At 35.8% G+C, this 72,089-nt stretch overlaps 1 pseudogene; it reads left to right on the top strand.

Moving 5' to 3' along the window:
* Window positions 1-40,811: 40,811 nt before the first annotated feature.
* Window positions 40,812-41,934, top strand: LOC127218661 (actin, clone 302-like; annotated as a pseudogene).
* The last annotated feature ends 30,155 nt before the right edge of the window (window positions 41,935-72,089 follow it).

Raw genomic sequence — 72,089 nt, 5'->3', positions numbered from 1 at the left:
GCGTTAAAATTGGAATTCAACAACAATACAAATAGCAGAAAACCTGCAAACTCATGGAAACTGAACAATGTGCAATTGCACCACTCCTGGGTCAAAGAAGAAATAAAGAAAGTAAGGACTTTCTAATATTCAACGAGAATGAGGACACAACATACCCGAACTTATGGGACATCTTGAAAGCAGTGCTACAAGGGAAGTTCATTGCACTAAGTGCCCATATGAAGAAAACAGAGGATAGTCACATAAGAGAATTAACAGTGCAACTGAAAGCCTTAGAACAGAGAGAAGCAAATTCACCCTACAGGAGTAGATGCCAGGAAATAATCAACTTGAGGTCTGAAATCAACAAAATAGAAACCAGGAAAACAATACAAAAAAATCATTGCAACGAAGAGTTGGTTTTTTAAGAAAATCAACAAGATAGACAAACCTTTATCCAAATTAACAAAAAGCAGAGGGAGAACATGCAAATTAACAAAATCAGAAACGAAATAGGAACATAACAACAGACACAGAGGAAATCCAGACAATTTTTCTGGTCATATTTTGAAAATCTGTATTCAAAAAAAATTGAAAATTCAAAGGAAATGGACAAGGTTCTGGATAACTATCACTTACCCAAATTAAATCAAGAAAAGACAAACAACTTAAATAGACCTAAAACCCGCAATGAAATAGAAGCAGTCATCTAAAGCCTTCCAACCAAAAAAAGTCAAGGGCCAGATGGATTCAGTGCAGAATGCTACCAGACATTCAAGGAAGAACTAATACCACTACTCCTGAAACTGTTCCACAAGATAGAAACAGAAGTTTCATTGCCAAACTCTTTTGGCACCCAATAACTTTGGTACCCAAAACTCACAAAGACACAACTAAGAAAGAAAACTACAGACCAATATCCCTGATGAACATCGATGCAAAAATACTCAATAAAATACTGGCAAACCGAATTCAAGAATACATCAGAGAAATCATCCACCATGACCAGGTAGGCTTCATACCTGGAATGCAGGGATGGTTTAACATACGAAAATCTATCAATGTGAGTCACCATATAAACAAACAGAAAAAGAAAAACTGTATGATTATCTCCCTAGATGCGGAAAAAGCCTTGGACAAAATTCAACACCTTTTCAAGATAAAGGTCTTGGAGAGGTCAGTGATAACAGGAACATACCTAAACATAATAAGGGCAATATACAGCAAACCGACTGCCAACATCAAACTTAATGGAGAGAAACTAAAGCCAATTCCTCTAAAATCAGGAAAAAGACAAGGCTGTCCTCTCTCTACATATCTCTTCTATATCATACTAGAAGTTCTAGCTAATGCTATAAGACAACAAAAGGAGATCAAGGGGATCCAAATTGGAAAGGAAGAAGTCAACTGTCTCTATTTCCAGATGATATGGTAGATTACATAAACAACCCAATAAACTCTACCAGGGAACTCCTACAGCTGATAAACACCTACAGCAAACTAGCAGGATACAAGATAAACTCAAAAAAAAAAATCAGTACCCCTACTTTTTTCAGTCGACAAAGAGACAGAGAAAGAAATCAGAGAAATATCACCCTTTACAATAGCCACAAGCAACATAAAGTATCTTGGTGTAATGCTTACCAAATAAGTAAAAGGCCTATATAATAATAACTTTGTGGCTCTAAAGAAAGAAATTAAAGAAGATACCAGAAAATGGAAAGCTCTCCCATGCTCTTAGATAGGTAGCATAAACATAGTAAAAATGACAATCTTGCCAAAAGCAAACTACAGATTCAATGCAATCCCAATTATAATCCCACCACAATTCTTCACTGACCTTGAAAGGATAATAATAAACTTTATATGGAAAAACAAAAGATCCAGGATAGCCAAAACAACCCTATACAATATAAGAACTTCAGGAGGCATCACCATTCCTGACTTTAAGCTCTACTACAGAGCTATAGTTCTGAAAACAGCCTGGTATTGGCATAAAAATAGACAGGTAAACCAATGGAATCAAATTGAAAAAACCTGATATTAACGCATGCACCTATGAACACCTGATTTTCGACAAAACAGCTAAAATTATACAATGGGGCAAGGATAGCATCTTCAACAAATGGTGCTGGCACAATTGGATAAGGGTGTGTAGAAGACTGCAGATAGACCCATGTCTGGTCCCATCCACAAATCTCAAGTCCAAATGGATCAAAGACCTCAATATCAATCCAGCCACATTGAACCTCTTAGAAGAGAAAGTAGGAGGTACCCTTGAACAAATTGTTATAGGAGACTGCTCCCTGAACATAACTCCAGGGGCACAGACACTGAGAGAAACAATTAATAAATGGGACCTCTTCAAACTTAGAAGATTCTGTAAGGCAAAGGATACAGTGGACAAGACCAAACGGCAGCCCACAGACTGGGAAAAGATTTTCACCAATCCTATATCCGACAAAGGGCTGATCTCCAAAATATACAAAGAACTCAAGAAACTAGTCAACAAAACACCAAATAACCCTATTAAAAATGGGGTACAGACCTGAAGAAAGAATTCTCAATTGAGGAAATCAAAAAGGCTTAAAAACACTTACAAAAATGCTCCACATCCTTAGCTATCAGGTAAATGCAAATAAAAACAACTTTGAGATACCATCTTACCCCTGCCAGAATGGCTAAAATTAGAAACACCAGTGATGACTTATGTTGGAGAGGATGTGGAGAAAGGGCAACACTCCTCCACTGCTGGTGGGAGTGCAAACTCATACAACCATTTTGGAGATCAGTATGGCGGTTCCTCAGGAAAATGGGAATTATTTTACCACAGGACCCAGCAATCCCCCTCTTAGGCATATACCCAAACAATTCACATCCAAAAAAAAAAAAAATATTTTAAAAAATTTTTTAAAAAAAAAATTTTTAAAAAAAAAAAAAAGGAGGAAACCAACAAACCCCCAATAAAAGAAAAATTAATAAAAAAATTGTGCCACAACAAAACAATGGAATACTACTCTGCAAAAAAAAATAATGGTATCTTGAAATTCACAGGCAAGTGGATGGCACTTGAAGAAACCATCATGAATGAGATAACCCCATCACAAAAACAGGAGCACAGTATGTACTCACTCATATATGGATTTTAGACCTAGAGCAAAGGATTACCAGCCTATAATTCACATCACCAGAGGATGTAGGATACAAGGTGTATTCTAAGAGATTCATATAAAGTCCCTCACAGAACTGGGAAGGGACAAGTCCCCCAGAGCTTAGGTGAAGAGGGGGCAGCAAATTGAGAGATATGTAGGAGAAAATGAGGGGGAGGAAAGGAAAACATGTGCGACCAGGAAGATTGAGCCTGGTTAGGAGTAGAAGATAGGAAAGATAGAGAGACAGAGATAGAACATAAAAGAAGAAGCCAATATTGGTTTGAAGATAAATTTGAACACAAAGAAAGGTCTAGAGAAGTACAAGATTGCTCCCAACTAATAATTTGAGCTTCCTTGGAAAGGCTATCGTAAATGCCCTTCCCGGAGAGTGAAATCAACAACTAACTTCTCCATGGAGCCCTCAGCTAATGCCTGTTAAAAACAGAATCAAACACCCATACATAAACACTGAGTCAAACTAGAACCCAGATGCAGATGGAGAGGACAAGACCATGCGGCAGAAACACATACAGACAGCTTACCTGTACAAGGAGGAGCTAACGGCCATTAAACTGATAGCTGGGAAGCCAACATGGGACTGACTCAGGCCCCCCTGAATATGGGTCTCAGCCAGAAGGACTGAGCAGTCTAAGAGACCTCAGACAGTGGAGCCAGGATGTATCCCTGGTGCACAAAAGGACTTTGCGAACTTATCCCCCATGGAGGGATAATTGCCTTAATCTAGAGACAGGAGTGAAGCCCTAGTCCCTGCTTCACATGAACTGTCAGATCTACATGACCCCAACTAGAAGGAGGGAGTGAGGGATGGAGGGGGGTTTGGAGTGAGAGGGAACTGGGATCGACATGTAAAATAATAAATTAAATTAAAAAAAAAATGCTTTGACTCCAAAATTTAAGTTGAAGGACAAGTTACTGGGGAAAAGGATTTCTATTTTTGTTTCCACAGAAAATGAAAAGATGTGGATTCCTTCCAGACTAATGTGGTTTGATCACGCCATACCTCCTGAAACAGAGTACAAGGTGATCCTTCATTCAAAACAGCTGGACAAAGCAGCTTTACAGACTATAGCCAGGATTTCTGAATCTTCTTCGAATCCCCCATGACAGTGCCTCTTACCAGCAGGAAGTAGTTTGGAAAGAACAACGCCCAAATTCCCAAATATTGTGTATAAATGTTTGTTTTCATTTAATTGTACTTTGTTATATAAAATAAAATAAATTAATAAAATAATAAAAATAAAAAAAAGTAATCACTAGGATAAGAACAACTATTTATATACAAGAGTTGATAAATAACAGGGCTTATCGTGGCAATGAACAGAAAAGTAACACACATAAGCTATGTATGTTCCTAGCATTCATACAACACCAACATGAAAGACAATAAATGTGCAGTTCTGTCTTCTAATGCACCAGTACTGCATCGTTTCATTGCCATCTCATAGAAAAAATAGCACTTTAACAATCAGAAATCAAGTAATATTGCAAATAAATTATTTGTAAATTTATAAATAAATAACAATTTAACATTAACATAGATTACTAGCATTCCATTTGAAATTAATCAAACCTTACTGAATACAGGAAATGTTTGAGGTATGAATGTGGACAAAAATATCTATGAAGCAACATCCCAGTGTGTATTTCAATCCTCCATACATACTTGACAACCCAGAGACATATAGATGCATAAATAATCAAAATAAATAATAAAAGAGCTATGAAGAAGAAGATAGAATTCCATGATTAGAAAATTCACTAACAAGCTATTATTTTTTAAAGTGAAGCAACAAGTATTTATAGACTTTAGCTGAACACAAGATTTAGAAGAAATTATTTAAAATATAACATAACCTTAATATTATATTACCTGTAATTACTGACAGATACTGTCATAATTTGCATGGTGATCATTTTTTTCCAAAGTTTGAAACTTAACTACTTTTTATTCTATAATTTCTTCTACCATAAGAGGAAAGACTTTAATTAGGTATCATTATGAACATTTCCTATACATCACTCTAGCTTAGAGAACATCCAGGCCCTGTCTTTATGAAATACCTGTTCATGTCTATTGTTGCCTTTTTAATTTTCTATTTTAAATAATTTCTTCTGAATAACAAAGGAAGGAAGGAAGAACAACTGAAAGAGAGAGAGAGGATAAAAGGAAGGAGGAAAGAAAGGAAAGAAGGAAGAAAAGAAGCTACTAATCAATTAAGTTGAGTCTACTGGTAGTAGAGACATATAGTTTGAATAATTCAGGTGATTTGGGAATCTTAAACTATCCAAATTAGGACTGGTTGTCTCCAATTCATTTAATTCATGTTTTGTTCTCTATTTCATCATTCTGAAAGAACATCTATTGTGGTAAGATGAATTATTTCCTCAAATCACATTTAGAAAGCCATTCTTAATGCTGTCAGACAGCTAGAAGAAAATGACTTTCCAGTACAATATTCCCTTCATAATGAGTAAGCTGGAAAAGATTCTATTGTACAATAACTAAACTTAGAAAGATGGCATTAACAATAGACAGAGTCTATTTATAGTTAATCTGGAAGCCCTGTGTGACCACATGAACATTCTTAGTATGAGCCTAACAACCATGGTTGGTTTAAAGTTAAAACAACTTTTGTTTTTAGAAAACAATATCAGACCACTAAGCAATGTTTACAATATAGTTAATAGTAAGAATGTATGAAATGACATATAGTTATGTTCTTTAAATGTCAATACTGGGGATAAGAACACCATAGAAGTTAAGTGAACTGCTTAAGTCTCTATGCACGAACACATGCCCACATTCAATCAAATCATCATGAGTGAAGTATTTCTCTACCCTATTTTCAGAATTCAGCACATCCATGACTGTTTTTATTACAGAATGTCTTACAGTATTCAAGAGGTTTATATTTCCCAGATATATGAAGATGAAAGTTTAAATGCCTATCCAATACCTTTTCACATGTCTGGCATATGCATTGCCAGAGATTCTAGGATTAAATTGTTTAACTTCAAATTTTGAGTACTTTTGCTATATGCAGCAAAGATTTTTGTTGTTGTTGTTGTTGTTTTGTTTGTCCCTTTGCTTGTTAGTTTTAAAATAAGGGTTTACTTAACATTTGCATTCCACATGCTATACTCCAGCACTACATTCAATCAAAGAGTTTTAGAATTCAGTCCAGAGCACCTACTGCATATGGACTGAAGGTCTCCTACTTAATCTTGATTGCCCTATTCAGTTGTTTATGTTCCTCAAAGGAATCAGTTGGCTTTTATCTCTCAGTTTCACACAGAAGCTGAAAAAGGTGACTTCAGAACCTAGGCTTTTGGCAAAAAAAGCAATTGCCTAGGGCAAGGAAACTCAGAATATTTCAACAAACAAAGTGTTTTGACAATGGCTCAAATTGTCATGGAGTACTGATTAGGAAACATTGTCAAGATCATAGACTTTCAATAAATCCATGGTACAACTGGATTGTCAAACTCTGCTTAGTAGGAATAGATAAATTGCTTTAGCAGTTTTTCTTTTGAAGGACAGAATGGTAATTATCATGTGAATATATCTTCCTCAGATTTTATAGTTTTATAGCCAAGGATAACAAACTGCTAGAATTAGCACCTCAATGGCACTCACATAGTCAAAACACTTAGCAGATACTAACTAAAACCTGGGGATTCCAGTGTGCAATATCACTGGGATTGCTCAGCCTAGACTATATACAACAAAGGTTTAGTACTTCATATCTTTCTAATAGCTTTTCCTGAATATTTACCAGAGTTCTCACTCACCATCACACATTGCTGTTAATGACATTGATTAGTGTTGTAACTGATAATCTCAGGTTGACAGCTATACTTATACACTGCCATTTCAGTAACTTAGCTTAATGCCAAATGCATCATTCTGGGGTCATTCCAAAATGATTTTGTTAGTGAGACTAAGAACACAAAAAGAAACTTCATTTTCTTGAAGAAGATGATTGATTCTTTTCAGGGTGTAGCCTTGTCTGTAAGGATAATTAACTTTATCTTTGAGGAAATGGACTGTCCGTCTCTAAGGTTCTGCTGTTCCTAGAACTCGAGGTACTTATGTCACCAGGGAACGAAGTTCTATTTTGGCAGTTGTTATTCTTGTTCATAAAATAAATAAATAAACAAACAGACTCCAAATGAAAGAAGTTTTTATTAAAATTTTAGAGAAAATAAGGCAGGCAAGCTATAAGTCTTGGTAGCTACACGGGAGACAGAGCTGGATCAGAAGAAAAGAGAAAGCTTTGTTTTTTGTGTTAGGGCCCAAGAGAGTAGGCAGTTTCATCCTTAGAATTTAGCAAACACCTGTATATGGGTGGGAGGTTCAGGGAGAGATTGAAAAAGGGTCTGGAAAACATGCTTAGGATTTTGTTCAGTAATTTCCTCTTTACTGACATACCCAGATAAACACTATCATTATATACATTTTCCAGATGACTTAGGACCACAGTCTTAGGTAGCTAGTTAGAAATGGCTCAAGAATTGACTCATATGTCAGAGTTAGAATGTTTTATAGCTGAAAATAGAAAGCTTTGTGTGAAAGATCTAATAGCTAGTTTTAGATTTTTATTAATCTATCACAAGTAAAATGGAGAGTCATTTGCACTATTTGCTAGAAGACGTTGCTTTAGAACTATGAAGACAACGGATGGGAATTACAGTCAAGCAAATACTGGCTAAATTCACAAAAATAGAAACAAGCTAACTGATATCATCAAATGGGCAAAAGCTGAAAGATATCAAAGCTTAAAAAGGTAAAACCCTATATTAAAGAGGTTAAAGCAACTTAATCCACCTTTCTTCTGAAGATTTCACCAATTAAGGTTTTCCATTCTCTTGAAATTTATGCTACTGGTTTCTTGGGTAAATGTGAACCATAAAATAATTACATTGATTAATTCTTGACATGACATGGTTGTTTCAAGCATCAATTTACAGCACCTGAGGTTATCTTCATGAGATCAAGGCAGTCAAAATAAAAACATGGATGCAAGAGGGACCCCTGAAATTCCATCCCTGTCAGAGGAGGAGGAGCTATTAGTAATTGACAGCTTCTGAGTGAGGAAGAGTACCTTTATGTTAAGGGAGTGGTTGCTACTAGTTTGATCATGCCCAAGTAGATGGTCAGATGTTTATGTGCATATGGTCAACACTAATTGGACACATGGAGTTAATAACAACAAATAAATAATTAAAAGATGACATGAAACTGGGATGGGATGGATTTTAGGTAGCATACAGTAGAGAAAGTTGCAGGAAGGTTCTGGTGGATGGATATGATTAATATCAATATGGATAATATCAATGTGAACCTTTCAAAGATATAAAATATTACTAAAATATTCTGAATTTAATAAAATGGTATAAAACAAAGTTATATGATTATAATATGGAAAATAATTTAATTTATATCATAACTTCATATCAACTTACAAAGGATTACTGATAGAAGTTGTGCATGCTAACTCTAGATCTTGTGGAATTCACCATAAGGGTAACCATGCTTTTAAAGCCAGGCAGTGCTACATAGTGTACTTCTTCTCAAAACACCAACAAATAACACTCGTATGTGGCTTACTGTAGCCTAAGAAGGCATCTTAAGGCATCACAAATTTCTCATGATGTTTTTATCAGAACTATATTTAATAAGAGATATGTTTTTTAATTGGAGTGTTTAAAATTCATTTTTTGGTGTATGAATGTACCAGAAAATATACTCATATATGCCTTATGCCCTTTCTTTTCTTTCTGTCTTTTTATATTTTGGGGTATGCACAGAGGAAGCCTCAACCTTCCAACTATTCCTAGTTTAACAGGGCTTCAATAAAGACCAAAGGAGAACAAACAGGAAATAGGGTTGTTTTACTGCCTGTACTTGAAACTTTCCTCCCCCAAACTACCTTCTTTCAAACATACTTTGACACAGTTGTTAAAGTGACCAGAGTATTAAGATTGAGAAAACTAAATGAGACTCTAGTGCTTCCTATTTAATCCTTAGCTCACCACAGAGTGCCTCTTTTAACTGCTTGTAACTCTAGTATCAGGAGATACAATGCCTTTTTTTTTTTTTTTTTTTGCGCTGCTCTGAGGATGCTGAGTGCATGTGATACACAGACACACATCTAGGCAAACACATAGACACACAGGTCTGACTGCTCCTCTAGAAGATTCTGAACATCACAACGAAAGCAAGCATTTTGCTTTTCAACTCTGGTGAAAGACTTTACTACTAAAAGGAATCTTTTGTAAAGGGAAACAACACACCTATTCATGATTAAAGTCAGACTCCAGAAAGAAGTCAAGAAAATCCCTATGTTTACAAAGTGATTTGGAAGATGGTGATTTCCCTGTAGCTGTCCTGAAAATATGTAACTTCTCCCTCAGGTAAATGCCTCCCACTAATGCAAATGTCTTCACAGAGCAATGAAGGGATTTTGAATAAAATACAAATGGGTAAAAGGGAAAAAGTAGGACAGTGGAGGCTATTTTAGCAGAGATGAAATCAGAAGAGAGACTACTTTAAGGGTTGGCACATACATTTTAGATGGAGATGTGGAGAAACAAACTAACTACCTTATTCTGTTGTATTGCTTTTTGTGACTCCTGGCAGACAAAAGTATTAAAATGACTGGTCTTAGTACTATTGCAAAGGTTTGTCCTAAGTTTCCAGGAGAATCCCTGTTAAAATGCAACTCACAGGGATCTTTACAAGGTTCTGTATCCAATGCTGTTTCTTGAGCAGATCGGTAATTTTTATGCTGCTGACCACATGATTGATAACCAGCTTGTGGAGTAGGGAGAGGATGTGCAGACACAGAGGCGACACTGCACCTATACTGTAGATCATTTCTGTAGATTTGGAAAGCAGAACCTTGAGAGTATGCAATTTACCAATAAAACAAATGAATTGATAAGACATTTTGAGGTTGGCTCCAAGAAAGGAGAATGAAAATAGGATGCTCATAAAATCCGTATCTAAATGTATTATGGGATTTTTAAAGAAAGGTACCTTATGAGTAAAAGAAATAAAAAGTTATTTGCCAAGCAAGGAACTTGGGCTCTAGCAGAGAGAAGCAAGCAAAGAAGATTCAACAAATTCTGGTCTTGGAAAGTAAATGTATCATGACTTACAATGTAAATTTCAGGGAACCTATAAAACCTGTGTTTACTAAAAGGTGTCCTGCCTGAGAATATGCTTAAACAGCCAACACTTTGCCTAGAAAATTTTATTATTAAGTATCGTATCTTCTCTGCAGAAACATCTGTGCACACATACAGAAAGATACCTGTATAAGGATGACTTTTGCCTTGTAATAGCAAAAGTATAGAAAGAACCTGAATATCCCTAAACACATATTATAGGAAATTGTTCTATAACATATCAGTAGATAGTTACAAAATAATGAGAAGATTCCTAATATATATTAATGCTATATTGTTATATATTTAAAAGTGTATCATCTATTTTCACAAAATGATGGAAACAATTTCTACCTCAATATATGTATCATGGTGTTATTTGTATACTAAAGCACATCACATTGTATCTTATTATAATCACACAATGCCAGATATTTCCCATTGATCCCTTTTGAAAAGGAAATTACTATGAACTCTAGGCACAAAACTGTTACTTTAGCCTTCAATTTCCGGTCTTCAAATAAAAATATACATTTAATTTAGTTACAAGAAGAGTGCTTGGGTTTAGAAGTGTAATGTGTCATATAAGTTTGTATGTTTTAACTCCCACTCACTAACTAGTGGCATTGTTTTCAGGAGGCTGTGGAACCTTTAGAATGTGCATCATAGCTGGAAGAAGTAGGTCACTGGCAGGCAGGTTTTTGTGTATAACAACCTCACCCAGCTTCTGGTCAATGTCTCTCTGTGCTTCTTACTTGGTATCATGTACCATTCACATGCTGCATGGGACTGCCCAAGGCCGTGCCTTTCCTGCAGTGATGGGCAATATCTCCTCACACATGGAGCCAAAATATATCCTTCTTCCATTATGCTGCTTCTTGCCAGGTATTTAATCACAGGGATAAGAAAAGTATTGCATACAGAAGTTGAATAAATTACTTCTACATGGAGAGTGTTTGGTACATAGCATGAGATAAATAAATGTTATCTCATTGTTATTGGGCTAAGCCATATTTCTCATGCATTGGTGTTATTTAACATCATGAATACTCTGACAAGTAGATACCTTCATTTTTAAAAGAATTCACAAAAAAACAAGGTGAACCAAATAGTCAAGGCCACATTGCAGGGACTTTGATCTCTTAATGACTTTTTTTACAAACATAAACGCCACCACTACCAGCAAGTCTGGTTAACTTTAAATGGGTTAGATGGATACTTGAGTGCAGAAAGGAAACTCTCATATTTTTGTTTGCTTGTTTATTTTTTTCTATAAATAGATTTATAGACATGTGAGGGCTACTGCAGTTTACTTGTATAACAGAGATTTCAAATAAATAAGCAAAATTCCCTAGTCAATACATAATCATTTTACATAATTGTATCTACATTGCTGATTAAAACCTGAACAAGTTCTGGTTATCAAATAACACCTTCAGAAGAATTAAAAAGCAAGACACAGAATAAAGAAATGCTGTTGCAAACCATAAAATTAACAGACAAAACCTCAGAAAATATAAAGAATTTCTAGAAATTAGTGATGAGGTAGAAAATTAGGAAAATTAGTAAAGCAGATAAAAAGGGTTCTTTTAAGGAAAATACATGATTGAATAATAGATATGTGAAAATATTTTGAAAAGTATAAACACCACAATAAAAATACTGGTGTTTTAAGTCTTGCACTTTTCTTTCTAGGATATCTTTTTCCCCCTAAAGTTGCTCTTCAGAAAACAGAGCAGTAGTGCTTTAAAACTGGGGATTCTTTGAAGGATAAGGATTTACTTGTTAATTGTACAACAATCAACCAGGGTGTTTAGAAAGAACTTAAAAGAGGGAACTGTCCTACTCTAAAGTAATTTTCTATGGTCATTTTCTTAATATTTATTTATTTGGTATAGATTTAGTCCAAATCTTTTACTCATCTGCTATAAGTTTGATGAGGATCTTAAAAGGGTTTATTTTAATGATCGCTTGTGCATCACTATTTAGGTAAATATGCAGAAAATGGGTCATTATTTTTGAGGTAAAATTAGTTCATTCTTACTCCAAAGTAATCCTATATATTTAGTGGCTGTACAATAAGAGATCCAGATACTTTCGGTTAGTTTATGACTTTTTCTTTGCCATGAAATTGCATTTCAAAGTCTCCCCTTTCCCATTGACAGGATGTGCGAGAAGAACCTTCCTTCACACTCATATAACCTTTGCCTTCAAAGCACTTTCCCAGCTTTTACTCTACCACTTCATCTAGTTCTGAGGTTTGCCATGAGTTTTTCCATAGTAAGAATTTAGCTTACAACTAATGTCCCTTAAATCCCATGAGTGCCAAATGCCTGATAATAAAAAAGGAAAATCTGTTATTTCATAACTCCCTGACACAACGAATGCCAGAAACTGAGAGCTATAGGAAATGCTGCCTATATGTTTTAATGTAAAGTGTCACCAGTGAATATCAGGGACTAGTTCTATCCCAGCTCTGATTCTTAATATCTGTGACATCTCAAACAGATCATGTAAACCTTTTGGTCTTCTATTTATTAATCAGTAAAATAGAAATAGCATAAAGGGGGTTGATGCTGATCCTAGATTTTCCAATATAAGAAACCACAGATAGTACCAAAATAGAATAGAAATCTTAGAGAGGATCATATACATTAAAAATTACTTTTTAAAATTAAAGTCAAAATTTCTTGAAATAAACACAGCAAAGAAGAGGAACAGTTGGGGGTTTACTTGGTAACAATAACAAGAATAGAAAGTTTTGTAGACAAAAATGTCATACTTCCATAGCTTTCAAGACAAACATTTGACCCCTTAAGGCAGAGCATGTATTTTGTCTCTGGGATCTGTTTTAACACCACTGCTGAGAAACTTTTTGGTTTTGACACCTTCAATCAACCTCTAACCCAAGCATCAAATGTCCTAATCAGAAACTATTAAGTTACCTCTAATTATGATATAACCATCAGTTCATTAGCATTTTTAAAGAGAAAGTAGCTGGTAATATTTATGATTTGGGGACTAGAGAAATAGTTCCACTGTAAGTGCACCACCTACTCTTGAAGATGACCACAGTTTGATTCCCAGTACCCACATGGAAACTCACAGATATCTCTACCTCAAGTTTCAGAGTATTCAAGACCATCTTCTAATTTTGTCTAGCACCAGCCACTCACATAGTTGACAGACATATATACAGGTCAAATACATATACACACACGTGCACGCATGCACACACAATTAAAATTTAATTACTTCTTGAAGATTTGTACATGAACATCACTTATGTCAAAAGACTTGAAGGAGCCAACAGCTGTTCTTGTCTTAAAGCATTTACTCTTTAACATAATATCATTTAGATAATAGCTTTAATAGTTCAAATATTGATACCACATTAGGGAGAGATTGATGGTAGATGCCATTATGTATATATGTTTCTCATACTGGTTAATGAATAAAGCACTGTTGGTCAATAGGAAAGGAAGATAGGAGGGACTAGGAGACAAGGAGGAAAGAGGAAGTAAGAAGGACGAGTCAAGATGGAGAGTCAGGAGAGAACAGAACCGCCATTCCTCCGCTCTCGGTAAAACCATGTGGAAATATATAGAAATGGGTTAATACTTAAGACAGAGCTAGCCGATAAGAAACAAGTAACTGGCCAACAGCATAATATCAAATACAGATTCTTGGTGTATTAATTGGGGCTGGTGTGGTGGCGGGTCAAGACCAGGCAGCAGGAGGAAAAACCTTACACCTTACAAGAGATGCAGAAGATTAATGGAAGGTTTATTGTGGGGCTATGATATCAATGTCATAAGTGACATAAAACCTAAGATAATGGTACAAAAATTAAATAAATAAAAAAACCCGTTAGGATTGAATGTAACTAAGATGAATGGTATGACACAGCTCTTCCCATCTTCTTGCTGCTTTCTGGCTAATGATGTCAGTATTATTCTCAACTTCTATAATCAAAAGTCTATCTTATAAAATTGCAAGACAGCTGTGCCACAAACTGGCATTATTTTTAAAGAAAAGTAACATAAAAGAGCATGTGTCTACATATCAATACTTTCTGGTTTCTTTCTGTAAGACTTTCGGGAGTATTATTATTATTATTATTGATACTTATAGTGTTATTCCAAGATTATTATGTAAATATAATAAAGAAATGGATAAATTATAAGACAGAAGAGTAGTTTTTTTTAATGAGAAAGAAGATTTGTAGGAAAAGTATGTGAGGTTAAACAAAAACTGTAGTTCTTTGCCAAAACAAAACAAAAACTAAAAACATAACAAAGAAGACTTTCTCTCAAGCCTAGACATACCCCATAAGGGAATTTGTTCATTGTTAGCATTCACAATTCAGAACTTTGCTGTTTCTGAGGTGTTTGTGACCAAGACATAAAACAAAGGAACATCAGCCTAAAATCCATACCACCAAAGAAGCTAGGAAATGAGGAGGACCCTAAGTGATTCATACAATGTCCCCCCACAAAATAGGAAAGGGAAAAATCTTCTGAGCAAGTTGGGAGTGTGGGGGGGATCGGGTGAAAGGGGGTGAGGTTATTAAGAGAAACAGAAGGGGAGAAAAAGCAGGGAGGGGAGTACATGAGGGAGCAGGAATATTGAGTCCTGGAAGAATGGGAAAGAACAAGAAAAGAGATGCCATAATAGAGGGAGCCATTATAGGCTTAAAGAGAAATCTCACACTAGAGAAATGTCCAGAGACCTGTAAAGATGACCACAATTAACAATCTAAGCAGTAGTGGAGAGGCTACATTAAATGCCCTTCCCTCATAATTAGATTGATGACTACTTTATATTCCATCCTAGAGCCTTCATCCGGTAGCTAACAGAAGCCGAGGCAGACACAACTGAACACTGAGCTGACCTTCTGGAATGCAGTTGCAGAGAGAGAGAGAGAAGTGATGAGCAAATGGGTCAAGATCAGGCTGGAGAAACCCACAGAAATAACTGTCCTGAACAAGGGAGAGCTCATGGGCCCCAGACTGATATCTGAGGAACCAGCATAAGACTGTCCTCCCTGAATGTGGGTCTCAGTTAGGAGGCCTGAGCATTCTATGGAACCACTGGCAGTGGATCGAGGATGTATCCCTAGTGTAGGGACAGACTCTGGGAGCCCATTCCCCATGGTGGGATACTACCTTAGCCTAGAGACACATGGGGAAAGATAGATTTTGAGGATCCTTCATAGATGTTCACACCCTTCCTGGAGAGTTTATGGGGGTGGGATAGTGTGTTGTTGGGGTCAGGGAAAGATGGGAGGGAGAGGTAACTGGCATCTATATGTAAAATAAAAAAAATATTAAAGAAAAAAGAAAAACAATTCCATGAGTGCAACAGTTACAAATAGGGGGTTATTTGGACATGTCAATCACCCTTTCATGTTGGGTCCATCTCCTTTAGAGTAGAAAAGACAATATTTAGCTCTATTTAATTTCTTGAATTCATATATCAGCTGGTTATATGAAATAAGAATACATTATCTTTTTACTTATCTTTGATTTTAAGCCTCTATACTCTTAACACATTGCATTATATCTATTTAGAAGTTAAACTAGGATGTACTATTGTATAAATATTTTGAAAAATGCACAACTCTAATATATGAATACAATCCCCCTTGTGTGTAAAACTTTTTGATAATCTATATTTCTATAATCAGCTTGAGTATGAAAATTTGTGTGAGAACAGGAACAGAATCTCATCTCCTATTTGGGGTTTACAACAAGAAGTAGAGGATAGAATTAAAAAAAAATATGGGGTTTAATATACTTGTGCATGAGTTTGTGCTATAGACAATCAATGCCTTTGAGTTTTAGGATATTTTAAATTCTTTCTAATACAACACATCCCAACTACAACTTCTCTTCCACCACTTCCCCCTCATTCCCCTTCCCTGCAAGTTTCCCTCAAGAAAAGTCCAGGCCTTTCATGGACCTCAACCAAACTTGGCATAACAAGATAGAATAATAAAAGGCATGAATTCTCAAATCAAAGCTGGGCAAGGCGACCCAGTAGGAGGAAAAATGTCCCAACCACAGGCGAGGGAATCAGAGAAACCACACCACAACTGTCAAGAATCCCACAAAAACACCAAACCAACAACCATAATTCTTATATTAGATTGTTTGTTTTAATCTTCTTGTACAATTGTATATAAATGTAAAATGATTATGGTTTATACCATTATTGGTTTAGAAGACTAGCCTTAATCTTTTAGCCTCACACTACTTTCTGTTCCCTTCTCCCTAATTCAAAAATATCCTCAGTACATCATGTTAAAAACTAAACATAAAATTGAGCATATTTTCATATGTATGTCATCATATCTAAATGCACATATATGAAAAACTGTGTATTGTGCTTAAAATATTTACTTTAGGACTGGAAATTTTGTTTAGAAAATTATACTATAGATGTTTTCCAATCTTTTCTTTTGCATTACATTCATTGTTGTAGAAAAGTATTTAAAGAATCAAGTATGACCAAAAGCAATTCATTATTTTAACAATAACATAGGCTTCAAGATGTTGCCAGGCCACACGTGCATTAAACCATTTCCTTTCAATAGTTTTTCAGTGTGTTTTGTTCATTGTACTTCAAGAACTTCTCTAAAAATTGAGTGTTGGCATATACCATTAGCTCTGCTTCTAAGAGACACAAGACTAGTGTAGCATTGAACTTTTGAAACATATACATTTTAATATTCATAGGTGGCAACATGTTGCCTATAGAAACATTTAAAATAACCTATAGCTTAAAAATAGAAATGAAATCCTTTAGGATAACAATGTAGTTAGTGGGATGGGGGAAGAAGGTGAGGATGAATGAACTTTGGGTAAATGTGCTAAATATACAATATATACAAACATGAAAGTTTTAAAAATATGTGAGAAGTTTGTTTTCTACACACATACACACACACCATTAACATTTATATTATTATATGTACCATATTTTATTGTGCTACATGTTGAGAGAGTATGAAATCATTCTCTTTTAATATTGAGCTTAAGTTCCCCAATATCCACTGACTTAGAATAATTTTTATTTGTTTATAGATATTCAGATTTAACATTTTATACTGCTGTTTCACATCCTTTTCTTATATTTGGAATCATTTATATTGCTAATTTAGTTCTTCCAAATCTATCTATTATGTGCACTCATTTTATATAAACATTGTTTGTTACATATAATCCTAGGACATGTATTTAGCAGTATCAATGTTTAATTTCAAAGATTTGGAATTTATTTTCTTCTTTCTCTTTATTATACATGTACACCAATATATTCAATTCTAAGACCATTTTGTTGTATTATACTTAATTATGTAGTGGGCTTAAAAAATTACAGGATGTTAAACATTCAGTATATCCTTTAAAAATAATATGATTAATTTTGTTAGAGTAGTTTTATTCAGAATTCTGAGAACTATTAAAGATGTCTTCTCTCAAATATATTGGTTTTTATTTTATTTAACTTTTTTGCAACAGTACCAACTAGACTAAAGGGCCTCAATCTCTCTATTGAACTATAGACTGTACACACATGACACAAAAACCTTGGGGGTTTTGTGAGATGGAAGAATGGGAAATTAGGAGATTGAAGAATCTGCATGTCTCAGCTCCTCTGTAGTCTTGCTATGCTAGATACCAGCAGGATTTGTGTCGATATCCTTACCAGAAACTTCCACGGGGTTTTTTTTTAAGGGGGGGGCATCTATTTGAGCCTTTGTGGACATATATTACGGGTGGCTAAGGAATGTGTTACACAACTCCATGAGTTCACAATCAACAAACCCTACACAGTGAGGTAAATATCATTAAGATCTTATGTTCACAGATCAGCCTGGCTTGATGCACACTGGACTCAACCAAATGATCACATGTTTACTCTTTGTGTGTTCTCCTCTGTGGGGTTCTCTGAGCATTGAGGTGAGGGATTTGATGGAGACATCCCTTTTAGGGCTGTGTTCCAAGGTCTTTGACTATGTACATAATGTCTGGCTATGAGTCTCTGTATTTGCTCCCATATTCTTCAGAAAGAAAATTCTCTGATGATCTGATGATGGATGAGCAAGGCACGAATGTATGAGTATAGTAGAATATTATCTACTATATCAGGAGGCATTTTATTGATTTTTTGTTTGTTTGAACTGTAATGTTTGCTTTTACTCTGGGCCCCTGGGCTAGCTAATCTGTGGTTCTTGGTCACCCACACAGTGTTGGATATAGGTTCAATCTTGTGAAATGTGTCTTAAGCCACCTCAGCTATTCAGTGATTACTCGCAAAAAATTTTATGCCACCATTGCCCTAGGCTATCTTGGAGTCAGGAAACCATCGCAGATCAAAGGGTTTGTGGCTGGGGTGGAATTTACTTTTATCTCTTGGTAGCATGCAGAGAAATATCTTGTACCAAAGACAATAGAATGTAGGAGTAAAGGCTCTATATAGGCGCCATCTAACTTTCTCAATATTCAATGAATTGTAAAGGTGCTGTTTTCAGCAATGGGGCCTTCCCATCAATTTGTAGAAAACAAGCTATAGTTCTATAATGTTTGCAACAAATATTTTGGGAATTCTTGAAAGACCTCTTGGGCCAACAACTTTATAGATGCAATCTGTTCCCAGGACTGGAAGCTTAATATATTTATTTATAAGCTTAAATATTTTTGTTATTAATTTTATTTTTTATGTCTGTGTTTTGTTCACATGTAAGGCTGTGAACAATGTGTATGTCTGGTGACTACAGAGGTAAGAATATGGTATGAAATCAGAATGTATTGCATACATATACAAATTTTTCAGAGTAGGGTTACTTGTAAAAAAAATAACCTCATGTCTGTTGGAACAGGGTTAAAAGAATGACCAAAGATGAACAACGCCTTGGGGCACTTAAACAGAGGCTTCAGGAAATAAAGACAAGTGGGTCTTGTACCTCAGGTACATTTTGTTCATTGGATTGTTCTTGGACATTATTCCGTGGCTCATAGGTCAAACTTTGTATTTATAAGATATGTTGATTATTGCTGGATGTAAAGACATAGCTATAGAACCCAATCTGGTAAAATGATATGCTGAATATTGTCCACAGTGTACCTTGAATCTGAATATGGCCTTCTGCCATGCTTTCATGCTATCCCAGATTTAATCTATAGTACATGCAAGGCAATTATGTTTAAATTGTTCTGTCCTGAGAAAGTTCTAGAAATGCTTACTCTGCTAGTATTTACTATCTGCTTTTTGAACTTTATTTACATGTTTTTTTTTTTTTCTGATCATTTCCTGAGTCATTGCTTTCTTGGTTATATTCATGTGTAAAAATGCCCTGAAACTGAAGTAAGGTTGTCAACAGCATTGCCTCATTCTTTCAGGTTCTCAAACTCCAGATCTCCCAGACAGGTATGCATAGGTCAAAAAAGTCAACAATATCTAGTAACTATAGATGTGATTTATTAGGAAATAAAATTTTATAGATATAATTATGATGGGGTCATTAATACAGTAGGACTGCCCTCAAAAGAAAAGGGAAATTTACAGAGATACACATAAATGAATGTGAGTAGGTCATATGAAAGCAGAGCCATTGTCTGGTAGGATGAATCTTAAAACCAAGAAATATCAAGAAATAGGAAATAAAGGAGAAACAAAGAAGGGACTATGGCCTTGTCAATATATCACTTTTGGACTTGATACCTGTAGAACCATGAGAGAAAAATTCTGTTGTTATAAGCAATCATGCAAATGGTGTTTTGATATGGCAACCATAGGAAACTAATACAACCCATCTACAGCATACTTTTCAAAGTAAGATTTCATTAAAGGGAATGTATTGTTGTTTAATAGTTACATGTTTCTTATATACTATTTAACCCATAGCTTCAAATTCCACAATAAAAAGTGACAGATATTTGAGGTGGTATGCATTATTTTTTCTAGCTGCCAGTCAGTCAATAAGGATCACTATGTTATTTGGTCTTTGTGCAATCTGTATAACATGCTTAAGGAAGTCTGGATATTGACATAATTTGCATTGATCAGCTATAAAGCACCTGTTGACAAAGATTTAAATAGTGACCATTGCTGTAATTGGATCCCAAACAAAGCTATCACAATATGGATATGAAATAATTTATTGAAAAAATCTTAGAGGAAGGAAAGAAATTAAGCTTCTAGGTCAATTCATGTCAATGATTTACACAGTAAACAGAAATAATGAGTAAATATTTTTTTAAAATTGGGTTTGGCTTTCAACTCCCTATGAAACTGTTACCTCAAGAGTCCATGAAAGATGAAATTTGAACTATGCATTGAAAGGTCATAAAATGTCTTCTAAAAAGTCACTCCTGTTTCCTCTAACCTACAAATCATGTTATATGACTGATAAACACATTGTTAATTTTCAGGATTCATCCTACAAATGGCCAAAAAAAAAAAAAAAGGAAAAAAGAAATCAGACAGACACTAGCAATGATTCCAGATTCTGTAATAATATTCTCTTTCTGACAGGTCCAAAAAGGGGAACAGTGTTTTCTATGTTTAACAGCCCTGGCTGTCCTGGAACACTCTTTGTACACCAGAATGACCTCCAATTCACAAAGCTGTCTGTCTAGGTCTCTTGGGTGTTAGGGTTAAAGACATGTGTCATCAGACACCACCAGGAACAGTGCTTTCACAACAGGCAAAACCCAGATTGAAGAGCCCTCCCTCCATGAATTCTTCTCCTCTGACCCAAGCATGTATTGATTACTTGCTTCACTAATATCATTTTGGGATGATTTTAATGTACTTTCTTTCCTACATTACTGTGAACCTTCTATTTACTGAGCTTTGTTCAAGACATAGCACACATTATCTCATTATTATTCATAAACACTACTGAGACATCAATGTTAGTAGATGTCCTGCCTCAGGGTAAAAGTCTAATTTATACCAGATTTCATACTGTGCTATGTCTCTGGGTGAATCTAAGTAATAATACTAGAAACTAAGAAACCTAAGCTTTTCTCTTCTAGGACTTCTCAGTGCCACAGAGGCATAAATGCATCCTTAACAATTATCATAGTCCTTTGCACTCTTCTCAGCATTGCATCAATTAATTTCCAAATAAGTCGCTGAAAAAGAGGAATGCAGAAGCTGAAGAAACATTACATGAGAAATCAAAAGATGCAAGTTACTCAGTTGTGGGTTCTTGAGAAATCAATTTTTAAATAATGTCTTTTCCTATAATATGAAGGGATCAAAGGACATGATCTCCGATATTATACCTCTTAAATTCTAATAGAATGCAAGAATTCTAAGAAAATGCTCTTTGAAAAGCAAGGGGCTATTTATCACAAACAATGTTAGTTGTGAAAATATTAAGAATGTTTAAAATAATTATTATAGCAGACATTTGACCTGACAGGACTGCAGAGAAGCCTCAGAAATGTAGCAAACATCTTTCAGGTAAGATTAATGCATGTGTTTAACTATTTAATGCAATGCTGAAATGGTATTGTCAATAAGTCTTCCAGTCCCTTTTTTGATCTTTTCTCCTCAATGTAACCAAAGTGATTTTCTGAAATTTCAAATGAATTATATTACAGCTTTTGTATGTCTTCTAGAAAAAGACAGACATTAAGGTAGTCTATAAGTCTTGTGTAAGTCAATGTACACTCTTGTAACTTAGAAATCTTTATTATAAGTCTCCATTCTTATTTAATTTCTCATAGAGACCAAAATGAGCTAAAGGTCTTAATTCTGCAGGCCTTTGGAGCAGGCCTTCTTTTGTGTCAGATGAAGAGGATTACTTGTCAAATAAATATAATGGAACAAGTATTGCAGGTGCAATCCCAAGAAACAAAACCAAACAAAAATATTCAGTAATACAAAAAGAAAGTACTACATTGAATATCACTCAGTCCAAAAAAAGTACTAAGAAGTTTTATGATGTGAATCAAATGTGAATACAATTTACTGAGTGGTATAGTTATTTTTCTATTGTTATGATAAGGCACCATGATCAAGGAAACTTCTGTAAGAAATATTTTATTTGGGTCTTACAGTTACAAAGGGTTTACATGACGATCATGACAGGGAACATGACATCAAGCAGCAGGCACAGATATGGTACTCTAGCAGTAGCCGAGAAGTCACATGTTAACTTACAAGTACAAGGCAGATCGTTAACTGGAAATGATGTGGGCATTTGAAATTCCAGAGCCTTTCCCCAGTGATACATCTCCTCCAAAAAGTCAAAATCTCCTAATCCTTCCCAAACCACTACAAGAGTGAAAGAAGCTAGTTCCTGAAGAAAACTTACAAAATAACTGGGGTCATATGCTATTCCCTTTTTAGTTGCACTTTTGTGAAATTTTCTTAATAGTCAAGAAGGGAGAGAGAGACAGATAGAAAGCAGATCAATAGTTATTAAAGACTTGAGGAAGGCAGAGTGGGAAGTGGTTGCTGATAGGTGTGATAGTTCTGTGTCACAACATTCTATGTTTTACTTGTTGTGGTGACTATACAAGTATGTTAATCCAAAAACACATTTGTTTATATAACTTAGAAACCAAAATATCACATATTTTGGTTATCTTTAAATAATGCTCTTGAATGATTTGATTGAGGACACTTTAGAATTTATCATGGAAGTAGTAGAAAGAAAGCTGTGTTTGGTGTCACACACCTCTAATCCCAAAACTCAGGAGACTGAGGCAGGAGGATTTTACTAAGTATAGGTGGCTATCAGACTAGGAGAATTCTGGGAAGAGAAAAGCAGAGAGTAATCCAGGAAGGAGATGCCATGTAGCTACGTGGAAGTTGGGATGCCCAGACATTCACCCATAAGCCACGACTTCGTGGAGGTACATAGATTACTAGAAATGGGTTGATAATCAAGAGACTGCTATCCAATAAGAAGGCTGATCTATAGGTCAAACATCATATAATAAATATTAGCCTGTGTATGCTTATTTGAAAACTAAATATCTGTGGGACAGTGCAGGACAGAAACTTTTGCCCATAGGTCCAAACAAGACAAAAGGAAACCAAAGCCAAGGGCTAGCAATAGTGTCAGTCACATGTCTTTAATCACAGCACTGAGGAAGTAGAGACAGGTGGATGTCTATAGGTTTTGGCTAGCTTGATCTATGTAGAAAGTTCTAGGCTAGACAGGTGTGAGATCCAAGCTCTGACTCAAAGAAAAGGAGGAGGATATTGGGAGGTAAGGAGGTTGAAGGGATTTCAAGGAATCAAGGGCAGAAAAAGCAGTCCATTCACTCTGGATGAAGGCCTCTAGGTAGACAGCTCCTGTCAAACAACCAAGTAAACACAGCCTACACAGGCCATATCTAGATGTGCTTAGACAAATGTGCAGATAGGCACATAGGTTACACAAAGATCAGCACACAGGTTGATAGATGTACACACACAGGCAGGCTGGTGAGGCAAAACAAAATACATAAACCTCTGACCTCAAGTTCATATTTATACAGATTCACATAAAAGGGACATTCTGCCAAAATATTATATCACTATTTACTTTAGGGTCCCACAGACATCCAGTGTCAGCCATTTTGTACTGATGCATGACCCCAATATTCAGTGCTAGCCACGTTTTAGTTAACTCAACAGGCATTTATGACATATTTCTAGTAACAGAGCTACATAGTAAAATCCTCCTCACCTACACACCCCCTAAAAAGCAAAGGTAATAAAAAGTGCAACAGAGGTATAAGGTAAAGTTTAGTAAAAGAAGAATAATCCCAGAATTTGGAAGACTGGAGTTAGAGGATCCAAAGTTCATGATTATACTTGAATGCATACTGAAGCACTGTGACTATACCTTGCCATGTTAAAAGTAGAAAGAAACAAACTCGGGCTTTAATGTGGAGACCTCAGGCTAATGGTTGTGGGAGCTTGGGCAAACCTTTACCTATGAAACTGGAGATAATCAAACCTCTATTAGGTTGTCTGCATATGACATTTAGTGATAGTTGTCAATATGACTGGATCTAGAATTACCTGAAAGATGATGGGCCTCTTGGGATGCATGCAGGGAATTGTCTTGATTTCTTCAACTGTGAAGACAAGACTCATTTTGAGTGTGGGTAGATGGGTCCCTCTTCTGGGAACCCTGGACTATATAAAGTGGAGAGACTGAGTTGAGCATTAGGAAGCACCCTTTGTTCTCAGAGTAGGATGTGATCGAATGCTTCCAGTTCCTGTACTTTGACTCACATGTGGTGATGGTGTGATGGGGGAGTTTGAACTGTAAGCCAGAAAAAAAAACTTTCTTCCTTAAACTGTTTTTATCAGGGTATTTTATCAGGACAATAAAAATAAACAAAGACTGTGGATATTAAATGAGATAGTACAGGTAAAACACTTTGCAAATTGGTATTTCAATATAAATGGATATATGACTAGAACTGTTTAATTAGTGTTATAATGTAAAATAGGTAGGTAAAGTATAGTATTTGACACCTATATTCCACAGGTCTCCTTCATAACAATCAAAAGAATTAATATTTGGTGAATAACAATATTCACGATTACCCTTAATTAGTATTGGGCAATGTAGAGCTATTATATTAAATTGGTTGATATTAAGACAAGTAAGTCTCTGTGAATTTTAATCTCATGCAAATACTATGAAAATGTAATTTGTTTCAAAAAAATTCATAGAAGATAATTCTAGAAAGATTTAAAAGACAACTTTTATAAAACAAAATTATGGAGGCAGGGATGAAGGAGGAGTTAGGCTGCATCTTCCTTTATAAATCTTTTCTAAGAATCATGGGGTAGTGAAAAAGAAACGAACATCTGGAGTGGTGAATTTTTTTTCTTCTTAAATCTAAAGGACAGCCAAAGAGCAATCTGTTGTTTGTATAGAAAAAAATTCTGGTAAAAGAGGAAGAAAGTACACTTGGGGGAACATCTGCTCTGAGAAACACTTGAAAAGTAAGTGCATGGAAACATTTGCACAACATACAAGCAGATACTGTGTTGCAGAAAAGGAGGCATAAATATATCTAACATAAGGAGTTTTAAGTCAAAATATAACAAAGTGAATATTTTCTTTTTTGGATAAAATTGGCAAGTAAATTTTAATGTATTTGCCCCTACTAAACACTAATCAAAAACACTATCTCTGACTTATTGTAAGTGAATTACCTGATTTGACAGTGTCATTGACTGATTTATGGCTACATAGTCAATATCCAAAACCCACACTCTAAAATATACAATACCATATGTTGTATATTGAACATAAAATGTTCCCCATAGGTTCATGTCTGAACATTTGCTTTCGTAGTTTTTGATACTGTTTGGGAAGATTATAGAACATTTAGGATGTAACGTATGCTTTGGTGTGGGGTGTGGGAGCAGGGTATTGGAATATTTGGATTTCTACATCCTGATCTTTCTTCTTGTTCTTAATCTCTGGTTCTTTAGTGTGTATGAAATCAGATCAGCCAGATTCCTGCTCCAGCCACCATGCCCTTTCTGTCTGTTGATATGTTTTACCTTCTATTGTGGGGTCTGTCTTACTTTCCTTTTCATAGATATTTGAAACATCATGACCAACAGCAACTAGGAGAAGAATTTTATTTTATATTTTTTTTTTTTGTTTATACATCCCATCAGATTTCATAATTGAGGAATGTCAATCAGGAGCTGAGGCAGCAGCCATGGAAGATAGCTGCTTCCTGGCTTGCTACATGGTTCATGTACATCTAGCTGTCTTGTCCCTCCCAGGATAACCTGTCCAGTGGTACGACAGCTCACAGTTACTTGTCCCTGTACACGTCAATCAACTACCAAGAAAATGTCCCACAGACACCCCTACAGGACAATTTAATTAATTCAACCCCTCAGTAGAGGTTCTCTCTTCCAAGATATGTCTAGGTTTTTGTCAAGTTGATAAACCTAGCCAGCACAGACTCTATCCCTCTGCAATAGCAAATGAAACAAACCCTTTGGTCTCTAAGAATTTTGTCCTGTCACAGCAATTGAAAGGAAACTGATTCACTATAGAAATTGTTTCTCACATATCAACTAAAACATATAAAAATGGACTAGTCTAGGAGGCAGAAATCAATAGAAATAAGAAACTTGATATTGAATTAAGTAATCCTGAGTCACACCAACTGAATAACTTATTTGGTTTAGTCTACAAGCACAAAAAGCACATTGTACATTAAAAATTTGTAAAAGCTCATCTAAATTCAAAGTTATTTTTTCTTGAATAATTAGTCCCTCAGACTTACCTTAACAAAAGTTTCTCTGAATTTTTAAATTGCAATTACTGGGAGGACCTGAGCATTATCTCCCTGCTTTAGCTACAAACCTAAGTTTTGATGTTTACCCCAGACCATTCAAATGTACATGGATCCTTCAGGTTATCTAAGAAATACCAAAGTGGAAGAGAAAGAAAAAAATCAATGAGGCCACAACACTATATCTTAACTACTGGCAATTAAAGAATGCTCAGAGTCAGAGAACTAATCTTCTCTGGGGAAGAGCAAACACCAGTTGTTTAACCATTATCAAATAATCATCCTTGAAAGCAAACATACAAGTACCATTGCTGAGCAGAGTATATTTAGGATTGTATATGCATACATGTACACACACACACTTAGTGAAAAAACAATGAATTTGAAAGAGAACAAAGAAGGGTATATGGAAGAATGTGGAGGGAATAAAAGCAAGGGAGAAAGTATGTGGCAATATTATACTCTCAGACAGAACAATAAACATTTAAAAAATCAATTAAAATGATGTAAGGAAGACAAACAAGAGCCGAAATTTTCAGACTTCATTGAATGTAAGAAACATTTTAATCATTTCCTGAAATGCATCTCTGAATTAGTCTCTGATCTGAAAACTGTATTTTGAAAATGTGTTTTTATAAGAACATGCTTGTTTCTGTATGTGTGTTTTTAGATGTCATGTGAATGAGTGCAGGCTCCAGCAAAGGCCAGCAGAAGGCATTGGATAATCTAGAGTTGGAGTTACAAGTAGTTGTGTTTGTCCTGAGTTCTAGGAACGACTCAGGTTGTCCAAAAGAGATATGAATGCCTATAGCCATAAAAGATACCTCTTCATCCTCCAAAACTATATTTTTTGAAGCTCAGATTTCAAATACTTCTTAGAGTTTGCTTGATGACTCATGCTTGTAATTCTAATTCTCAAGAAGTGGTGGGAGAAGAAGATTATGTTTGAGGTCAATGTTGACCACATGGTAAACTAGAAGATAGCCTGGTTTATATGAATCTGTGTTTTCAAAATGTGATTAAGTGAGTAAACATCCACTGAGACAAAGATGATTGAAGAATGTTGTTTTGTCTTCTCCTTATTCAAATTTTCTTTTTTTAATGATGACATATTAATCTTTATCTATAATATGATGTTTATAATACAAGGGTTTTTCAATTATTTTCCTTTGACAAATAAAGATCAAACTAGTTAACCTGGCACATAGAGCCAACTAGGCCTTTTCCTTACCTTTTTTTTCATACTTCAATCTTACATTCTTTTCAAATAAATTACTCTAACTTACTGCTGACCATTGACAGAGATCATTTTTATGTGTGCAAGTATCTTCTTTTTCTATTTTCTAGCTAATTGCCACACACACACACACACATACACAAACACACACACACACACACACACACACACACACACACACATACACACAGGGAGATATAGAGATAGAGAGGGGGGAGGTGGAGACCTGATTTAAATTGTGACAATATGAGATTTTCCTCATTTCTTCTCCTTAGGATTTTCTAAACCTTAGGAGCATGTGCCATTCATGTGTTTAAATGAATGAGGAGAAAAGCAGAGCCAGTGCTAGAATAAGTTTACTCTGCAGTTCTATGAGGAACTGGATGAATTGTTGTAATGCATAGGATGTACTTTCAGGAATACTAGGAAAGTTATACTAACATAGAATAAAAAGATTAATTTATGAATGTTTGTCTGGCATGGCTCAATCAAAAATTCAAAGGCTCAGATTTTCAACAAATGCAAGTATCCCAAAATGAAAGAATGGGTAATATAAATATTTCCCTTTAAATAACCTTGGTTTCTAAATTTTTCTCATGAAATCTGTTCTAATTTGTATTGTATGGGGTGAATTTATCTCATACTTTATTGCATGATGGTTGAGAGTCACTCACAAACCCATGCTGCATGTTGAAAGGTGGTGATCGATGATGCAAAAGACTTATTTGTGCTCAGAGACTTCAGGGAAAACTGTGAAGAGAAGCTATCAAACCTAAGAAACAGAGGCATGAAGTATGACCTGGAAGGCAATAACTGGAGACTCTTCAGAGCTGAAGTTGAATATCAGAGTGAGGAAAAAGGAATAGAACACAGGGGTGGCAAAATGTATTTGTTGGAGGATCTGTTTTTAACCACTTGTTCTTGCAATTTTAATAAGAGCTTTATGCCTAGAAGAAATAACAGAGCAATGAATAAAATATTATTTACATGTCAAATACATTTGTCATTAATGAAGTATACCACCCCAAAGATATTAACTAATATGACATTAGGAAGATTGAGCCTGAATGGGAATTTCTGAATTATAAAAATGGAGTTCTTGGCATAAAGATTTTCATTATTTCCTGAAAAAACAAAAATAAAATGAGAAAAAATAAAAATAATTTTAGCAGCAGATGAAATGCAAACATTCATCCTTTCTCAATGTAGAAATTCAATTTATAATTTTCTCAAATCAGTTTTGATTTTAGCACATATAATGTTTTGAACAAGCTTATGTAGGCAAGACTGTGCTTAAGAGTGGGAAATACCATTTACAAGGCTGACGATGATGTGATACATTTATTAAAATGGATATGGTGGTAGAGGTGGCTCAGAAGTAAAGAACACCCACACGACCTGATTCAGAAATTCATCAGACTTCAGCTCCATGGGTTCTGACAGCCCTGGCCTCTGTGGAGAACTAATTATACTCACATGCACATACATACAGCTAGACATTGGTAGTATATGTGGAAGTATACTTTTTTATATGCCAGTTAATTGCTGATATTATAGAGCACAGAAAACTATGCATATACATAATAGAAAACATAACTTGCAACTGATATAAGAATAATTTCATGGATAACAAACTGTTTATACCTATATAAATATATATGTGCATAAGTATGTACATAATTTTATAAAACATAAAGAAAATTAGAAAATTTCTACAATTCAGTAAAAAGAAAAAAAAACTTAGGCAGACTTTGGATACATTGTACAACAAACAATTGATTTATATGTCTTGAATTTACTAGGGACAACCTATAGATATTGTTTACTATTCCAAAACAACACAACAGTCTATCTGCATATTCTATCCTGTTACAACCTAAGAAAAATTCTATGTAGGTTGTATATGAGAGGCTGGTAGAAAATAGTGGATGATTTGTTTTTCAAAGACTGTTAAATTTCCAGCACATTGTGTGTATTATAATACAAAATGAAAACAAACCAACACCAAGTATGAAATATGTGAAAGCATGATGAACATAAAGAAATATAGAGGAAAAATTTGGGAATGATTTGAGTCTTAGGTTTTGCTTATGTAGATTTCAATCCCTTTTTGAAAATGCATAAACAAATAGTACATAGAGATATTGCTAATGATAACCTCAGGGACCAAAGCGAGTCATGTAAAAGAGTCATAGAAATTTTTTTTTAAAGGTGGAGTTAAAGTGGCAAGTGATAATTAAAAGAAGGAAGCTAACAAATGCCAGTTTCTTTCTGGTGCCAAAATAATTTAGGTTATTATTTTAAAAGTGCCCAAAATATTGATTGACCTGAAACATTGATTTAGAGCTGGTTGCCTCAAGCAAACAGATTTTCTAAGTCTCCCCAGAGTAATTGGGCTAACTTAAGAAAACAAAGTTGTCATATCTGAAAGGTAGAAAACTCTCTAAACTTGTTGTCTATTATTATTATTATTATTATTATTATTATCAACATTATCTTTATCATTGTTGGTTGTATTGCTATTTAGGATTGTTAAATTCCATTTCAATTTTGATCCAGGCTTTCAGACCTGTTAATTTTGTATTCACGCTTATAAAAGACTTCTTTTCTTTTGACTTAGGCTTATGTGTCTGTGTGGGAGATGTTTATGAGAACATACATTGCCAGGGAGGATGGAAAAAGATATTGGTCCCCTAGAGCTGGAGTTATTCTGATCTACCTAAAATAGGTGGTGGTTGCCAAAGTTGTCTTCTGGAACAGTAATCTGCACTCTTAGCTGATGAGACATGTCTCCAACCCCCTCCTAATTCTGAGATTTCAAAGAGGTAACTTATTACATTAGTACATGTAAAGTTCTAAAATTAAATAACAGCATCAATGTAGTAAATATTTTAGCTGTACCAATTACATTTATTTGTAATAAATTTCTAATTCTTTGCTTCTAGTGATCTTACCATGAGAAAATGCCTGTGTTTTAGAGGTGAGATGTTAATCTAGCTTCACATGATTTTCAATGTATTATGATGTGTTTACATCCAAATAGCCTTTATAATTCAGCTTCTATGTGCCAACTGAATTATATACTATGAGCACTAGTTAGAATTTAGCTCAGACTTATTCAGCATACTGAATATTTTCAAATCATTGCATTGCAGCCTGTCAACAATAATGTTCACACAAGTAAATTAATTCTTTTTATCCAAATATGAAGGAAGTCATATAGTACTTGTCTTCATGAAAATAGAAAGAATAGTCATTTGGATTATTTAGAATGTCATTATGATATATTATAAAGCATTCTTGTGAAATATTATAAAAACAGTCTTACTGAAGTCCATACATTGTCATAATTAATGATTTATTATGCTTTGCCAATGGCATTGTGGAGATATTTACCTGCCATAAAATTCTAAATGGCATAATGCAATAAATTTTTATTGTATTATGGGTTATATAACCAGTACTTCAGCTAATTACAGAACATGCTCACCACCACCACCCCAAATCTGTAACAGTTTATGTTTGATCCCTCAGCCCTCCAAAATATCCAGTTCATCACAGGCAACCAGTAATTTATGGTTTTGTGTCTATAGATTGATTTTTTAAGGAAATTTATTGTAAATTAAATCATATATATGCAGTCTCTCTTATTTCTTCTGTTTTCAAAATTTTACTTTATGTTTTCAAAACTCGTCTATGTTGTAGCTTGTATTCATCGCTTGATTAGGCAAGGACTATTTCCCTTGTAATCTTTTGCCTCATATTATTCATTCACCTGTTGATTGACATTTCAGTTTCTTTCACTTTAGACTAGAATGATGATGGTCTTGACTGTTCATTACAAGTATTTTCATGGACATATAAATTCCATTTTCCTGGTATGTACCTAAGAATAGAATTAATAAATCATATGTAAACTTAAGTGTCACTTCTGAGGCTCTAACAGACTGTTTACATAGCAGTTGTTCTATTTTACATTCCCACCAGCAATGTAGGATAGTTCCAATTTCTTGGTATCCATGTCAATACGTGTTATTTTTCTTTTTCAGTATAGACAACCTAATGAAGGTGAAGTAGCTTTTTGGGCTTTTGATTTGCATTTCTTTACTAATGATGTACAGCATCACTGCATAGATGTTTGTATGTATATTTTTCCATTTAATAATTGAGTTGATTTACAATAATGAGATATCTTATTTAAATGCTCCGAATAAAAATTTGATATTCTCACCACATATAATTTCTAACTTTTATTTTTTGTTATATTGTTTATACGTGTGTGTGTGAGTACATGTGCATGCATTCACAAGGAGGATAGAAGACATCAGGTATCCATCTTTGTTAATCTGCATGTTATTAACTTGTTAGACAGTATCTCTCACACTGAGCCTAGCAATAGGTTTTCATCCAGCAAATCCCAACATTCTTCCTGCTTCCTCTGTCCAGTGCTAGACAGAATTCTCTATGCTAGAGAATTGAAATAGAGGCTTCATGCTAAAGCACCAAGAGGTAATATATGCTGAGCTCTCTCCTCAGCTACAAACACTTTAATATGTGTTTTATCTTTCTCATATTCTTGGGATTTACATTTGAAAAACAGATACTTCTAATCCTCTTCTCCTTTTGCACTCTTATAATAATTTCTGTTTGCAGTTCAGCAAAGTAAACCCAGGGCCTTGTAAATGTTAGTGCTGTGCTCTATCACTGGATATATCCCCAGCACACACTTTAAATTCTGAAGATGTCTAGTCATATGCACTTGGCATTTGTTGCTTTTGAATCAGTATACACATGCAAAACAATCTATTGGTAGGCAGGAGGGATGATGGCTTATCAGTTAAGAGCACTGGCTGCTCTTCCAGAGGGCCTGGGTTGGATTCTCTGTAACCAGATGGTGGCTCACAGCTGTATGCAACTCCATTTCCAGGTGATTTGAACCCCTATTTTGACATATGGAGTAACCATGTATATATGTGGTACAGAGACATGCATGCAGGCAAAAGCTCCATACAGATCAAATAACAAAATATTATTTACATGAGTGTTTTTGTAAAATATTTTATGGCTTTAGAGCTTACATTAAAGCACTCTAGAATAATATTATCTACACATATAAGGACATTTTTTTGAGATTACAATTACATATTTCCTTTACTTTTTATTCCTTCAAAACTTCCTATGAACCCAAATATTCTAGCTTTCAAATCCATGGCCTCTTTTTTTCCCCACTAATTGCAATGGCATATACATACATACATACATACATACATACATACATACATACATACATATATGTGTGTGTGTGTATTTAGTGTATTTTGATCAATAAAAATATTTCCTGCTCAAAGATAGATTTATTGACACATAGACCACATAGACAGATCAATACAAATTTAGTTATATATGGGCCAAACCCTCAGAAAATGTAAGCCAAAGTAAAGCCGTCCTCTTTATATTGTTATTTCTCTCACTGTCTCTATTTCTGTCTCTATATATGTGTCTCTTTCTCATTGATTTTTATTTATTGTGATATTTTCATACACGTATTATTGTAAATTGCTTCCTTTGCTCCACCACCTAACTGTACAGCATCTTATTTATTCTCCTCTCAATAATCACTAATCATGTCACAGACACTCACACACACACACATACACACACACATGGTGTACTTTTTAGAATGTGAGTACAACTGAGTAGCATATATATTTTTTTCAAGGCATCACATAGAAGTAGAATTAATGGATTCTATATATGACAGTATGTATGATACTTGCCAATATGTAAAAGGAAGGAAGAATTAAAAAGTCTATATGAACAAAAAGAAAATACTTGTTTATAAAAGGTGGAGTTTTTAAAGGTGGAGTTAAAGTGGCAAGTGATAATTAAAAGAAGGAAGCTAGCAAATGCCAGTTTCTTTCTGGTGCCAAAAAATTTGGGTTATTATTTTAAAAGTGCCCAAAATATTGATTGACCTGAAACATTGATTTAGAGCTGGTTGCCTCAAGCAATCAGATTTTCTAAGTCTCCCCAGGGTAATTGGGCTAACTTAAGAAAACAAAGTTGTCATATTTGAAAGGTAGAAAACTCTCTAAACTTGTTTATTTGTTAGCAGGTATAAAATAGAAGACAGGTGAGGGAAGATTCTGGAACTATACTACCATTTTATAATCAACACTCTATCCATCCAAACATTCATTCATGTATCCTAGCTTTATGTTTTTATACTTAGAAGTCAATTCAAGAGAAGTAAGTGTCCTTAGTACACTTAGTTGTACAACTGAAATATAACTATTTATTCATACATGCCAGAAGTTCAAATGGAAAGTAAATAAATCCAAATATGAGGCAGGAGATATAAAAGAAAAGCCTAGTACATCTTGAGATGTCAGATGGAAAAGAAGGTATCTGTGATTATGTTGGTTATTTTAAAAGAGATTTAAAGACAACATAATGAAGCCCCAATTGCCAAAATAAGAAAATTTCCATTTCAAAACATTAAAATACAAGAATGTTTAATCCCTTGAGATTTAATTTCATTATACAGGAAAATACTGAGGGTGACAGAGATGTGACTTAATATATTGAAACAGGAGTAGCTAAATTGAATAAATCATGTATTCATATTTTTGTGTAAACTTTACCAACAAATAATTACACATTTAGTTGAACGTTTTCTAAGATAAACAAATATATCTAGAAAGGACAAATGTATTATCTACCTTACCCTTGCTTTGATGATATTTTCAAAACAAAGAGATGAGTTTACTCTAGCTCCTGGTTTGAGATATCAGTTCATTGTGGCAGAGAAAGCATCATGGTGGAACTGGCTCATTGGTGACATAGCAAGAACATGGGCTTATTTTAGATATTGGATAACAGGCATGAAGGAGAAAGAGCAATGGTGCTAGATATCTGGCTTTCTCATTTTTCTGTCTTCATGTCAGTCAAGGACTCCCGTACATGGGGTGGTGCTGCCCACTTTTAGTGTGGAGTTTTCTTCGTTATTTTAACTTACATTGAAATAAAATTAAAGACATTCCAAGCAATGTGTCTCCTAGGAGATTGTAAATCCAGTCAAGTTCTCAGAGATTGTTAATAATCAAGTGGAGGTAAATGAAAACGAAAAAGAAACAACAAACAAATAGACTTTGCTTCCCTCCTGATAAAAGCATCTAATATAGACTTTATTCTCTGTCATGAGTTTGAATACAACTTTGATCAATCTCTGGATCAATCTGATAATTTTTAGAGAATAACAGAACATAGAAAATGTATTGGATAACATCGTGAATTTAATCTACAAATTTAAAGTCTACATACTTTTAGTAGTTCAGATTCTTCAGGAAATAAATTGTGATGGGATAAAAAGATTCACAGACATATTACTTATGATATATCTTATTATTTGCCAAGCCTGTATTGTACTACTCTATTTAGTGATGTACAGTTGAGTAATAAAATCACCCAGAAGAACAACAAAGTGACAACTATAAAAGTCTTAGTAAACTACGCGTGGCAGTGCCTACTTATAATCTTAGCACTCCCAATTAGGGAGAAGAATGGTGAAGAATTCCCAAACCACAATGCACAGTGAGACTATGCCTCTAAACAAAGTGAGAAAGTGCCAGAGTAGTCATCACTTTTTTTTAAATTAGAACAGGGTTACAAGCTAAAATGTGACACAGAGATAGAGTTGGTAGCTAATTGAAGTGTCTAAATAGTTGTTAGATCTAATTAGCTTTACACTTTACATGTCTTTACCATAGCCATGCATTTCATTATATGTACAATAAAATTGTATTTATAAACATAACACTGGGTTATTTAGGAGATTTGTCACAAGTTCAAGACTCATTTAGTGAGTTCTAGGCCAGCCTATGCTGCAGATCAAAACCTTGTTTCAAAAAAAAAAAAAAAAAAAAAAAAAAAAAAAAAAACACAGAAAAAACAATTAAAATTAGAAGAAGCATAACATTAATTTTTTGTTGTTTAATATCCATGCATAGTTAGGACTAGCCTTGCAGGTTCCTCAAGGTCCTGGATGATGGGAAGACTTCTACGGGCACACCTTCCCAGCACCTCACAGCCTCATAAATGAACACCATAAACTTGGGTCAATGGGAGACGTGAGAAGCAGGATGGTTCATGGCCTGTGGAAAGAGACAGCAAAGAAGAAATAAAGACAGTGAAGAGGAGGCTGATGATGGATCCCTGATTGCAACCTGGAGCCATGGTGCAGGCAGGGAGGTTCAGGCTGATAGGGGCAGTCTGCTTGCCACCCGAGCATGTTGATATCTTTCTCCTAAAGGTCATTATCTGTGTCTCTTGTCCTACAGTAGGCAGGATCTATGCTGATGTCTTTGGTTCCTGTTGCCATTGAGGGTAATGCTGATTCCAGTGGTCTTGAACTCTACCTGAGGCCATGTTGAGGGTTCAGGGTCCATGCTGCCACTGGAGGAGTGTAAGGTGTATAGTTCTTCCACCTGCCGCCCGGTCTTGTCCTGCCACCACGCCAGCCCCAAATAACACACTGAGACTCTGTATTAGATATAATTCCATTGGCCAGGTTACTTGTTTCTTATCGGCTAGCTCTGCCTTAATTATTAACCCATTTCTTCTGATCTATGTATTTCTCTTACCAGGGAGCCGGCCGGCATACTGCTTTCTCCCGACTCTCCATCTTGGCTCCTCCTTACTACTTCCTCTTCCCTCCTTGTCTCCTAGTCCCTCCTATCTCGCTTTCCTATTGGCTAACAGTGCTTTATTCATTAACCAGTATGAGAAGCATATATACAAAATGGCATCTCCCATCATCTCCTCTTTTCTGTCTAAATAAAAAGAAGGGTTTTAACCTTAACATAGCAAAATATATTATAAACCAGTTATCAAGTAAGAATCACAGTTAACAATATTTAATCCATTAATATTTAGCAAGATTTGAAGAAAATATTCCATCATCTATTCTATCATTGTGTGTCTAAAGTCTAAGTAACTTATCTTTAATCCTAACTAATGAAAACTATAACCATAACTATCTGTCTTCAACTCCTTCAAAGACCACAGACAGATAATATATAAGCTCTAGAAATGACAGAGACAACTCACTGCCTGGTCACCCGAAGTTCTTTTGTAATCTTCCATCTTCAGCCAATAGGCCATAGTGTGTCTGGCAGACTCTTCAGCAAAGCAGGAAAACTTTAAACTGTCTTCTTGTATTGGCAGCTTGTCCGTCACTTTCCTCTGTGTCCTGCAGACTGTCTGGCAGACTCTTCCATGAAGCAGGAACTCTGTAGCAATGTCCATCTTGAATCAGCAGTCACATTTCCATGGGTCCTGCCTGTCCAGTTTATACAACATAAAGTCAAGCAGTCCAGACAAGAGCAGTCTCTTGTCCAAATGGCTAGTCTTGCCATACTGGAAGTAACTATATGACACATTTCTTCAATGTCCATCTTCCATCTTCCTTTCTGGTTCAGGTGGTGTTGCCAGGAGCATTAATGCCTCACTGTCAAGAAAAACCCTAAACCATTTTAAATGCCATATTCTGTAGGTCTTTGAAAGATTTGAAGAATTCCTATCTATCTTGAATACATCTCTTGTGTATCTTTAAAAACCTAACTAAACTCTAAGCTTTGACTATCATAGGTAATTATCTATAATCTATACTACATTATACATTACATTTCTAAATGAGCTATAAAAACACAATACCTAAACAAAAGGAGAACATACACATCACAAAATTGACCTTAAATTGTATCAATAAATGAAAATCCATTCCAAAACAAAGTATTCATATCTATACCATAATCCCCTTTTTACCTTTAAAAAGAATATTGGTTGTGATCATTAACCATTTATAACCAAGCCCATTTAAATGAAAACAAACATTTATAAACAATATTTGGGAATTTGGGCGTTGTTCTTTCCAAACTACTTCCTGCTGACAGGGGGCACTGTCATAGGGATCCTAAAAGGATGCAGAAATCCTGGTTGTAGTCTGTGAGGCTGCTTTGAATGTTGGATCACCAGCGACTCTGTTTCAGGGGGTCTGGCTTGATCAAACCACATTAGTCTGGAAGAAATCCACAGCTTTTCATTTTCTGTGGAAACAAAAATAGAAATCCCTTTCCCCAGTAACTTGTCCTTAAACTGAAATTTTTGAGTCAAAGCATTTTTAAAATGTATAAATTGAATTAATTCAGGAGCATTTGTTTAACAGTTGTTTCCTCAGCAGTCAAACAATACAAAGACAATATAATACCATACAGTAACCAGATTCTGTCGGAGCTTTTCATCTTTACCTGGCTTTATTATTACTTTGTTTCTTTTACTTTTTTATTTTTTATTTTTTGAGACAGGGTTTCTTTGTGTAACTCTTATCTGTCCTTGAATTCACTCTGCATATCAGGTTTACTTTGAAATCACAGAGATCTGCTTGCCTCTGTCTCCGGAGTGCTGGGATTAAAGGTGTGTGCTACCATACCCAGTTCCTCTTTGTCTCTTTAAAACCATTTTATTTTTTTTTTTCCATGTCTACGAATATTTTAAAACACACTGTAAACCTTTAAAGGTTTTCTTAATGTGAATTTGTCTTTACTGCAAATCTTTATCTTTTTCTGGCCACTAGTCTTTTATCTGGTAAACAACAACATTGCTGAAATGAAAGTCATAGCTGTGTCAGCCGCGGTTTATCAAAAATGGCGGTGGCACTTGTACAGTCAGCACTGAGAGTTGTGGTCACTGCCTTGGTCTGCATGCTGCCGGCTTGGAGATGTGGTCACTGCCATTGCCATCTCTCATACACACCAATAAACTGTTAGCAGTGTTTCTTTAAAGACGTGCAATTTTTTGCCGCTTATGCTGAGTCAGGAATCTTCCCTTAAAGGGGCCGCAGAATTTTTTGCTTGTCTCACACAAAACCGAGTGAAACCCAGAAAATGTTACCAAGCAACCTTGCTTGTCACTGTTCTTTTGTTTCTAAAACCCTTTTTTCAGTTTTTGTTAAATTTTAAGTGGAAGTTCTTATTAGCCACGTGTTGAAATCTGTGGTCCAGGTTGCCACTAGGGCCCTCACTAGGGTCATGTTGCAGCAGATACCATATAGATCTGAGTGGCCTGTGCTGCCAACTGGGCCGTGTCATCCAGGCCCAGATGGCTTATGAGGGCCATGTATGAGTCTGTGGCTCTATAGAGACCAGGGGTTGGATTGACCTTCATGGTTCCTGGTGCCACCGAAAGCCATAAAGATGCCCAGAATCAGATCAGTCACCCAGGTTTTGTGTCTAGGGCCACGATGCATGCATATCTGAATGGCCTGTGCTGTTATCCAATGCCATGGAGACATCTGGGCTGGAGATACAGCTGAGGGACATATCATGCTTTGTGGCCTTACTGTAGCCAGGGTCTGTGCTGATGATATTCGAGGTTCCTGTTACCACTGAAGGCTGTATAGATGCCCAAGATCAAAGTCCATGTTGATTTCTGAAGACCACACCACCACTTGGACCCATTGCATATCTCAGTAGCCTGTACTGTCACCTGAGGCAATGGTGATATCTGGACCCTGCTGCTTCTGAGGACAGTGTCTGGATTTTTGTTCTACTATGGCTGGGGTCTGTGAAATCTAAGTCCCATGATGCCACCAAAGGTGACATAGAATCCCAGTGTTGTGGCCATAACCCAAGGCTTTGTTTGTGTCAAGGACCATGCTGCTTCCAGAACTATCCTGACCTGAGTAGCCAGTGCTTCCTTCCTCTCAGATCCATGCCCAATCTCCTCCTGTGGGTCATGTCTGGGTTCATGATCAAGCTTCTCCTGGAGTCTGTGTTCATATCTGTGGCCCATGTCATGTTAGGAACCATGTGAGATGAAATCAGAGGGCCATACTGAGCCTGCCCCACATTTCATTGGCCCAGTGAAAGCTGGACTTGCCTTTAACTAGATGGACATTATAGCAGCAGAGCTGGCTCCAATCTTCATGGGAAAGCTGGCACCTTCACTTGGGAGGGAGAGATGACCCCTAACCTCACCACAGGTGAGAGTGAACTGACCCTGTGAAGGCATGCGTATAGGGTTGCTGACTTAGGTTGGCCCATTTTAGTTAGCATCTACCCTATTTAGGACCCATTGGCACTCATGAAGGGATGGACTGTGCAATATATCCCTAGGATTTTGAAGACTCAGGGAGGCCACTGGCTACCTCAAAGAAGATCCAGTGAGGATTCAGTGATGATTGTGTACAAGAAACCAAAGATCTTGAACCACACCTGTGACTTGTTGCAATTAAAGTTTGCTAGTAAAACTGATAGGACAAAAGGCTATACTATATGACACATCGAATCCCTCAAAGGCACCAAGATGAATGAAGAGGTGTTGGAGAGATAGGCAGGAAAGGAGAATAAAAGAGGTTTTTGTTTTGTTTTGTTCTCATCTTGTTTGTTTGCTTACTTGCTTTGTTTTCTTTTGATGGGGGCGGGCAACACTGAAATGATTAGAGGAGGATATGGAGGGGATGAGAGATGAGCAGAATTGGAGTGGATGTTGTAAAACTCCCCCAAAATTAATAAAAATGTTAGATATAAAAATGCTTTATATTTATTTACATATATCAATTTTTACCTAACTCTATATATGTCCATGGTACATGTGTGAAGACAGCTTGAAGAGGTCAGAAGATTGGAGGGCATCATATTGTATTCTTGAACTGGAGTTATGGAAGGTTGTGGGCTGAAGTATAGATGCTACTACAAAAGGAACTTCAGGCTTTTGCAAGAGCAACATAAGCCCTCAACCACTGAGCTCTTTCTCCGTCTCCCAAAAGTACAATGAAAGCCATGTCATATAAAGGTGTGATAAATTGAAGTCCTGAAAAAGACATCCACATCTACCTGTGAGCACAGGCCTCTTGCAGCTCTTTCTTTGCCACTCCACATGCACCACCAGTTCACCATGGATGATGGTATCACTGCACCCATTGTTGACAACAACTCCAACATATGCATCTATTGTTGACAACAATTCCAACATATGCAATGCCGGCTTAGAGGGGAAAGAATCTCCTGGGTCTTTCCCTCAATTGTCTACCACCCTAGGCACCAGGGCCTGATAGAGGGCATGTGACAGAAGGACTCCTATTTGGGTAATTAAGCCTAAACCAAGAAAGGTATTCTGACTCTGAAGTACCCCATTGAACACAGTATTGTCACCAACTGAGATAATATGGAGATCTGGCATTACATCTTCTACAATGATCTGTGCGTGGTTCCTGAGGAGTACCCTGTGCTGCTCACCAAGGGCCTGAACCCCAAGGCCAACCATGAAAAGATGACCCAGATCATGTTTGATACATTCAATACCCCAGTAGCATATGTAGTCATTCAGGCAGTGCTTTCCCTGTATGCCTCTTGTGGTACCACTGGCATTGTGATAGAATCTAGAGAAGTGGTCACCCACATTGTGCTCATCTATGAGGGCTAAGCTCTCTCTCATACCATCCTGCATCTGGACCTGGCGGGCCATGATCTGACAGACTACATCATAAAGATCCTGACCCAGTGTGGCTTCAGTTTCACCACCACAACAGAAAAGGAAATCGTGCATGACATCATAGAGAAGCTGAGCTATGTTGCCCTGTACTTCAGGCAAGAGATGGCCACTGTTGCATCCTCTTCCTCACTGGAGAAGAGCTATGAAGTCCCTGAGAGCCTGGTCATCACAATTGGCAATGAGCTGTTCCTTTGCCCAGAGGCTCTTTTCAGCCTTCCTTCCTGTGTTTGGAATCCTGTGGTATCCATAAAACTACATTAAATTCCATCATGAAGTTTGAAGTCAACAAAGACCTCTATGTCAACAAAGTGCTATAGGGTGGCACCACCATGTACCCAGGCATACACTCCTCTGGCTCCCAGCACCATGAAGATCAAGATCATTGCTCCTCTTGAGCACAAGTACCACTCTGTGTGGATTGGTGGCTCCATCTTGGCCTCACTGTCTGCCTTCCAGCAGATGTGAATCAGCAAGCAGGGAATACGATGAGTCTGACCCCTCCATCATCCATTGCAAATGTTTCTAGGCCGACTGTTAGTTAGATGAGTTTTACACCCTTTTTTTTTTTTTTTGACAAAACCTAACTTTCACAGAAGAGAGAGACAGAGACAGAGAGAGGAGAGAGAGAATATTGGCATGGTTTCTTTCTTTTTTTGTTGTTGTTGTAGTTGTTTTGTTTTGATTTCTGCGATGTTTTAAGAGTTAAGACAAAAAAGGTTTTGGTTTTGTTTTGCTTTGTTTTGCCACTTTTGATTCAGGATTTAAAAACTGGAACAGTAAAGGTGGCAGTAGTGGTTGGAGCAGCAAGCAAAGTGTCCCCTAAAGTTTAAAAGTGGCTGAGGACTTTGATTGTACATATTTTTGTCATTCCAAATACCCACAAGATGGCTACAGGAATTCCTTCTCCCTCCCAAAAGCTACACCCATTCCCTAGAGGAGGATCGCTGAGTCCATGCCCTCCTGAGTCCACACTGAGGAGGTGACAGTATTGCTTCTGTGTAAATTAGGTACTGCAAAATTCTTCTATCTTAATATTTCCTTTTTTTCTACTGTTTTTAATTTTGAATAGTCAGCCATCTTGGCTTACTTTTTTGTTCCCCCAACTTGATGATTTACAAAGGCTTTGGTCTTACTAGGAGTGGGTTGAATTGTTGAGGCAGCCAGCACTTGACTGTACACTGACTTGAGACTGCACACCTTACAAAGAAAAAAGAAAAAAAAAGACAAAACAAAAACACAGAAGTTTTCATCAGTGGCTAGAAGAAAAACTGGTCCTTTGGAAATAGGAAAATGTCAAATAGAACATAATGCAACAATATGGATAAACATATAAATATGTGTAAATGAATATTAACTTTCATTATTATTGCTATTCACAGCAACATAACACAAATTAGAAATAGCTGAGTAGGGAGTCCCAATTGTGGAACTCTCCTGTGTGCCTTGACTGATGTAGGCAGTCCTACTCAGATTTTGGGCAGCATCTTTTGGTAGAACCCTAGATAAAAAGTACCTTTTGAATGCTTAGTCTTCCCTGTTGCCAAGAAGTTGATTTTCCCATTTATTCTTGGTGCTGCTGCTGCTTATTGCTTTACTGATAGAAGAACCAGTGTACCTATAAGAATCTCGTGGGTTTCTAGTGTCAGATTGGGATGACTAAGCCAAACTCACCTTGAAAACTGAGTTGTTGTGCCCTCCCCACCCCTAGTAAGAGAAAGCAGAAAGCTGTTGTGAGATTACTCAAAATGTTGAGGCACTCAGCCCCAAGCATGAGCAACCACTGGGACTCTCATCTCAGTTCTTAGGTATGACTTGGGCTTAATAAATTCTGAATATATATATATATATATATATATATATACACACACACACACACACACACACACACACACACACACACACACACACACACACACACACACACACATATATATACATCCTCATTGTTCTCTTCCTATAGAGGAACTTTCCTAAACAAAGTGCAATATGAAATAGCATATTATGAAGAATAATAAACCAAATGTAAATGAACTTAAGTGATTTTAAGTTTCAATAAGTATTATAAAATGGTAATAATTTAATTTTCTTAAAATATGAGGGGAATGTAGGTTATTTTCTTTAGATGATTATAAAAAGAATAGTATACTACATAACTATTAAACTACTACCCAGGCTATTAAAGCTTAAAACTACTAAAAGGAAAGTCTCATTTTATGACTAAGTATTAAATCATTCTAGGTTAATTAGTATTGCACAACTGAATAAAGGTCAATCTCAATAAAAGTAATCAATAATTATTAAAATTATTGTTGTAGAAAGTTAGAAAATAATTTTAAATTATTCATGAATGAAGAATAAAAATCAAAACAGGTGTTATAAATAGCATAAAGGAATTGATAATAATAATATTTGCACTGAAAGAGACTGTTAAATCAAATGCCTAAGTAGGAAATAATTTTTGTAACGTTCACTGGGTAGAAAAGTACAATAGCAAATGAATAAAACTTTTATTTTAAAAAGCTGGATATAAATTCCAGCAGCGAAAATTAAGTAAAAACATGAATGGCAGTCTACAAATTTAAAAGCAACTAAAAGAAAAATAGTAAAGTGGGAATTGGTGCCTTAAAACATTAATATGTATGATGAATCTCTAGACTGCTTAATCAAGAAAATAAAGGAGAGAGCAAAGGGCATCATTATGGATTCTGTAGACACCACAAGACAATGAGAGGTCAATAGAACAACTTTATGCAGATGCTTTTAACAATTTGCCTGAAATAGATGATTCCTCAAACACATTAGCTACCGTGACTGATAGATGAATCCAAATTCCTTGTGCCTCAAATTTTTTTTAAAAGTGCCTGTATTAATGTTTCACTCACATGTGTCTGAGATGGAACACACACACTTACACACACACACAGAACCAAAAGCACATGCATATAGTGTTACATACCTTTGTTAATAAATTTATAAAAATATTTAAGAAAAATAGAATAAATTTTATGCAAATCATTCTTAAAATAAAAGAAGATGAAGACTAACATCACTTAAGGGTGTTAAGAGATGTGTCAGTGGGTAAAGTCTCATGGAGTGTAGGCCTGACGACATTAGTTTGTTCCCCATAACACACAGTGAATAGAATTTATTGAAAGATGTCTTTGGATACACACACACACACACACAAATACTAAATAAAGTAAACATTTTTATAGGAATAATATTAACAATTTTAAAATCTGACTTGAGTTTGGCAGGAATAGAAAATCATAGATCAGATTGCCCACTCACTTAGATGCAAAACTAGTAAAGTAATAGTAGATTAAATTCATGTCTGTACATGAGAATAATGTATTATATTCAATTGAAGATTATCTTAGTGCCTCATGATTGTTTAACATTAGCTACAGTAAAACAAATGTGCAGAAGTCATATGATCACTCTGATTGACAAATACAAAATTTTTGAGGAATTCCACAACCATTTATACTAAAACTCCAGGCAAATTCAAAACCCAGAGGAAGTGTCTACTATATAAAGAATATGTGTAAGTGATCTACTGCCACTGTAGAGAGTCATCACAACTTGTGCAGTTCAAACCACACCCGTGCATCATCTCTGTTTCTGTGTTTTGAGTTCTTGATGCATTTGACTGAAATTAAGGCACTGGCTTCATTTCTTTCTGGATTCTCTGGAAAGAGATCTGTTTCCAAAGCTCATGTAGGCTTTTGGAAGTATTCATTTTGTTGCTATTGAAAAGATAAGGTTCTTATTTCCTTGTTGATTTTTATTTAGGAATTGTCCTTACTACCTAGAAACTTTGGTGTAGAACATGGAAATGCTGTCAAGGCATTGCTGCCCAGAACCCTTCTCATTTTAGGAATCTCCTAGTTGACTTTTTGCTACATTTCTCTTACATCCTGTCTGTCTGCATTTACTCAGAGTAAGTGGTCTCCTTGTAGACTGGGGCTAGGAAATAGTTGTATTTTACAATGACTGCCTTTGCTATATCCTTACTGTCATAAAACCTTCTTTATTATGGATTCCAGACATTAGTGATATCCAGGGTCATTTTCTTTATCACAGAAATAGTAAATGGCTATAATTTTGCTTTGCGTCTTCAGGATCAATGTTAAATACAAATAGAGCTATTTTGTGCAAGATGCAGAGCTGACAGCCTCCCTGACAGTTTCTAGCTCACTAGCTTATTTGGTCTTCAGCATGGTAAATTCCAGTACAAGTATTTCCATCCAGTACAGCATGGTAAATTACACAAGCATTTCCTAGAGATGATCTCTACATGGAATAGATGGATGAAGTCTACTTGCTTGCCGCACAAAACTACACAACCTACAGGGACTATATATGCAGATCACAGTCACCATAGTATTAATTCAGGAAATTTATGACCCATTAAATTAACTAGTTATAACCTGTAAGAAACCCGTTGGAGTAATGTCCTAGACAAAATGAAAGTTTTGACCCACTGATCTGTTTTTCACTCTATTGCCAGCCAACTGCATGGCTGCTCCAGAAGACCTCAGGCTTCTTATTGAGTTTATGACACATACCACTCTTCTTTCTGGGATTTGGATATATAACATGACATATTTCTTTTTTTCTTACCTTTCTTTTAATCTCATCTGTGTTACACTTTACTAATTCCATCAAACTGATGTTTTATTCCATTTGGGGCACTTCTTCCCCCTTTTTATTTAAATTTAAAACAAGCTTGTTTTACATGTCAGTCCTAGTTCCCTCACATTCCCATCCTTTCCCACCCCCACCAAACCCCAGACCATACCCTTTCTGTTCCCCAGGGAAGGTTGAGTCCATGTATGGGGGATCTTTATGTCTGTCATATCATATCATTTGGGGCATGGATTTGACCCTCTCCCATGTGTCCAGGCTGAAAAAGTATCCCTCTATGTGGTGTGGGCTCCCAAAGTCCATTTGTATACTGATATAGCCCTATAGACTGCCTATTCCTCCTAACAACACCTACATTCAGGAAATCTCAGTCAGTCCTATGATGGTTTCTCAGATATCTGAATGGGGTGCATGATCAGGTCAGTTGATTTTATGAGTTCCTGCAGCCTGGTCTTGACCCCTTTGCTCATCACTCTTCCCTCTCTGTAGTGGATCCCAGGAGTTCTGCTAGTGTTTAGATGTGGATGTCTGCTTCTGCCTCCATCAGCTACTAGATAAAGCCTCTAGGATGGCATTGTGCATGTTGTGGTAGATATTAGCAAGACATTTACCATTCAAAAGCCATTTGTTACTATAAAAAAAAGGAATTAGTCAGACACTTAGACCCTGCTCTAACGAAATATCTTATGAAATGCACATTGTACTATCCCTTGAAACCCTGTAAGTTCAGTGCATAAACTTGAGGTACAGGCTGAAGTACTCCCCTAAAACTGAATTAGAAAGAAAATTATGATGTGGAATTTGTAAAACCTGCATCAAAATCTGATAATGAATTAGAAAACAGGCACATCTCAGGAATTAGAAAAGTCTATTGATTCTTATTAATTTCATTTAGTACATGAGCTACACTTCTCCCAATTCCTAAGAGGAAAAATAAATTTCTAAGTTATAAAGAGGAAATAGTTGTGGATAACATAATTATATACATAGAAAAAGACATATCATAACAGAACATAGAAAACTTGTCTTTTGAAAATTGTGCTTGGAAATGGAAAAATATCACTTATGTGACGTGTGAATATCAAACCATATGCATGGGATCTATAGGGAATTCCTGAAGTAGCTCTATAGAGACCTTCTTGAATCTCCAGGGTCTGTTACTACACACAAGATGCTAAATTATGCAGAATCTCACAGGCTTGTCTCATTTTCTTTACTGGACCTCATATCCTGGGAATACACCCATGATGGTCCTAGCTTCATTTTTAGGCTCAGCAGCCATTACATGTTTCCCAAGATGTCAGGCCTAGAATTGGTAGCATACTTAGAAATTAATGATGTTGGAATTATCATTTGTCAGATACAGTATTAAAAAATATTCACAAATGTTTCAACATTTACTAAGCACTTAAATGAAAAATGCTGTCAACTTCACAGGATCTAGAGTCATCTAGGAGATAAGCCTCTTTGCATGCCTATGAGGGATCATCTAGACTAGGTTATACTGGAACAAGTCAGTGTGGGATATATCTGGACTAGTTTGATTGAGATAGGAAGACCCACCCAAACGTGCAGACCCAATAAGTGAAAAAAAGTGACATGAGTATTATTCTTCACATATCTCTCCTTCCTGACAGCAGACACAATATGGCCATCTGGCTCAAATTCCTGTCACCATGACTTCTCTGCCACAGTGGACTATAACTCTAGAGCTGTGAGACAAAATAAAACTTTCTTCCCATAAACTGCTTCATAACTGGCATTTGGTTAAGCAATCAGACAAGAACTAATACAGAAAATTGATACTGAGAAGTGGGGCCACTGTTAAGATTAATCTGAGAATGCATTTCTTAGAACTTAGAAATGATTTGTGAGAGGAATGAATGTTCAATACTTCAGAACTTTTGGCTTGAAAAGCCACTCTGATTTTGTGGTGGGTTCTTGGAAGAACTAAAAGGCAAAGAATGAATGCAATGCAAATAGGCTTATGAGGTTTTTTAGATGTCATATTAAGGCTTTATGGGATTAGGGGCCCCTTTCTGCCAGATTCTGAAAGAGACTCTGACAGTCTCCCTAGATTTAGTATATGGTTCAATTTTAAAATAATGGACTTTTGTGAAAGGTTTTGCTTCCTGGTTTCCTTTGTAATCCCATTGTCATTTGTGAGGATTAACCTCTCTCTCTCTCTCTCTTCCTCTCTCTCTCTCTCTCTCTCTCTCTCTCTCTCTCTCTCTCTCTCTCTCTCTGTTGCTCTCTGTCTCTGTCTGTTTAATTTGTATCCTGCTACTTATCAGAACATGGTCTTTTATCAACTATAGAAGTTTCCTGGTGAAGTTTTAAGGCCCATTTTTATATACAATTACACCATCCCCAAATAAAGCTACTTGATTTCTTTGTTTCCTATTTGTATACGCTTAGTCTCCATCATTGCTGTAGATAGGACTTCAAGTACTATATTGAGCAGTTATATAGAAAGTGGTAAATCTTGTCTTGTTCTGAATTTTAGTGGAAATGTTTCTCTCTATTTAGTTTTATATTGGCTGTTGATTTGTTGTAAACTGCCTTTATTTTGATGAGGTATGTCTTTTGTATCCCTAATCTCTCCAGGAATATGATCATGAAAATGTGTTAAATTTTGTCAAAGGCCATTTCTACATCTATTAAGATGATTATGTAGTTTTTGTATTTCAGTCTTGTTAGAGTAGGTTATTTTTCACCAGCCTGGTCCCTCAGCTGGACCAGCCCCAAATAGCATACAGAAACACTGTATTAGATATATAGCTGTTGGCCTGCTACTAGCATTTCTTATTGTCTAGCTCTGGCTTAAATATTAACCCATTTCTATTGAACTAAATAATTCCACGTGGTCTCATCTTACTAGAGAGTGGGCCAAGAATTCTACTATCTTCATCCTCCATGTTCATTTTCCTCCCTACTAGTTCATCTCTCCTTCTAGTCTCCTAGTTCCACCTATCTTACTTTCCTATTGGCCAAGAGTGGTTTATTCATTAGCCAATAAGGGAAACATATTTAGAGAATGATATCTCCCATCATCTCCTCTATACTGTCTAAATTTGAAAGAAGGGTTTTAACCTTAACATAGCAAAATGTATCAGACAACAGTTATCAAATGAGAATCACAGTCCATTTAGTCCATTAACATTAGGTAAGATTTAAATAAAATATTCTATCATCTATCCTATTTTTGTGAGTCTAAAGTCTTATGTGTAACTTACCTTTAATCTTAACAAAGGAAAATTATAACAATAACTATCTGTTCTCAACTCCATCAACGACCACAAAAGGATAATATATAAACTCTAGAATAGACAGAGACTACTAGCCTGATCAGTGACCCAAAGTTCTTCTGAAATGTTCCATCTTTAGCCTAGAGGCCATAGTGTGTCTGGCAGACTCCTCACCAAAGCAGGAAACTTTTAACTGTCCACTTGTATTGGCGGTTTGTTAGTCACTTTTCTCTGTGTCCTGCAGACTGTCTGGCAGACTCTTCCATAAAACAGGAATTCTGTAGCAATGTCCATCTTGACTCAGAAGTCACTTTTCTGTGTGTCCTGCATATCCAGTTTATACAGCATAAAGTCAAGCAATCCACATAAGAGCGGTATCTTGCACAAAAGGCTAGCCTTTCCATATTGAAAGCATATTCCATAACACATTTCTTCAATGTCCATTATCTTCCTTTCAGACACAGGTGGTGTTGTCAGGAGCAATTGTGTCTCACTGTTAAGAAAAACTCTAAACCAGTTTAAATGGCATATCCTGTAGTTCTTTGAAAGGTTTGAAGAATGCCTATTCATCTCAAACATATCTCTATATATCTAGAAATCCTAACTAACTTAACTGTAAGTTTTGACTATTATAGGTAACTACCTACAATTTGCACTAAATTCTACGTTACATTTCTAACTGAGCTATTTTATATAGCTCAATACCTAAACAAGAGGAGAAATATACATATCAAAAAAATTGACCTTAAATTTGTATCAATAAATGAAAATCCATTCTAAAACAAAGTATTCATAGCTATACCATAATTCCTTTATTACCTTTAAAAAGAGATTTGTTGTGATTGTTAACCATTTATAACCAACCCTATTTAAATAAAAGTAAATATTTATACACAATATTTGGGAATTTGTGTGTTGTTGTATCCAAACTACTTCTTGCTGGTAGCAGGCACTGTCATGGAGATCCTAAGGAGAAGCAGAAATCCAGGTTGTAGTGGTCTGCAAGGTTGCCTTGTCCCAGCTGATCTGAATGTTGGATCACCTGGGAATGCTGTTTTCGTGGGTCTTGCTTGATCAAACCATGTTAGTCTGGAAGAAATCCACCACTTTTCATTGTCTGTGGAAACAAAAATAAAAACCCTTTTCCACAGTATCCTGTACTTCAACTTAAATTTTGAAGTCAAAGCATTTTTAAAATATATAAATTGGAAAAATTTAGCACAATTGACAATAAAATGTATTGTAGCAATTATTTCTTCCTTAGTAATTGAGCAATTTAAAGACAATATCATAACATACAGTAACCTGGCCCTTTTTGTGCTTTCCATCTTTATGTGGCTTTATTATTCTATTTCTTATACTTCTATTTTTTTCATTTTGTGAGACAGAATATCTCTGTATAACTTTTATCTGTCCTGGAAAATCTCTGTATGCCAGGTTCACTTTGATGTCACAGATAATCTGCTTGTTTCTGTCTCCCGAAGCTGGAATTAAAGGCATGTGCCACCACACTCAGCTACTCCATTTTTATTATTCTTTTTAAAACCATTTTATTGTGTTTCATTTCTCTCCCAAGTCTACATATATTTTAAAACATACTTATACCTTTAGAGGTTTCTCTTTATCTGAATCTGCCTTTACTCTAAATCTTTTTTTTTCTGGCCACCAGTTTTTTATTTGTTAAACAACAACATTACTAAAATGAAAGCTACAGTTGTTTCAGCTGCTGTCTATCCAAGATGGCAGTGAGTACATTTACCGCCAGAACAGAAAGCTGTGCTCACTGCCTTCCACTATGCTACCATCCAGCAGGATGCTGATGGCTTGGAGGGCTTGTAGATGTGGTCACTGCCATTGCCAGCTCTTGTACACACTATTAAGTTGTTAGCAGAGCTCTTTAAATGCCTTGTGGTTTTTTTTTTTTTTTTTTTTTTTTTTTTTTTTTTTTGCCATTTATGCTGAAATAGGAAACCTCCTGTAAAGGAACAATGAAAGTCTCTGCTTATTCTACTAAAACAGAGTCCAAACGAGAAAAATGTAGTTACCAAGAAGCCTTGCTTGTGTCTGTTCTTTTGTTTCTAAAACCTGTTTTTAAGCTTTTGTTAAGTTTTAAGTGAAAGTTCTTTGGTCCATGTTGGATGCCATTTTGTTATGAGTAGTTTTTCCTACTGGCCTGGTCCCACAGCCACACTAGCCCAAAATAACACACAGATACACTATATTAGATATAAAGGTCTCATCTCACGTGAGAGAGAGCAAGGTGTTCTGCTGTCTCTGTCCTCCATGTTGATTCTCCTTTCTACTACTTCCTCGCTCCTTCTAGTCTCCTCGTCGAAACTATCTTGCTCGCACCACCTATCTTGTTTTCCTATTAGCAAACAGTGCTATTCATTAACCAATAAGAGAAACATATTTACAAAATGACATCCCCTATCGCAGTCTATTTATATATTAGATTATATCTATCGATTTATTTATGTTGAACCATTCTTGAATCTCTAGGGTTAATCTTAGTTGACCATGTTATTTGATCTTTTTTTAATTATTTGTTTTTTATTTTACATGTCAATCCCAGTTCCCTGTCCCTCCCTTCCTCTCTCAATCCCTCCCTCTATCTTACCCTCTCTGCCACCTCACATGGACACTAAACACCCTCCCCTTCCATGACCCCAACCCAATTCCACATGTAGGGCAATGCCATCCAGTGGGATCATGTAAATCTGTCAAGTTATTTGAAGTGGGGACTAGGACTTCTCTCCTGTCCCTAGGTTAAGGCAGTATCCCTCCATGAGGGATATGGCCACAAGGTCAATTTTTGTGCACCTGGTTCCACTGTCTAAGGTCCCTTAGTCTGCTCAGTCCTTCTGACTGAGAACCATATTCAGTGGGGCCTGAGTCAGTCCCATGCTGGATTGCCAGCTATCAGGGGTGGGAGGTTAGCTCCTCCTTGTTCAGGACAGATGTCTCTATGTGTTTCTGCAACCTGATCTTGTCCTCTCCCTCGGCATCTGGATTCTAGTGCGACTCAGTGTATAGGTATGGTTGTTTGCTTCTGTTTCCATAGGTATGAGAAGAGTACTCCATGATGGTGGATACGTTAGCTGTTGATCTCACTATCCGGGAAGGGCATTTGTGGTAGCCTTCCCATGGTTGCTGAAATTGTTAGTTTGTGGCAGTCTTGTAGGCCTCTAGACCATTCTTTAGGTTCTGTTTTCTCTTCAAACCAATAATGGCTCCCTTTTTTATGTTCGTTCCCTCTGTCTCTCTCTTTCTCACTCTCGCTCTAACTCTCTCTTTCTCTCTCCCTATCTCTATCTTTTCTGTCTTCTATTCCAACCCACACTCAATCTTCCTAGTAGCACATGCTTTCTTCTCCTCCCCCTCCCTTTCTCCTACTTCTCTCTCCATTCATTGCCCCCCCCCAACTTCCACTGAGCTCTGGGGGACTTGTCCTTTCCCGGTTCTGAGAGGGACTTTATATGGATCACTTAGAATATACCTTGTATCCTAATTCCTGTGGTAGTGTGAATTATAGGCTGCTGATCCTTTGGTCTAGGTCTAAAATCCATATATGAGTGAGAACATACTGTGTTCCTCTTTTTGTGACTGGGTTACCTCATTCAGGATGGTTTCTTCAAGTGCCATCCACTTGCCTGCGAAATTCAAGATACCATTATTTTTTTTCTAAAGAGTAGTATTCCATTATGTAGATGTGCCACATCTTCTTTAACCATTCAATTGAGCAGCATGTAGGTTGCTTCCAGGATCTTGCTATTACAAATAGTGCTCTTATGAACATAGTTGAACAGATGGATTGGATGCATGGATGTGAATCTTCTAGTATATGCTTAAGAGGGGGATTGCCGGGTCCTGTGGTAAACTAATTCCCATTTTCCTGAGGAACCGCCATACTGATTTCCAAAATCACAGTATGAGTTTGCACTTTTGGAGATCAGGCCTTTGTTGGATATAGGAATGGTGAAAATCTTTTCCCAGTCTGTGGTCTGCCATTTGCTCTTGTCAACTGTGTCCTTTGCCTTACAGAATCTTCTAACTTTGAAGAGGTCCCATTTATTAATTGTTTCTCTCAGTGTCTGTGCCCCTGGAGTTATGTTTAAGAAGTGGTCTCCTATACGAATTTGAACAAGAGTACCTCCTACTTCTCTTCTAAGAGGTTCAATGTGGCTGGACTGATGTTGAGGTCTTTGATCCATTTGGACTTGAGATTTGTGCATGGCAACAGACATGGGTCTATGTGTAGTCTTCTATACACCCTCATCCAACTGTGCCAGCACCATTTGTTGAAGATCTGTCCTGGCCCCATTGTATAATTTTAGCTGTTTTGTCGAAAATCAAGTGTTCATAGGTGTGTGGGTTAATATCAGGATATTCAATTTGATTCCATTGGTCTACCTGTCTATATTTATGCCAATACCAGGCTGTTTTCAGAACTATAGCTCTGTAGTAGAGCTTAACGTCAGGAATGGTGATGCCTCTTGTAGTTCTTATATTGTATAGGGTTGTTTTGGCTATCCTGGGTCTTTTGTTTTTCCATATAAAGTTGATTATTATCCTTTCAACGTCAGTGAAGAATTGTGGTGGGATTTTAATGGGGATTGCATTGAATCTGTAGATTGCTTTTGGCAAGATTGCCATTTTTACTGTGTTTATCCTACCTATCTAAGAGCATGGGAGATCTTTCCATTTTCTGGTATCTTCTTTAATTTCTTTCTTTAGAGCCACAAAGTTCTTGTTATATAGGTCTTTTACTTGTTTGGTAAGCGTTACACCAAGATACTTTATGTTGCTTGTGGCTATTGTAAAGTGTGATGTTTCTCTGATTTCTTTCTCTGTCTCTTTATCGTCTGAAAAAAGTAGGGCTCCTGATTGTTTTGAGTTTATCTTGTATCCTGCTAGTTTGCTAAAGTTGTTTATCAGCTGTAGGAGTTCCCTGGTAGAGTTTATTGGGTCACTTATGTAAACTATCATATAATCTGCAAATACAGACAGTTTGACTTGTTCATTTTCAATTTGGATCCCCTTGATCTCCTTTTGTTGTCTTATAGCATTAGCTAGAATTTCTAGTATGATGTTGAAGACATATGGAGAGAGAGGGCAGCCTTGTCATGTTCCTGATTTTAGAGGAATTGGCTTAAGTGTCTCTCCATTCAGTTTGATGTTGGCAATTGGTTTGCTGTATATTGCTCTTATTATGTTTAGGTATGTTCCTGTTATCCCTGACCTCTCCAAGACCTTTATCATGAAAGGGTGTTGAATTTTGTCGAAGGCTTTTTCAGCATCTAGAGAGATAATCATATGGTTTTATTTTTCTGTTATTTATATGGTGGATCATTTTGATAGATTTTCATATGTTAAACCATCCCTGCATTCCAGGTATGTAGCCTACTTGGTCATGGTGGATGATTTCCCTGATGTATTCTTGAATTCGGTTTTCCAGTATTTTATTGAGTATTTTTGCATTGATGTTCATCAGGGATATTGGTCTGTAGTTCTCTTTCTTAGTTTTATCATTGTGAGGCTTGGGTACCAAGATTATTGTGGCCTCATAAAAAGAGTTTGGCAATGAACATTCTGTTTCTATTTTGTGGAAAAGTTTGAGTAGTGGTGGTATTAGTTCTTCCTTGAATGTCTGGTAGAATTTTTCACTGAATCCATCTGGCTCTGGAATTTTTTTGGTTGGAAGGCTTTTGATAACTGCTTCCATTTCATTGTGGGTTGTAGGTCTATTTAAGTTGTTTGTCTGTTCTTGATTTAATTTTGTTAAGTGATAGTTATCCAGAAATTTGTGCATTTCCTTTGAATTTTCAATTTTTGTGGAATACAGTTTTTCAAAGTATGACCTTAAAATTGTCTGGATTACCTCTGTGTCCATTGTTATGTTCCCCTTTTTGTTTCTGATTTTGTAATTTTGCATCTTCTGTCTCTGCTTTTTTGTTAATTTGGATAAAGGTTTGTCTATCTTGTTGATTTTCTAAAAAAAAAAAAACAACTCTTTGTTGCATTGATTTTTTGTATTGTTTTCCTTGTTTCTATTTTGTTGATTTCAGCCATCAAGTTGATTATTTCCTGGCGTCTACTCTTATGGGGTGAGTTCTCTTCTCTCTGTTCTAAGGCTTTCAGTTGTGCTCTTAATTCTCTTATGTGACTATCCTCTGTTTTCTTCATATGGGCACTTAGTGCAATGAACTTCCCTTGTAGCACTGCTTTCAAGGTGTCCCATAAGTTCAGGTACGTTGTGTCCTCATTCTCGTTGAATATTAGAAAGTCCTTACTTTCTTTCTTTATTTCTTCTTTGACCCTGGAGTGGTGGGTACAATTGCACATTGTTCAGTTTCCATGAGGTTGCAGGTTTTCTGCTATTTGTGTTGTTGTTGAATTCCAATTTTAAAGCATGGTGGTCCCATAAGATACAGGGTACTAGTCCTATTCTCCTATATCTGTTGAGGATTGTTATGCTACCTAGTATGTCGTCAATTTTAGAGAAGGTTTCATGTGGAGCAGAGAAGAAGGTATATTCTTTTGTCTTTGGATGGAATGTTCCATAGATGTCTGTTAACCCCAGTTGAGACATAACTTCTGTTAGTTCTTTTGTTTCTTTTTGAGTTTCTGATTTGTGGTCCTGTCTAGTGTTGAGAATGGTGTATTGAAGTCTCCCACTATAAGTGTGTGAAGTTTTATATGAGCTTTAAGTTTTAGTAGTGTTTCTTTTATGAATGTGGGTGACTTTGTATTAGGGCCATAGATGTTCAGAACTGAGAGTTTGTGTTGATGGGCTTCTCCTGCAATTAATATGAATTGACCGTCTCCATCTCTTTTGGTTAATTTTGGTTTTAAGTCTAACTTGTTAGATATTAGGATAGCTATGCCTGCTTGCTTCTTATATCCATTTGTTTGGAAAATCTTTTGCCAACCCTTTTCCCCTGAGGTAATGTCTATCTTTGAAGCTTAGATGTGTTTCTTGTATGCAGCAGAAGGATGGATTCTGTCTTCATATCCATTCTGTTAGCCTGTGTCTTTTTATAGGTGAGTTAAGACAATTAATGTTGAGGGTGAGTAAGAACTATTGATTGTTTATATTTGTTTGAATTAGGTTTGTTGTTGGCAGTGGTATTGTGAATATATTAGTTCTGTTTTACCCTTGGTTTCTGGTGTAGTTGGATTATCTGTTGCCTACATTTTTGCGGGCATACTTACCTTCCTTGGGTTGGAGTTTTCCCTCCAATACTTTCTGTAGGGCTGGATTTGTAGATACGTATTGGGAAAATCTGGTTTTGTCATTAAATATCTTGTTTTCTCCACCTTTTGTGATTGAGAGTTTTGCTGGATATAGTAGCCTATGCTGGCATTCGTGTACTCTTAAATCTTTTAGAACATCTATCCAGGGGCTTCTGTCCTTGAGGGTTTCCATGGAGAAGTCAGGTGTAATTTTGATAAGTCTGCCTTTAATGTTACCTGTCCTTTTTCCTTCGCTGCTCTTAATATTCTTTCTGTATTCTGTATGCTAGGTGTTTTGATTATTATATGTCGAGGGTTCTTTTTTCTTTGGTCCAGCCTATTTGGGGTTCCGTATGCTTCTTGTACTTTCATGGGCATGTCCTTCTTCAGATTTGGTATGTTTTCCTCGATGATTTTGTTGAATATGTTTCTGGCACCTTTGAGCTTGGCTTCCTCACCATCCTCTATGCCTATTATTCTTAGGTTTGGCCTTTCCATAGTGTCCCACATTTCCTGGATGTTTTGTGTTAAGGATTTGTTGGATTTATGATTTTCTTTGGTCGATGAATCTGTTTTTTCTAGTTTATCTTCTGCACCTGAGATTCTCTCTTCCATCTCTTGAATTCTGTTGCTTATGCTTGTGTCTGTCATTCCCGATTTTTTGCCCAGTTTTTCTATTTCCAGCATTCCTTTGGTTTGTGTTGCCTTTATTTCTCTATTTCAGTTTTCAAGTCTTGAACAGTTTCCATCACCTGCTTAATTGTTTTTTTCTTGGCTTTCTGTGCTTTCCTTAAGGAGTTTGTTCATTTCTTCCACTTTTTTGTTTATGTTTTCCTCCATTTCTTTAAGGGATTTTCTTACATCTTCTTTGAAGGCCTCTATCATTGTTATGATGGTAATTTTTAAGTAGTTCCCTTCTGCTTCCTCTGCTTTCTTGTTTTGTTCCATTCTAGTTGGTGTACATTCCCTAGATTCTGGTGGTGTCATGCTTGCCTTTCTTTTGTTAGGCATTTTCTTATATTGCTGTCTTCCCATAGCTTCTTCCAGTAGGTGTTGGTGGGGTCTCCCCTTCTCTCTATGGTACTTCCCCAGGTGGGCTTATTTGGATCAGAGATTCAATATCTATAGCTCTGGGTGGTTCAAGCACTATAGGAGGTCTCTCCGCAAACAGGGACCAAGGGAGGGGGTCAGGGCTGAGGATACAGTAGAAGATGCCACTAGCTAATGGCTCTAGTCAATGGCTGGCAGAAGAATACAAAGCCTGAGCTGAAACTTGGGAAGGTTTTGCATCATAGTCGGATGTCACTGGAAACTGGGACTCTCCACCTGAGGCCTCTTTCTTTAGCAGAGGACCTGATTCCCATGGGGGTCAAGGATCTTGCTGGCAGGAACTCAGAGTGGACCCGCAGAGATAGGCCCATATCTGGGAGGGGCCTGGGACTCCAGCAGAAGACTGGAGGTGGGATCAGAGACCAAGCAGGAAGAAATTACTGGTGGTCCCTCGTGGATAGGCAGGTCTCCTTTGTTCAGAGTTGCTATGAGGAGTCTCTGAAGTAGGGTCGACTGTTGGCTTCACCCTCTGTCCCAGTGCTCAACCAGAGCAGCAGGACAGTGGGCAGGGTAGGGCACAGGGTGGGGGGGCAGGCTCGCGGTGTGGATGGGTTGGGGTGTATCAGAGCTCCAAGGGTGTTCTTGATGTGGACAGGACACAGGAGCAGCAGGATCAGGGGCCAACCCATGGAGTTCGGGCAGGGGGAGAGGTTGTAGGGGAGAGGCAGCCCAGATTGGGCCCAGACTCACCTCTGGCCAATAGCTGGCAGAAGAGGCCAAAGGCTGAGCTGAAACTTGGGAAGGTTTTGCAGGATAGTCAGATCTCACTGGAAACTGGAACTCTCCCGCTGAGGCCTCTTTCTTTGACAGAGGCCCTGATTTGGGGGTCAAGGATCTTGCTGGCAGGAACTCAAAGTGGACCCACAGAGATAACTTATTGTGTATTTTTTTGTTTGTTTGTTTGTTTGCTTTGTGGGTATTTTATTGAGAAATTACACATATATATTAATGAGTGAAATTGGTCAACAATTTTAAATTTGTTTTGGTCTTTCTGTGATTTTCATAGCAAGGTGATTGTGGGTATGCTTCTGTTTTGCAGATATGCCACAATATTCAGCATAATCCCAAGAGATTAGAATGATTATGATAATTAAGGTGGGAGACCTACTGCGAATGCCAGGCAAATACAATGGAGTGAAGAAGCTGAACACTACCAATCATTGCTGTCTGCTTCCAGAGTTCTGCTGTAAGGTGATCAGGTGTTGTAAGGTGATCAGGTGCCTCTACCTCCAGTTTGCATGCCTTCCCCACTATGATGGATTTACCCTCTTACTATGAGATAAAATAAGCCCTTTCCCCAACCAATTTCTTCTTCTCAGGTGTTTGGTTACAGCAGGAGAACAAGTAATTAATACAGTATTTGGGTCCTTCTGAATTATAATTGATGTGAGGCTATAGATTTTTTAAAAATTTTCAACATAAATTGCATAACATTCTACAGTGGAGTAGATAGGAGAATCTAATTGATTTTTAGTTTTCAAAAAAATACTTCTTACTAAATGCACTAGTTATTTTGTGAAATATAATCATCTTACATAAAGTAAAATAACTTTAGTAACAGGCTTTCATTTTAGCAGAATTAATAAATATTTTTAATTGTCTCAATAAAATTTAATTAATCTTTTTTTAAATTTATTTATTCATTTCTATAACCAAGTCCATTTAAATGAAAACAAACATTTATAGACAATATTTGGGAATTTTCGTGTTGTTCTTTCCAAACTACTTCCTGCTGATAGGGGGCGCTGTCATGGGGGATTCTAAGAAGATGCAGAAATCGTGGCTATAGTCTGCAAGGCTGCTTTGTCCAGCTGTTTTGAATGTAGGATCACTTGGTACTCTGTTTCAGGCAGTCTGGCTTGATCAAACCACATTAGTCTGCAAGGAATCCACAGCTTTTCATTTTCTGTGGAAACAAAAAGAGAAATCCTTTTCCCCAGTAACTTGTACAATTCATATAAACAAAGGCTGTTTGCAGTGATTACTGTTTTTCAGCTGTGCAGGATTATTGAGAATGAATCATGTGAGAATCACTACTAGAGAAAAATATAATATTTAGAAATAACTAATATTTAACCATAGAACTCTTTGTTAAACCACTTTTAGAAGGAAATGCAGTGCATGGTTAGGTCTTTGGAGGAGGTAAGTATTGTTTTTTTTTTTTTTTTTAACATAGAATGTACTGACTTGAAAGGAACAAAAAGGACACATTAGAGTATATTTAAAGTAAGATTTCTTCATCAAAAGACTCTATCAAAATTAAGAAATTAATTATATACATAATAATATAGATCCTACATATGAACCCTACTCATAGTGTTTGAAGAAACTATAGCTTAACGAGGAAAAGGACAGAAAATAGTTAAAGGGACAAAGCCTTGAAAAAATAGTTGCTTTATACAACATCATCACTTTGTGCAATTATTTGCAGGCCATAAACAACTTAACATTTTCTATTTTATCTTAATAACCACATGTTTTGAAAGCATGGTCTGAAATACATTTGTATCCATGTTATCTGGTAAACTCATTAAAATGGAAATATTATTTTCTTCAATTTTTGGGGTAGTGTTCAATCAACTGATAATTGTGCTACATTTGATGTCTCACTCTAATTATTACACATTCTAATTGCCTTTGCTTATCTGCAGCCATGGAAGTTTGTTGCTATTTTTGTGCTTTGAATGTCATTGCTATTCAAGGTTATGTTTGTTTGTTTGTTTTATTTAAATCATGCACCAACAAAGTGCAAGGTGAAAATTCACAGAATATTTTCTCTAAGGTAACAATAATTAGTTAATTAATTAAATAGTAGAAGGAAGAAGAGGATGGAGTGATGCTTCAAAGAAGTACCTCAAAATCAAAGTTGACATCATTGCTGATCTTACAATGACCACTTCTAAAGATTACTGAAAGAGAAATCATGAGAGATCAAGGTCAATCAGTGGGTGATGAACTATACACATTGTTGTTACCAGAAATGCATTGTTTTACTCCATTGTTTTAATCCTTGTGGTGCCTCTTAGAAATTCTGATTTTCAGCTCAGAAATCTGTTTTAATTTGATTTCCAGTTGATTTCAATCTATCTTCTAGTTTCAAAATGATTTGTAGAGAAAATTATTTTGAGGAATACAGCTGTGAAGGCATCACAAGGAAGATGTCTAAGCATATTTAAATAGTGATAAAAGAGAGTCTGTACTGAAGAAATGTGTTGAAAGTATAGTAATAAAAGTGAAATTCTACTGGATAATGTTCTTTAGCAGTCATGAGGCAATGAAATTCAATCACAGTTCAAAGTAGAAGGTTATGCATGCTTTGTAATAAAAATGAAAAGCAAAACGGATAGGTTCAGATAATAGCTTCTAAAATTATTAAATTCTTTTTATAAGCCAGTTCATCCTCAAATGTTCACAAAGACATATCCTTTTATCGTTTCTACAACCTTGCATAAAACTATTGTTATTTCTATCCCCTTGATGAGGAGACAGAATTACAGAGGTTAAATAACTTTCCCCAAATTGTAACTAACATGTGACAGTGTTTGAATTAGGACACTGACAATTGCATTTAGAAAGGATATTAATTTTTGTTATTTATTGTTAATGTATTTTATTTTATTTTGAGACAGAGCCTTAGTATGTAGCTCTTGCTATGGCCATGAGGCAAGCTTTAAATTCTCAGAGATCCCCTTGCCTTTGCCTATGGGTTTAAGAGCATGCACCACCATGCTTGGCTAGAGTCAATATTTTTAGTAGTAATATATTGACTTGTATTCTGTTCATGCTTATTTATTTATTTATAATTTGTATTTTTCTTTTTTATTTGTATAGAGTCTAGAGTACCTTAGGTTTTCCTCAAATTCATCTTGTTGCTTAGGGTAACCTTCAAATTCTTATTAGATATACTTCTTGAATGATGCAATTGCAGGTTTATGTCACTTTGTCCAAATATTTAGTAATTTGCTACTTGTTTATTTATTTATTTTTGAGTAAGGGTTTCTCTTTATAGCTTAGGTTGCCTGGAAATCCCAATGTATCCCAGACTAGCCTTTATCTTGTGATCATCCCCCCTTACCCTTTCATTTTTGGATTCTAGAACATACCATTACTTTCACCCAAGGTTTGTTTTCATGTGACAGTATTCATCCTTAGTAGCTTATATTGAGAATGAGTCAAGTGGCAGGTTCAGCTATTTAAACACAATGGAGAAGATTTAAATACAATCAGTGAAAGAGAGACAATAAATGAAAATTGAATTTATGATTGATTATTTGCATTCTGTCCTAAATCCTACTCATAATGTTTCTTCTAGTGGTGGCCAGCTGTTTATAGTCAGGGAAACACCAGAACAGCACATATTTAGTTTTGTAGGGGGTTCAGATTGTGCCAAGAAGTTACAAATTAAAGTAGAGAATTGGGGTGTTTTCTAGACTGGCATGCATAGCAAAGAAGTATGGAAATAACAGGCAAGCTGAATCTAGATTGAAATTAAAATGAAATCACTTTTATTGTCAAGAAAGTTATAAAAGAAAAATGCACATATTCTCACATCTATTTTTAATTTTCTGTTCTCTGGAAAGTCTTTAGCCATATGCATGAATATTTTACATCATTAGAGTATACTGTGCCTTCAATTTTGTCCTGCTTTTTCACTTAGGAGACAATTTTTCATGTGCTATACTATATGTTTACCATTTTAATGGATGTTTTAACATTCTATATAGCATAGCCTACTTGATCCTACTGGCATGTGGCATAAATAAAGCCCAAATTTTAAATTTTTATGTTTGTGAGCACATACATATTTCTATATAGGGGTTTTTCATATTTTAATTGCTTTCGCAAAGTAATTCCATGAGCAAGGTTATTAAAAGAAAGGATATGGGCACTTTCTGTTGCCTGCATGTTGCTATTGCTATCCAGAATAACAATTTCAACTTCCTTTTCCACTAGAAAATGGTACTATGCCAGTTTCTCTACATGGCTACCATTAACAAATTTTCAAATAAAGTTGTTGAAATTCTTTTTCTGGGTTATGTGAATAATAATCAACCTTTGCCCTTACTGTACTTATAAATTTTATTATTAGTTCAATAGGTTTATATGCAGATGTATATCATATATTTCATTTTGAGTGAAATGTATTTTCATACATTTTTATTTGTACTTACCTTACTATAACTGGTATTGTTCTTATTTTAATAAATTTAATATAAATGCGACCATAAAATCATTTCCCACAGATATCATAAATACAATAGATTCTTGAAAAATGAAAAATAAATTCCAAGTAATGTGAAGTGCTTATTTTTTATGACTTTGGAAATATTCACATATTAGTTGCAATATTCACATATGGTAGAAGAGAATTATTTTGCAATGTCAAATAATTCATATAATTTTTCAATTTGAAAGTATGGAGCTATCAACATGATACACATTAAATGTGACATTGATTTATGTTAAATAATAGAATACTGAATACTTTATTCATAACAGTAGGCAATAAATGCATTTACAAAAGTCTGATAAAAGTTAAATTATATCTTATAATTTATTTTAAATTTCAGTTTATATTGGATAAAATAAAATGTAAATAACTGAAATGTCAAGTTGTGTTGCAACTATATGCAAACATCAAATGTATATTTTTAAATTTTTATACATTTCCTTATTCATTATTGATGAAAACCTTCAAATTTTCTACATGTTGAATGCAACAGTATTTTAGTTTTTATTCTTTATATAACAAATACCTATAAACAACAAACACAAAGTAAATATAAACGTATGATCTAAGTGAAATAAAAGGAATTTCATATTGTGATATAAGATGCAACTTATACATTATGGATATATTACCTGTTCAGCTATCTGTCTGACACCTATTATGCATATATTACTATTCTAAGTATTTCTGAGTAAATATCAGAAATATTTTGTCAAATTTGTAATTTTGACAGGTTACCAACCTCTAGCCATATAAAATTTATGGCTTTATACATGCATTAAAAACTTGTTATTATGATATATTTTCGTTAGACTCATTTAAGATATATATATATATATATATATATATATATATATATATATCACTTTACATTTAATCTTGCTCTAGCTACTGTGTTATTCATGAGCCAATGTATTAGTAATCTAAGAGAAACATATATATATATATATTATATATATATATACTCATTTTTACATATCGATCCCAGTTCCCTCCTCCCATTCTCCCATCCCAACCCTCCCTCCACAGGAAGGGTGATGCCTTCCAGGACGTATCATCAAAATCTGTCAACTCATTTGAATAGAGACTAGGCCCTTCCTCCTGCCTCTAGGCTAAGGGAGTATCCTTCCATGGGGAATGTGCTCCTAAAGTCCTTTTGTGTACCAGGGAGTATTTTTAAATATACAAATGAGATCACAATTTAAATGAAAATGTGAATTCACCACACATGTAAAATTAAAATCTTAAATTTGAACCATTTATATTCAAGCCATTGCTCAAACATGATGGTCTGTGCTAATATGGTACAGATAAGAGAAAAATTCCAGCTGGATGTTGTGACACAAACATATAATCCCAGCACTTGAAAGGCAGAAACACTAAGATCACTGATGAACTTGGCTTGATAAACATATTCAGCTTTATTAAGTCCATTATAAATGTCATCTGATTTATTTATTTGGTTCTCTTTTTTATTTTTAAAACAATCTTAATTTACCTATCAATCCCAGGTCCCTCTCCCTGCAGTCCTCCTACCCCCACCCCCACATTCTCTCCACTCCATGCTTATCAGTGAGGGTGAGGCCTCCTATGGGAAATCAATAAAGTCTGTCATATCACTTGAGGCAGGACCAAGTCCCCCTCCCCCATATATAGGTTGAGCAAGGTATCCCTCCATAGGGAATGTGCTCCAAAAAAGCCAGCTTATGCTAGGAATAAAATACTGGTTCCACTGCTAATAGCCCCACAGGTTGCCCACGCCACTCAAGTGCTACCACATTCAGAGGGACTCATTCAGTCTTATGCTGGTTCCCCAGCTGTCGGTTCAGAGTTAATGAGTTCCCATTTGCTCTGGTCAGCTGTTTCTATTAGTTTCCGCATTATTGTCTTGACCCCTTTGCTCATATTATCATTCCTTACTGTTTCCAGGAACAAGGAAACAGATACCTTCATAGAGGGAGCCATTATGGGTTTAGAGAGAAACCTGGCACTAAGGAACATGGTGATATATTATATACGATTTAATAAAGCTTTCATGAAAATCAGAAAAGCACAGCAGCCAAGCCAGTAGATCTTAGCTCTACCAAGCTGAAATGGCAATCCTGTATCCATGAATCCTCAGGGGCAAAATGTTCTCAGTTTCTATTTCCTCTTGCCTTTTATTCATTCCTATCACTACTGTATCCAACTCCCTAGTTCTGGGATTAAAGATTAGGACTGGATAAACTTCATGTAGTTAGTGTGGCCTTGAACCAACAGAGATTCCTTTACATCTTAATCTAGAGTCCTGGGATTAAAGGTGCGTACCACCAGCGCCACCTAGCTTTATGGCTGCTATGAGATTAAAGCTGTATATCACCACTGCCTGACCTCTATATCTTGTATCCTGAATCCCCAGGCAAGCTTTATTAAATCATAAATAATACATCACCACAAAGGAAATTCCCAGGAATCTACAATTATGACTCCAGCTAAGAATCTAAGCAATAGTGGGGAGGGTACTTTAAATATATTCAATTTTAAGCTAGCCAGGGTTAATAGTGAGATTATGTCTCCAAAGGAAAAGGAAAAAGAAAAAGAAGAGTTTGGAATAATGTACACTGCTTTAAATCCTTCACAAAATGTATTAACTGAAAATCTAAATACTTACACAGAGTATTTTTCTAGGCATCTCCCCAGATTTATATCACCACAACATTCTGGTGGAACAGAATCTGAGAGACTATAATTGTCATGCCTTATGCTACTTTTATTCATTGTTAGAATACATGTAAGAACTCATTCTCTCTTTTTTTTAAGATATAATAATCACTTCTAGAAAAAAATGTATTTGCAGTCATACAAGTTAGAAGAAAGAGACTATATTTATAATGGGAAAAAAGCAATGCCTATTTTAGAGGTTCTACAAAAATGACTGGTTAGAACTTGGTGATTGTGGAGGTTCAGAATGTTGCAGATCCAGGGATAAATTTTTTTATAATATTTTTAATTTCCTTAATAGACATTTATTGTACATCTTTGCTTCTGACATACAACCTTTGTGACTATCAGGGGAATCTTGTGAAATGTCCTAACAGACTAAAAGCTTCCTCCTGTCTAAACCCAATGAATGCCATCCAATAAGTGTTATAGGCCCTTGACTGATGTTTTCCACCATTTCAGAACCCAACTAGTTGATGAAACTGCTTTGATTTTCATACTTTTCTGTAACTATTGAAACTCTATGCAGCTGTAATCCTGTGCCATGGTCATTCCTATTTACCTCAGTAATAGCCTATTATTTCTTATTCATTTTGAGGTGATAACAGTATTGCATTGACATAATGTTTCATGTCTTAGCTTCATGACATTTCTTAGCATTCACAGTTTTGCTTTATGTGCAATTCATTGCAAAATATAATTTTAGACAGCTTTGCATTTTGAACAGCTGCTGTGTGACTTTAACTGGGAATTTTACTTTTATTTACCCTAGACAGAAAGGGCAATAACAGACCAAGACAATCCTTCTACCTGAGTCTAGCCTGCTCAGCCAGTAAGTCCAGCAAGGGTTATTTGCAGGGATATTGGCAACTAACAACAACTGTTTCTCAAAGAAAAGCCTGTCATGTCCACTTCCACAGGAAAATGTTAATGGGCTCAATCTTGAGAGAGCCCCATGTAGGTAATCATAGCTGCTTTTGTTTCTAGATGGCAAAGCAATATCATGTTCAGAAGACAGACTTCTATGTCATTTTGTCTTTACAGTTTTATAGGAAATGACTAATGCTGAACAAAGTAAACACGCGCGCACATACACACACGCAACACACACACACAACACACACACACACAACACACACACACAACACACACACACACGCAACACACACACACAACACACACACACACAACACACACACACAACACACACACACACACACACACACACAGAGAGAGAGAGAGAGAGAGAGAGAGAGAGAGAAAGAGTTACTCTTGTTTAATTAACAAGGTTGTCGTTGATTTTCACACTTTTCTCCTTAAATCATAATACCTGATTTGAAAAATATTTTTCTGGTAAATAGATCTAGATTTTGTGAGACATATTGCTTAAATTAAATATGCTTTCTACTTAAATTAAGTAGAAAAGGTGATATTTACTCAGAATAACAAAATTACTTGTTATAAACATTTCTTAAAAATCAGTCAAATATGAGAATTTTCAGGAGACAGCAGAAAAATTTATTCATACTCATCAAAATGCATAATTTATGTTTTTTTTACAATGGCTGTCTCTCTTAGATATGAAAACTATCTTATAATATTCACTGTAGAGCTGATAAGTTTGTATTTATTATAATACCACTACTCTTATTTTAAATTTTTGGTAATTTACAATGTCACTTTTCTGTTTTATAACTCATTATCAAAATGACATTAAATTCAAGGATTGTTACCAAGCTTGGAAAAGTTTTAATATGTATTTGCCATCTGACAAGTGTGTTTCAATTATATTGTCTTCTCACAAGTACTAAATAAACTTAGATTAGATAGCTCATATACTATTTGACATCAGTGTTTTCATTTATTAAAGAATTTTTATCTTATTTTTTACTAATCTCAGAAAGTCATGTAAAATCAGCAAGAAATTTTGTTAACTGATTTACCAATGCAGTTACATGATTCATTCCTCATTAATCACATTATCAATACATGTAAGGGACTGTTCATTATTTCTCTTCAAAATGATTTTCTTCTTTTAATAAGCTATTTATTTACATTTGAATATCTGGAAATTAATTATTATATCAGAAAAATGTGTTATAACTATTTTGTCACTTTTATCATCTATTATCTTAATCTGAATTTTCTTCAGTAAAGTTTTAAAAAGCCATAAATGTTATTCTTTGTGTCTGTCTATATGGAGAATTTATAATTTCTCATTCATTCCGTGGAAACATTTCAATATTGATTTTAAGACTCAGTGAAAATAGCATAGCTTCAGACCTTGTCTCAGGACTGATCTGAAAGCACAGAAAGTAAAGACAACTGTGCACATTGTAGCATGTGCAACTCTCACCTCCATCCCACAAAGCAGCACAGAAAACCTAGACCAACCAGGATGTTACATACAAACCAAATGAGTAAATAGAGTCTTAAAAAACATCTACTACTCAACAGCATCCTCGAGAAAGGAAAATTTAAGTCAGAAAAAAATCTTTCCAACAGATTTTAGAATGCTTCATGGATTCTAATTCAAATTTTAAAAATACAAATCATAATGTGACCATATTAGTGGGGCCAAGGTAATTAGACAAACTTTCCAGGTTGTGAGAAAAATGTGTGTGTGTGTGTGTGTGTGTGTGTGTGTGTGTGTGTGTGTGGGCATCGCATGTCAGTGGCACTCATCAATGCATGCACACCAGCTGTGCTTGACTCTGCAGGACATATACAAGAATGAGTTAGTAAACTTTCATCAGTGATAGATGGAAAAGCAATTCATGATGGCCATCTCTGCCTCCCTTCAAGAGTGAGCTAATTGAAGTTGAAGCCTGATGGAGAAGAGGAAGTCTTTTCAAACCTTGGTGTGTTCCCCATGGTTCATTGGATACTTTCATACCCATGCCTATCTGATCAGCACTGGGTAAACTTAATAGTTCAAAAGCAAACACAAAAACAAAACAAAACCCATGTAATGTGAAGTGGGGACTTGGGGGAGGAGGGAGGTTGGTAGAGTTCGAAGGAAGATAAAACAGGGTAGAGGAATGAATGTGGCCATAATGTATTACAGATATGTATGTAATTGTCAAAGAATAAGTTAATAAAAAAGTTGTTTCATTTTAAAATGATGTGGAAAGATTTATATAAGCAGTTGTTAAATATTAATGTCAAAAACTTTCATTGTATTCTTTAATTATGTTTTTTGTAGTTTTATATGATTTAAGATATTAAAGCAAGGATGACCCTCAGTTGACTTAAGCGTTCCACATGATCATATTTAATGAGACAACACAGGTCAGGTATTTTGTGGGACTTGGTCAAATTACACACATGCACCATTGTTAGTTCCTGTAAGAAATAAGGACTTAGAGTTATTAAATAGTCTTATTTGGGGAGTTTTCAAGTTCCATTATTACACCAGAAATCAAGAGCAGGGAAGCAAAAATATGTATCTGAAAAAATATTTCTACTTCTGATAACAAAAATAATACTCATTGTAGAGTCCTATTTAGACACAATAAGCAAAAATAAGTACGTGTATTAGAACACTATAGTATCAACTGGATGCTTAATATAGTCTTTGGTGAATGGGATATTTCCAAGATTGTATTTTTGTAGATAACTTTCTAATGGATGAACTAAATTTGTTACATGTCTATAATTTTTTTTTAAGAAAATATTCCTGGGATGTGATTCTACAAGTTCGGGCATGTAGGCTAACTTAATTTCAAGAAGTACGTCATTAAATATTCTTTCCCAATAATTAAATATATTCTATTTCCCTTCTAGATAATATGAAACATTTTACATAAGCAGGTATGCTTCTTTCAGAAATACATACATACATTCAAGATTATGAAGTTTTCTAGTAGATATTATTGTTCCCAGTTAAATGTTAAAATTCATAGACAAGAATCTCTTTTAATTCATTTCTTTGTCATGCCTACAATTGTTGATGTTTAAAATCTGAAGTCAAAGTTTAAGGGGAAACACATATAAAATAATAGTGGTCTACATCGAAGTATACCACTGATGCTTACATGTAGTAATATATCAACTTACTGTATTATATTTTATGGCATTTGATGTAGCTAGAAAGTTAGAACATTGAAGAAGTAGAAAGAATAGATATATACAATTATTGTCAAATTGGTTAGAATGCAACCAAACATTAATTAAGGTTTTGCTTTGGTGTGGAACTGCCTGTCATGTAAAAAACAATTACTTTAAAAACTAAGCAAAATTCTACTGAGGTCTGTAAAAGACAAAGAAGAACATTTACTAATGCATCATTACTCTTTTAATATAAAATTTAAATACAATGAATTCATGTGAAAAGTACAAAATTTAGAAAACATACGAGGAGACCTTTTTTGTTGTTGATGATTTTTTATACAAGTCACCTTGTAGAGAATATCCTTGCAGTACAATTATTTTATGAGGATTAAGCTCAAAGAATTTCCATAACAGCTCAACAAAGCAAATGCTCTTTTTTTTTCTACAAGGAAGAAATGCTTAATCAACATATTGCTAAGTTGTATTTGTAGGGACTCTAACAACAAATTTCACTAAGAAATTCCTTTAGAACAACAACTACAAATGGGTCCACATATATTAGTTTTAAAATGAATGTAATATTAAGAGAAAATATTAAACTGAGATAGCTATGCAACTATATATTATGTATTTCAGAGGAAATAATGTGTACTTAAAGAACAGAAAATCTCATGGGGCACATTTCCTTGTCACTGTGATGTAAACTCTAGGGAATTTTGTTTCTACTGCTGCAGTTTTAATTACATCTAGTAAAATCAGGTCCAGTTAAAAAAGTAAGGCATTGAGGATCAAAGACAGGAAGATTTTGAAAAGTGGTTCATATGAACTTCAAACACACCCCAATAGACAGAAGAAAACATGGTTTGTTTTGCTTGATATAACAGTGAAGAATAGATTATATATCTCAAATTTTATTTCAAATTTCCAGTTTTAGTTATCCATTAGAGCCTTTGTATACACTTGTTTGAAAATCCTGTTAAGTATAGTCACTCCTCTCATAATGGTGTTTTGTTTAGAGCAGTACAATGAAAAAGTAACTGATATCAAAATAGTAACAAAATCTCATCCATGATACAGTCATAACAAGGTAGACTGAGGGAGAATTTATTGTATACAGAAATACAGATGCATGCAGTGGACAGGATGGAAGGAAGTATTCCTTTGACAAGATGAGGACTGATGGCTTTGTTGCTTTCTCCCTATGACAGTAGGTGGTTATTCAGACATTCAAACACAGGAACAGCTAAGCAGATGAATTACCGGTACAATCCAGTTTGTGATCCTCTAAAAAGAAAAGTCTGTAGTGGATGCCTAGGATGTAGAGGGACATGTTGATGGCTTATTCTAGTTGAATTTGAAGGGCATTTCACTCTAGGCAGGAACATCTATCAAAAAGGCATGTCTCATTTAGCTGTTTCAAACTCGTTGACATGTACAGAGAGTGTAAGATTGTTCAGTCATCCAATAGAAATATGCTTGCAAACATGAGAACTGTTAAACAGCATTTTTGTGCTGTTCACTTAAAATCAAGGCGTATATATCTAACTGTCAATGCTTTTGGTTTGCTGTTTTGTCATTTCCATCCCATCCTAAAGGCCAGAAATGAAAGGTCCTCGCTCTCACCAAAGCAGTCACCAGACCAGAGAAATGCACTTTCTTTCTGTAGCCCTGTAAGAAATTGGAGCAGAAACACACCTTATCTAAGGTTCCAGTTTCCTGCTGTGCAACTGTGCTTGCCTGTGGGTAACCGTCTAGACAGCATATCAAGTGAGGGCTTTCTAGTGCTGCAGAAGGCAGATTCAACATCTGCCTGCTAGAGAAGAACTCAAGAGTCTCAGACTCAGGCTGTGCTGTTGCAAACCTGACCCTGTTTTGCTCAAAGCCAGAGGCATCTGTGGGACATTACTTGACAAACTGTGCTTAGAGAACCCCTACTAAAGAGCTCTTCTAGCTGAATTTAAAGGAAACCTTCTGTGAGAATTTGGTAGGTTGTACAGAAGAGACTTATTCTTGCCTGTGATGACTTCACACTGCTGTTCCAATTGCAAGTCCCACTTAGGAGAGAAAACAGTGTCAACACACCATGAAGGTCTTTTTGACTGGTAAGTTAGGATGCGAAGTATTTTGTTTTTAATCGTCTAAATCCTGGAAACAAAGTTGTCAAGATTATATGATACAGCTTGCCAAAGCTGACTGCTCATTTGCATCTCAGTTTTTTCTAATCAAACCACAAAAGGAGCTTCCTTAAACTTCTCCATTGGAATACTATTGTTCTTATGATCTGATGAGATGAATGGATTGTAACTTCCCTTTTCATTGCCCTCAGTAAGTTCTTTTTATAAATTATAGAAGGGTTGTTCTAGCCTTGCTCACTTTTATTTCATTGGTCTCCTAGGAAGTGTATCCCATGTGGATTACCCCAGCTTCATTCTTAGAAATGGGCACAGACACAAT

The sequence above is a fragment of the Phodopus roborovskii genome, unplaced genomic scaffold, assembly GCF_943737965.1.
Source record: "Phodopus roborovskii unplaced genomic scaffold, PHOROB, whole genome shotgun sequence".
Classification (NCBI taxonomy): Eukaryota; Metazoa; Chordata; class Mammalia; order Rodentia; family Cricetidae; genus Phodopus; species Phodopus roborovskii.
This window is presented reverse-complemented; position numbering and strand designations above follow the sequence as displayed.